Below are 72,089 nucleotides of genomic sequence, written 5' to 3'. Positions count from 1 at the left end.
CAATTCTCCTCTGTCAACATCAATCACAGCCTTTGCTGTGGCTAGGAAGGGTCTGCCAAGGATGATGGATTCATCCATGCACTTCCCAGTCTCTAGGACTATGAAATCAGCAGGGATGTAATGGTCTTCAATCTTTACCAGAACATCCTCTACAAGTCCATAAGCTTGTTTTCTTGAATTGTCTGCCATCTCTAGTGAGATTCTTACAGCTTGCACCTCAAGGATCCCTAGCTTCTCCATTACAGAGAGAGGCATGAGGTTTATGCTTGACCCTAGGTCACACAGAGCCTTCTTAAAGGTCATGGTGCCTATGGTACAAGGTATTGAAAACTTCCCAGGATCTTGTCTCTTTTGAGGTAATTTCTGCCTGGACAAGTCAACCAGTTCTTTGGTGAGCAAAGGAGGTTCGTTCTCCCAAGTCTCATTACCAAATAACTTGTCATTTAGCTTCATGATTGCTCCAAGGTATTTAGCAACTTGCTCTTCAGTGACACACTCATCCTCTTCAGAGGAAGAATACTCATTAGAGCTCATGAATGGTAGAAGTAAATCCAATGGAATCTCTATGGTCTCAGTGTGAGCCTCAGATTCCCATGGTTCCTCATTAGGGAACTCATTGGAGGCCAGTGGACATCCATTGAGGTCTTCCTCAGTAGCGTTCACTGCCTCTTCCTTCTCTCCTAGTTCGGCCATGTTGATGACCTTACACTCTCCTTTTGGATTCTCTTCTGTATTGCTTGGAAGAGTACTAGGAGGAAGTTCAGTAACTTTCTTACTCAGCTGTCCCACTTGTGCCTCCAAATTCCTAATGGAGGACCTTGTTTCAGTCATGAAACTTTGAGTGGTTTTGATTAGATCAGAGACCATGGTTGCTAAGTCAGAGTGGTTCTGCTTAGAATTCTCTGTTTGTTGCTGATAAGATGATGGAAAAGGCTTGCAATTGCTAAACTTGTTTCTTCCACCATTATTATTGTTGAAACCTTGTTGAGGTCTCTGTTGATCCTCCCATGAGAGATTTGGATGATTTCTCCATGAAGAATTATAGGTGTTTCCATAGGGTTCTCCCATGTAATTCACCTCTTCCATTGAAGGGTTCTCAGGATCATAAGCTTCTTCTTCAGATGAAGCGTCCTTAGTACTGCCTGGTGCAGCTTGCATTCCAGACAGACTTTGAGAAATCAAATTGACTTGTTGAGTCAATATTTTGTTCTGAGCCAATATGGCATTCAGAGTATCAATCTCAAGAACTCCTTTCTTCTGATTCGTCCCATTGTTCACAGGATTCCTTTCAGAAGTGTACATGAATTGGTTATTTGTAACCATTTCAATGAGTTCTTGAGCTTCTGTAGGCGTCTTCTTCAGATGAAGAGATCCTCCAGCAGAACTATCCAATGACATCTTGGACAGTTCAGACAGACCATCATAGAAGATACCTATGATGCTCCATTCAGAAAGCATGTCAAAAGGACACTTTCTGATCAATTGTTTGTATCTTTCCCAAGCTTCATAGAGGGATTCACCTTCCTTCTGTCTGAAGGTTTGGACTTCCACTCTAAGCTTACTCAATTTTTGAGGTGGAAAGAACTTTGCCAAGAAGGCATTGACTAGCTTTTCCCAAGAGTTCAGGCTTTCTTTAGGTTGTGAATCCAACCATATCCTAGCTCTGTCTCTTACAGCAAATGGGAATAGCATAAGTTTGTAGACCTCAGGGTCAACCCCATTAGTCTTAACAGTGTCACAGATTTGCAAGAATTCAGCTAAAAACTGATGAGGATCTTCCAATGGAAGTCCATGGAACATGCAATTCTGTTGCATTAGAGAAACTAATTGAGGCTTAAGCTCAAAGTTGTTTGCTCCAATGGCAGGGATAGAGATGCTTCTCCCATAGAAGTCGGGAGTAGGTGCAGTAAAGTCACCCAGCACCTTCCTTGCATTGTTGGCATTATTGTTGTTTTCGGCTGCCATGTCTTCTTCTTTGAAGATTTCTGTTAGATCCTCTATAGAGAGTTGTGCCTTAGCTTCTCTTAGCTTTCACTTCAAGGTCCTTTCAGGTTCAGGGTCAGCCTCAATAAGAATGCTTTTGTCTTTGCTCCTGCTCATATGAAAGAGAAGAAAACAAGAAAATATAGAATCCTCTATGTCACAGTATAGAGATTCCTTGAGGTGTCAGAGGAAAAGAAAAATAGAAGGAAGAGGTAGAAAATTCGAACTTATCAAGGAAAGATGGAGTTTGAATTGTGCATTGAGGAGTAGTGTTAGTTCATAAACAAAAGGATGTGAGAAGAGGGAAAGAAGTTTTCAAAAATTAAGTAAAAGATTTTAAAAACATTTTGAAAAACACTAATTGATTTTCGAAAACCAAGAGTGGAAAAGAAATCAAGTGATTTTTGAAAAATATTTTGAAATTAGAAATAAAAAAGACGTGATTGAAAACTATTTTGAAAAAGATGTGATTAAGAAGATATGATTGAAAAGTTATGGTTTTAAAAAGATGTGATTGAGAATATATGATTTGAAAAACAATTTAAAAAAGATTTGATTTTGAAAATTAATGACTTGGCTAACAAGGAAAGATATGATTCAAACATTAAACCTTTCTCAACAGAAAAGGCAACATACTAGAAATGTTGAATCAAATCATTAATTGTTAGTAAGTATCTTTGAAAATGGAAAGAAATTGATTTTGAAAAAGATTTGATTGAAAAGATTTGATTTGAAAAAGATTTGATTTTGAAAAGATTTTGAAAACTTGAAAAAAAATTTGATTTGAAAACAAAATCTTCCCTCTTGTGCCATCTTGGCGTTAAACGCCTAGAATGGTATCCATTCTGGCGTTTAACGCCCAAAACACTACCCTTTTGGGCGTAAAACGCCCAACCAGGCACCCTGGCTGGCGTTTAAATGCCAGTTTGCCTTCCTCACTGGGCGTTTTGAACGCCCAGCTTTTTCTGTGTAATTCCTTTGCTGTATGTTCTGAATCTTCAATTCTCTGCATTATTGACTTGAAAAGACACAAATTAAAAATATTTTTGGATTTTTAATAATGAGGAATAATCAAAATGCAACTAAAATCAAATAAATAATGCATGCAAAACACCAAACTTGGAAGTTTGTATACTATTGACACTAACAAAATGAGAATGCATATGAGAAACACAAAACACTCAAGTCAAGAGAATTTAAAGATCAGAGCAATGAAATCATCAAGAACATCTTGAAGATCACTTAAGACACATGAATGAATGCAAGAAGAACAGAAACATGCAATTGACACCAAACTTAACATGAGACTCTAGACTCAACAAGAAACATACAATATTTTTTATTTTTATGATTTTGTATTTTTCTGGATTTTTCGAAAATTAAGTGGAAAAGAAAATAAAGATATCAAAATTCTTAATGAGAATTCCAGGAATCATGCAATGTTAGTCTAAAGCTTCAGTCTAAAGAGATTAGACATGGCTAGCCAAGCTTCAGTAGGACATTGCATTCAAGAGCTAAATTGATGATAATCAATCAGCTTTGGTGATGATAAGAACATCACCTTGAAACACTAGAATTCATTCTTAAGAACTCTGAAGAAAAGATACCTAAGCTAAGCAACAAGATGAACTGTCAGTTGTCCAAACTCAACAGTCCCCGGCAACGGCGCCAAAAACTTGGTGCACGAAATTGTGATTCATTCTTTTCACAACTCAAACAGTCCCCGGTAATGGCTCCAAATACTTGGTGCTCAATACCATGGTCTGAACATAATTTCACAACTTCGCACAACTAACCAGCAAGTGCACTGGGTCGTCCAAGTAATAAACCTTACGTGAGTAAGGGTCGATCCCACGGAGATTGTTGGTATGAAGCAAGCTATGGTCACCTTGTAAATCTTAGTTAGGCAGATTCAAATGGTCATGAATGATTTATGAATAAAAGATAAAGATAAAGACTTATGAGAATTTCAGATAAGCGTATGGAGATGCTTTGTCCCTTCTGTCTCTCTGCTTTCCTACTGTCTTCATCCAATCCTTCTTACTCCTTTCCATGGCAAGCTGTATGTTGGGCATCACCGTTGTTAGTGGCTACAATCCCGTCCTCTCAGTGAAAATGTTCAACGCACCCTGTCACGGCACGGCTAATCATCTGTCGGTTCTCAATCAGGTTGGAATATAATCCATTGATTCTTTTGCGTCTGTCACTAATGCCCAGCCTTCAGGAGTTTGAAGCTCGTCACAGTCATTCAATCATTGAATCCTACTCAGAATACCACAGATAAGGTTTAGACCTTCCGGATCCTCTTGAATGCCGCTATCAATTCTAGCTTATACCACGAAGATTCCGATTAAGGGATCTAAGAAATATCCACTCAATCTAAGGTAGAACGGAGGTGGTTGTCAGGCACACGTTCATAGGTGAGAATGATGATGAGTGTCACGGATCATCACATTCATCAAGTTGAGGAACAAGTGATATCTTAGAACAAGAACAAGCAGAATTGAATAGAAGAACAATAGTAATTGTATTAATACTCGAGGTACAGCAGAGCTCCACACCTTAATCTATGGTGTGTAGAAACTCCACCGTTGAAAATACATAAGAACAAGGTCTAGGCATGGCCGTGAGGCCAGCCCCCAAAACGTGATCAAAAGATTCAAAGATCTAAAGATGAAAATACAATAGCAAAAGGTCCTATTTGTAGAGAACTAATAGCCTAGGGTTTACAGAAATGAGTAAATGACATAAAAATCCACTTTCGGGCCCACTTGGTGTGTGCTTGGGCTGAGAATTGAAGCTTTCATGTGTAGAGACTTTTCCTGGAGTTAAACGCCAGCTTTTATGCCAGTTTGGGCGTTTAACTCCCATTCTTGTGCCAGTTCCGGCGTTTAACGTCGGGCAGTTTTGAGCTGATTTGGAACGCCGGTTTGGGCCATCAAATCTCGGGCAAAGTATAAACTATTATATATTTCTGGAAAGCCCAGGATGTCTACTTTCCAACGCCGTTGAGAGCGCGTCAATTGGGCTTCTGTAGCTCCAGAAAATCCACTTCGAGTGCAGGGAGGTCAGAATCCAATAGTATCTGCAGTCCTTTTCAGCCTCTGAATCAGATTTTTGCTCAGGTCCCTCAATTTCAGCCAGAAAAAACCTGAAATCATAGAAAAACACACAAACTCATAGTAAAGTCCAGAAAAGTGAATTTTAACTAAAAACTAATAAAAATATACTAAAAACTAACTAAAACATACTAAAAACATACTAAAAATAATGCCAAAAAGCGTATAAATTATCCGCTCATCAGGATGCTTAGTGAGTTTTTATTAAAATGCATTGTATTTTTGGCACTTTTACTGTACTGGGAACCCATGGGTCAGGGGTTCTCATTCTGTATACATCTCTTGTTTTCAGATGCAGGTCCAGGTGCTCAGCAGTGAGCTGTGGTTTGTCTGAAAAACGGAGAAGACCTCTAAGATCTCTTATTTACTTTTTCTTAGATTCTCTCCGCTTTTGTATTTAAAGAAGTCATGCTATGTATTGAATCCTTTTGAAAACTTGCCTATAGAGGCCCTTGTGTATCATTTGGGAGAGATTAGGAGATATGGTTGTCAAATTGCTTTTATACTGTACCCTAGCCAGCCTAAACTTCACGGGTCGCGACTAGTGGCTATTTACTTATGTTATATATCTATTAATGTCCTTCTCTTATTCACCTTAAGGTCTTTTTTTGTATATCGCTTTCGACTTCATGCTTTATCTTCTAGTTGTCGATGCGTGAGTGATACGACTTCGCGATTTTATTTTTACACTTTTCAGGCTTCTCGATTAATACTCCTTTCAATTTTACTTATATTTTAGTATTAAAAATCCCCCTTGAGAGTCTTACCACCTTATTATCATTGACTTATGACTTAAGCATAAGGATTTGAATATTATGGTGTTACAATGCAGGCCACTGCGGAGGCTATTGGGCAACAGATAAATAATAATGGCAATGGTAGAAATAGAGCTCAGGGCCTGATGACACTGGAAGCCTTCTTAAAGGATAATCCACTAATGTTCAAGGGGACCACCAGTCTGACTAAAGCCAATACCTGGTTTCAGGCCATGGAGCGAGCACTGTAAGCACAGTTGGTTCCTGAAGAATAGTGTGTCGAGTTTGCTACGTATTAGCTTACTGGAGAAGCATCGCATTGCTGGCAAGGAACCAAACATTTCCTACAGCAGGGTGATGACCCTATTTCTTGGGATGCTTTCCAGGTGGAGTTTTATAAGAAGTACTTTCCAAATTTTGCCTGGACAGCAAAGGAACATGAATTACTGCAGCTGAAGCAGGGTGCTATGTCTGTATCTGAGTATACAGACAAGTTTGAAGAACTATGCTGCTTTTCTCATATCTGTCAGGGAGCTCTTGAAGGCTTTGAGGAATGGAAGTGCATCAAGCACTACAAGAAAACACGTCTTTCGCCACGCTTTTAAAGCGTGGCGAAAAGCTGAAAAAAGCGTGGCAATAGCTTTTCGCCACGCTTTTTGAGCTATTGCCACGCTTTCGAAAGGGTGGCCTATCAGAGGGTGGCGGTTGCTCTATCGCCACGCTTTTTGCAGTCTATTGCCACGCTTTTTGTTTGCCACGCTTTTTTACAAACAGCCACTTGGAAAAGCGTGGCTATAGGTGGGAAATACGGCCACGCTTTAAAAGCGTGGCGATAGGTAGAGATATGGCCACGCTTTTGAAGCGTGGCAATAGAGAGAGATACGGCCACGCTTTTAAAGCGTGGCGATAGAGAGATATACAGCCACGCTTTAAAAGCGTGGCGAAAGGCTTGTTAAAATAAAAAAAAAATTTCTTTTCCTTGATCTTAATTACTACAATATAAATTTTCAATCTTTTTTTATTACCAAACCTATAAATATAGTATGCAATTTTTATTGCAAGACAAATCAAACAATAATTAGTGACAATTTTTGCTTTAATTATTTTATACATTAATAAACTAATATTCAAATACAAAATAAATTTCGAGTTGAAATTCCAAAACTAAAAACGGTAGAAAAATACAAAAACAATACAACTTAAACACTAAGTCCTTTGTTGTTCTTTCTTCCTTTGTTGTTCTTTCTTCCTCTAGCCCTCTCAAACTTCCTTCCCTTAGATCGTACATAAGGCTTGGTATGGCTGTGAGGAATACTAGGACCAGGACCAAAATGTTTCACAGCTTCCCTGAAATAGCAAAATCAACAAGGGAACAAAAAACATGTTTATAAGTTACAAAAGATAAAGTAAGACATAAGACAAGAAGAAGCAAGAGTGTAATACTCCAAAATCCCTGATTTTTGGCTGAATTAGGACATAGCAAAGCCGAACTTACAATCTGACTGGGCAGAACAAGTCCTTTTCCATCAACACATCATTTCTGATTATAGTAATCCATTGACTCAGGCGAGTTGTCACACTCAACTCAGAATCTTGCACTAGACCAAATGGATTGGATTTAACTAACCAATCTTTCAAAGACTCATAAACAGCAAAGTTTAGACCTACAATGGAACCTGGAAAACAGGAAAAACAATTAAAAATAAGAAAGCATTAATTCTAATAACAGCACTACAGCCACTACAGCAGGAGAGGAGGGGGGTGGAGAACTTTAGGGAGTTAATTATATCAGTTGCATGAATTGCCCAAGCACAATATTAAGATTTGTCATATTTGCCATTATGATCATGACTGTAATCATCAACTTTGTAAAGAAGTAAAAATGAAAAGATTATTAAAACAATTTATGATAGGCCATAGGCAAGAAAAAAAAAGGACGTGTGTACTATACTTGAATCAACAATAGACAATATAATAATAGTGCATGATTGAGAAATGCAAATACAAATTCAAATGGCAGTTCAGAATTTCAGATTATATTAGATAATGGCAGCACAATGCAAGCATCAGAAACCACATCAAAGTAGGGACACAATGTTTTCTATCACAAACAAATGAATAACCTCAATCTCTCAGAATTAGCAGAAATCCTTCTCATTGAAAACATCAATTTAATTTCTATTTACTTTCAGATATCCAATGTTTTAGGCCACAGTCCCATGTGCTTTTGTACAATGTGAAATTAATTTAATTATTTACTTAATAGTGAAAAGAAAATGAAAAATAAGATCCATGAATAATTGTTGCAAAAGAATCCAAGTGCAATTGCATGATCACACAACAATTTCCCGATGCCAAGCAAATTTAGGCAAACACCCCCCCCAAAAGAATCCAAGAATGAACATCATATATACATGCATAGAAAGTGAGCAGAAGAGGAAATGCAAATTGAGAAATCAGCAGCAGCCATTGATTAAGGATGTAATGAGCATGAATGCATAATAAGCACAAAGAATCGCAACAAGAAAACGAGTTGCTAACACATGGCACGAAGCAGCAACACTTATTAAACAGCAGCAGTAAATAGCATGTTTCCCAGGTTCAAGCAAGCAGCAAACAGAATTCATATGACTTAACCAGTTCCACAAACTGAAATCATTGCGGTTCATATAATATGGACCAAGCAACAAGCAGAGCAGAACTCAGAAACAACAAACCAAGAAAATTTAATGAAACAGTAACACTTCCACAGCATCTATTTTGGACAATGAAAAAAAAATACAACAAACAGCAATCACAAGTCCAGAATTCAACACCAAAACAGCACAATAAACAAGTTCATCCAGGGCAACTTTCAGAGGAAAGACAAATTCATTCCAGACTCACGGTGACCGTATAACCTGGCACAGACAACCTCAGCGACAACTCTCACGATAAAGGTGAACTTAACGGATAAAGAAGCTGGAGCAGGGTTAGGGCTTACCAACAGACACAGGCTTGAAAGGCGGTTTCCGGGGCCAGCAGCGGCGGCGAGGAGCTCCGGCAACGCAGCAACTGCGCGGGCAGAACGACGGCGAGCCCAGCACGCGGCGACGACGGAAGCTCCTCGACGATTTCCCTTGCGCGCGATCTCTGTTCGCGACTCCAACGGCGGCGATTTGAAGACGATAACACGCGGTGGTTGCAGCGGCGTTCAAGCTTCAGCTACGGCGTGGATGGACCCTCAACGACCATGGTTTCCCCTGCGCGAAACTGACAGTGCGAACGGCGGTGACGCATGGCACAGTGGCGACGCGAGACAGGGCTGAGCGCGGTGGCGCGGTTGGACGAGTTCGACGGTGACGCGGCTTAACGGCGGGGTCTCCCTCCAAGGCTCGACAAGGTTGCGACGGCGGCGGCAACACCCAGCAACACCGGCGCGTCTCCTTCCCCTCTTCTCTTCTCCCCCGTCGCGGCCCTCTCTCCCCCTCCTTTCTCCCTTCTGTTCCTTCGTCCCCCCTCTCTTTTCTTTTCTTTCCTTTCCTTCTTTCTTTAGTTTTTGCCAAAGCTGATAGGTATTAGTGCCGTTAGGAAGGGAATGGCGGTGGAAAAAAGGGTGAGTGACGGTGAGGTGGTGGAAATTAGGGTTTGTGGGGTTTAATTTAGGAATTAGGGTTTAATTTGGGATAAAAATAAAATTAGGAATTTTGGGTAAATTAGAATTTAATAAATTTTAATAAAATTAGAGTATATTATATAAAATTTTTATTATTTTACATTTGCTAAACCTTATAATTTGAAATATAGAAAATAATTCGATAATTATAAAATCAGATAAAATCTTAAATTACTTTAAACTCAATTAGTCAAAATTTGTTTTAAGTATCTTCAATAAAATAATTTCAAAGATTAAAATACTTAGTGATAAATAAATCTAAATTAGCTCTTAATAAAATTTTCTAAAATTTCTAGGTCTTATAGGGCCCTCTCGCCACGCTTTTAAAACGTTATTATTGCTCTCTACGGCCATGCTTTTAAAGCGTGGCAGAAAAGAAACTTTTGGCCACGCTTTTAAAGCGTGGCAAAAGTGTACTAGCATATAGCCACGTTTTGTAAGCGTGGCCGTAATGAAATCCTGTCGCCACGCTTTTAAAACGTCCTTGTTTTTCTCTATGGCCACGCTTTTGAAGCGTGGCAGAAAAAAAACGTGGCCTTTTCTCTAATCAATTGCCACCCTTACAAAAGCGTGGCCGTTGATCCTTTTCGCCACGCTTTTGAAGCGTAGCAAAAAAAAAGTGGCCAAATCTCTAATCTATCGCCACCCTCATAAAAGCGTGGCCATTGACCACTTTTGGCCACGCTTTTGAAGTGTGGCAAGAAAAAAGCGTGGCCATAGGCCTTTTTTCTTGTAGTGAAGTATGAAGGAGGGCTCCGAAGCGACATCTTCAGTTCAGTAGGGCCAATGGAGATCAACACTTTCTCTGATTTGGTGAATAAGAGCAGAGTGGATAAAGACTGTATAAAAAGGGCAGCAGCAGAGAAAGGAAGCCATAGGGGACTGACAAATGGATTTTTGCCGGTATAGAAATTATCAAGTAATCAATCGTAGTATAGTCTAAACCGACGCAAAATCCATCATCAAACAAATCTACAATCTATAATCGAGAGTATTAGTCCCGAGTCGTTCTTCCCTAGGAATGCTACAAGGATGCATGTTATTGGTTAAGTGGTCTTTTTGTGGTTTGAAGAGTGTGGCATAAAAGTGTGAATAAAAGAAAACAACAATCAATCAATATCAAAAGCCTTGGCCAAGGTTGAACATTGGAAGTCCCATCACTATAGCTTCCTTCAATTGTGATAACAAAGGAGTGTTGCTTCACTTAGTTAACCCCTAATTATAGAGGAAAGTCAAGTAAAAGTAATTAACTCAAGTCACAAGTCCTAGTCTTACCCTAGGGAAGTCTAGCTTTAGTGCACTCTAAGTCAATTAGCAATCCTCAATTCTTAATCAACAATTGACATCCATTATTCAAGTGTCTCCAATGACTCAACCACTAGGCCAAGTGAGGGAATACTACTCCATATCTAAAGTTGGCATTTTCTCAAACACTTGGAGAGCAAGAATGAAAGACATAGTAAAATGGAGAGAAAAGAATTAGAATCAAAGCAATTCAACACAAGAGATTAACAACAATTAACAATGAACAACAATGAAAATGAGATCTTTATTGAATCAATAGAATCCAAAACAACAAAGCTAATTCTAAGATTTACAAGAATTGAACAATTACAACACTAATTGAGATTAGAGAAGATGATCTACAATATGAACAAAGTAAATTGAGAGTGGCAATAGATCTCACCAAGGAATGGTTGAGAATTGAGAGAATGAAGATGAATCCTAGAGAGAAGTTGGAGTTTCTCTCTCTACAAATGTAACTAACTAAAAATATCTACCTAATGATCTAAAATTAGTCTATGGGTGTGAATGTGTGAATGTTATGTCAATCCCCTTCAATCCTTGGCTCTTATATGCATTTTGGCGCCAAAGTTGGTTGCTGAAACCTCTCAAAATCGCCAGGCACGTGTTGTAATAAAAGAATCACGTGCGGGCTACGACGCGCGCGCGCACGGTACGCGTGCGCGTCCCTGGCTAATTCTGCAATGTGCGCGCGAGCGCCTTGTGCGCGTACGCGTGCTTGGCCGAAGTCAATTCTTTGGCTTTTTGTGCTTCTCTCCACTTGCATGCTTCCTTCCTTGCCTTCTTTGATCCATGCCTAGCCTATTTCAATCCTGGAATTACTAGCAAACACATCAAGGCATCTTATGGAATCAAGGAGGAAATAGAATTCATCAAAATAAGGCTTAAAAAGCATGTTTTTACACTTAGGCACAAATATGGGAGAGATAACAAAACCATGCTAATTTATAGGCTAAATGTGACAAAAGGTTATCAAAATACTCTAAATTCAATACAAGACAAACCCTCAAATTGGGGTTTGTCAGGGACCTTTCCCACAGAACCGAGGGAGGAGCTTTGCTCTTAGAGGTCAGCTTTTCAAGCGGGGAGGCTTTGTACCATAGCAGACTCAGGGTCAGAATAACTTCAGAAAGCCTAACAACAACAATTTCCCAGGAAGAAGATTTGGAAAGCAGCCTCTGAATGAGCAAGCTTGTGCTAGATGTGAAAGTCACCATCCTGGTGTTTCGTGTAAAGCCGGTTGAGGCTTATGTTACTCATGTGGTAAGCCGGGGCATAAAGCCTCAAACTGTCTGCAGAAGTTGAGGCAATGTACTGGGAGAGCACAACATCCTAGTCGGGTGTTCACTACCTCAGCTGTTGGTGCCGAAGGGTTTGATACACTTATCTGAGGTAAATGTAATATGGCTGGTCAAACTTTAAATACTTTGTTTGATTCAGGAGTGACACATACATTCATTGCATTTGAAAAAGCTTGTGAATTAGGATTGAAGATTATAGTTTTGGGCTACGATATGAAGGTGTATAATGCCACTCATGAAGCCATGGTGACTATGTTAGGATGTTCGCAAGTTTCATTTAGGGTTAAGCAACGTGATTTTGTCCATGATTTAATTTGTTTGTCAATGACCGGTCTTGATCTTATCTTGGGGTTAGATTGGTTGTCAAAAAACCATGTTTTGCTGGACTATTTTGAGAAATCATTGCATTTCATGCCAGAAGAATTAGAAGGGCCGGTTCTGGTGAATTTCTGTTACTTAAACTACGCGGTAATAAATTGTTCGGGGCAGGAATGTCAAGGCGTTATGCTGTTAGCTGCGAGTGTGTCGGGTGAAGAACAAAATTTAGAGCAAATTCCAGTTGTTTGTGAATTTTCTGAGGTGTTTCTGGATGACATTGAGGAATTCCCTCCTAGCCGAGAGGTTGAATTTGCAATTGAGTTAGTACCTGAAACGGGGCCAATTCCGATTGCCCCTTACAGAATGTTGCCTTTAGAAATTATAGAACTCAAGGCTCAGTTGGAAGACTTAATGCGTAAACACTTTATCCGCCCTAGCGTTTTTCCGTGGGGAGCGCTGGTGTTATTGGTGAAGAAGAAAGACGGGAGTATGCGGCTCTATGTGGATTACAAGCAACTGAATAAGGTCCCAATAAAGAATAAGTACCCGCAACCGAGGATTGACGATCTCATGGATCAGTTACAAGGAGCCGGGGTTTTCTCCAAGATTAATTTGCGATCCGGTTATCACCAGATAAGGGTGAGAGATGAGGACATCCCTAAGACTGTTTTCAGGACTCGTTATGGTCATTACGAGCACACTGTAATGTCTTTTGGGTTGACGAACGCTCTACAGTGTTTATGGGTTATATGAACAGAATCTTCCGCCTGTTTTTGGATAAGTTCGTTGTCTTCTTTATTGATGATATACTAATTTATTATAAGACTAAAGAAGAACATGCGAACACTTGAGGATCATGTTGTAAATACTAAAGAAAAGGAAACTCTATGCGAAACTGTCCAAATGTGAATTCTAGAATGACAAAGTGAAGTTTCTTGGCTATGTAGTGAGTAAACTGGGATAGCAGAAGATCTTTCTAAGGTGGAAGTAGTGATGGAGCGAATAACCTCAGTAACTGAGATAAGGAGTTTTTTGTGCTTAGCTGGCTATTATCAGAGATTTATCAAAGGCTTTTCACAAATAGCTTTTCCATTGACAAAGTTAACCAGCAAGGACGCGCCATTTGTTTGGAGTTTTGAGTGTGAGGAGAGCTTTCAAGTGTTGAAGCAAAAGTTGATCACTGTGACTGTGTTGGAGTTTTATGAGGGAAAATCGATTCCACACAAACTAACCGGCAAGTGTACCGGGTCGCATCGAGAAGTAAAACTCACAAAAGTGAGGTTGATCCCACAGGGATTGATGGATCAAGCAATTTTAGTTGGGTGATAAATTTAGTTAAGCTAACAAGTGGTGATTTGAATGAACATGGATTAACAGAAAGTAAATTTCAAGAAATGTAAAGTGCAAAATGTAAAGAGCTTGAAAAGTAAATGGCAAGAAGCTTGAATAACTGAAACTTAAAGTGCAAGAAATTAAAAGAACTGAATCTTAAGTTGCAAGGAATGTAAATAACTGAATCTTAAAGTGCAGGAAAGTAAAAGTGCAGAAACTTAAATGGCAAGGAAACTTAAATTGCATGAATTATAGAGGGAATTGGGTGCAAGGAATCAAAACAAAAATAGACAATATAAATTACAGTGAAATTAGAGAGATCTAAGTTGAAGAAATTCAAAGAAAATTATTCATCAGGGATTGGAGATATCATAATCCTCCATGAATCAAATGGGTCTCAATTCCCTTCTCAATCTTATGTGTAGATCTATGGTAGATTGAAATTGATTGGATCCCGTTTTCTTGGCGATCCAATCTCTCTAATCACAATCAATCTTGCCAATTCCTTGATCTAATTGTCATGAGAAGAGGTTAAGTGCATATCTCTCATCCATAAGCCACATTAACTCTCAGGATCTCAATTCCTCCCAAATGGTGTTGATCAAGAGAGTAGTGAAGGATAGAGCTCAAATTCTAATGCAAGTGATTCCCCTTCCGAAGCTCACACAAGCATTCACTGAATTAAACCCCCTTCCGGAGTGAATAATTCACAATCAAAACAGAAGATACCCAATAGCTACACAATTGTATTGAGAAGAAGAAGAATTTCATTGATTCATTGGAATTACAATAGAGCTCCTCCCCCTAATGAAATTGGGGTTTAGTTCATCATTGATCTAGTACAAAACAAAAAAAAAAGCAAAAGTGCAAAACATGAAGAACAGAAGAAAAATAAAATTGAAATTGAGTGCACAGTTTCCCAATTAGGGTCTCTCACTCTCTCAGATCTGCTAACCCCCTAATGAAATTAAATTTTCCTCTTTTTATACACTTTCAAATTTAGTCTTCAAGTACTTGGATTGGGCTTTTTGGCCTTTGTTGAAGCAGATCAGAATGGGTCTTCAGTTGGTACGATGGGGATGCTTCCCAGGATAACGTAACGCTCTTGAAAGCAACGTAGCGCTCGTTTACCAACGCGTGCGCCCACATGTGCGCGTCATTCAGCATTTTGGCGCATCGACGCATACGCGTACACCCACGCCCACGCGCCCCTTGGTAGCGCTCTCTTTGGGAGCGTAGCACTCGCGCCAAGAACGCTACCTCATGCGTACGCGTCACCCAAGCGTTTGCGCAACCTATCACAATTGTCACACCCATGCGTACGCGTCTGTGGCAAATCCTCAATCCAAAATTTGAAAGTGTTGCAGGTGCTTGTTGAAAGAGAGCGTAGCGCTCTTTGTTGAAGAGCGCTGATTCCCCACCCACGTGTACGCGTGGATCTTCAAAAAATCTTCTCTATGCGTGCGCGTCACAGACGCGTACGCTTCGCTGAAGAGCGTACAGCTCTTTGAAAGTGAGCGTAGCGCCAGTGGTTATGGTGCAGGATAACGTAGCGTTCTTCAGCGAGCGTAGCATTCTTCTCCCCTGCTTCTTTCTCTGCTTCTTCTTTGCATTTTTTTCATCTATCATTAATCAAGCACATGCAATCAAAGCCTTGCCAAAATCATAAGATTTTGCATCATTCATAATAATAAAATAAATCTGGCCTAAATTTCATGATAATGCATAAAATTAACAATGTTTGATTAAATCAAGACAAGCATGAGATTCCAATCCAATAACTTACTTATTTTGCAAGAAAGTGCATGAAACCTAATAAAAACAAGTAAAAATGCTAGTAAAAGTAGCCTAAGATGACTTGTCATCGCAACACCAAACTTAAATCTTGCTTGTCTGCAAGCAAGCAGTAGAACATGAAGAATGAAAGAAAATAGATAAGCATACTTGACCTTATTTGAAAGTACTCCGTCTAGGTTCATAGGGTTTCATGCAGAATGTAATTGAAGCTCTTATTTTATTAGTTTCTAGGTTTGAGATGTTCTTTTAAGTGTCAACTATGGTGCTGCTATAAATCCTTGTTATTCATCCATCCTTGGTGTTTGATTTTTTTGTTTTTCTTCTGATGAGAAACTTATTCTTCAATTGCAGCTTAGTGTCATGTGTTACAGCAGCTTTTTAGCTTTGTTTTTCAGTCAACACATATTCACCACAGACACTTGGCTCACAATTCTTCTTAAGAACATTGATGGCATGCACTTCTTTAGGTTACTAAATGCCTTGTAACTAGGTTGCTCTTGATCATGGACTTTCGGTTGATAATCCCGAGTTAGTTGACACAAGTTACCAAGTTTTAATATACTCTTTAGAACCTAATTGTCTAAGCAGATTCTAGCACAAAAAGCACTACATGCATATGTCTTAAGCTCCAAGCTATTGGTGTCCAGCTTTATTCTTTATTTCTTTCATTTTTTGTTGCTAATTCTTGGTTTTTTCTTCCTTTCCTTCTTACTATTTCTTTCTTTCCAAGGATATTTATTTATCAAGGTTTTACAGACAGTCCTAAGTTTATACTTAAAAAGAACACTCTACCCTTCCTCTTTATTAGTGAGCTTACTGAACAATCAAACATATATACCACCACCAATCCTTATTCTTGTTCCTACCAAATTAGATAATTTTTCTTTCTATTTCAACATTTTCTTTTATTCAAGCAGATGAAAATGAATCAGACACTCATACTAACACTTTAAATGATAATTGAAAGACAGTAATCAAACAGAATGCAATCAATTTAAACTAATCAGTAGGGTACATTTAGACTTCCAATTTAGAGCACTTCAAATCAGAGGGAATTAAGTAGCAATACAACCTCTTGGTGGTGTCTTCTAGCTCTCCCTTTGTCATAACCATTCATAGCTCATGTATCCTTCTTTGTGTCCTTGGATGATGGTACATAGTTCCTTCAAGAGATTGATTGAATTCCTGCAAAGTTATTGGAAGTTGCTTGTTCCACAAGCACTTGAAAGATGGTTAGCATGCATGAATGGTGGTAGGCTTTTGAACTTACTTTGGTGTGTGAACACCAAATTTAGTTCTTTGCCACTATCTGTTATGCATCAGATTAATCACATTCATGAAACCTTGTGCTTCTATTAAAAAAAAAAAAACTATAAACTAGAAAGCAGACAATGGTTAAATAGTCTTCCTGATTGTTTGGAGCTGGTGACTAATCATGTTGAGGGTTGAAATGTGTTTTTAATGAGATTTTTGGTGGAACACTAAACTTAGTGTTCCACATTCACCCCTGAATTGTTTTGGTGTGTAACACCAAACTTAGCTCCTTGCAATACAGATAAATATACTTAACTCTTTTATTGAAATAGTGATGACTTGCATTATCTACCCTTCTTTCTTGCATAAAGAAGACCATAAAGAGCATAAATCTCATTTGATCAGTACAATTCATGCATTATTTGATGGCACGCTAGTGTCATTCAGAAGGCAAAGAAGTATTGGGGCGTGCCACTTGAGTTCGTGGCATGGCACGCCAAACAGAGGAACCATTCACTCACAAAGGGACGCGGCACGCCAGACCCTGGACGTGCCACGCTAGTGCAACTTTCCAGAGGAGCTTAGCCAAGCACACAACAAGGGCGTGGCATACCAGACCCTGGGCGTGCCACGCTAGTTCAAGTTTCCAGAGGCAAAGGAAAGTGGAAAAAAGGAAAGGGCGTGCCACTTGAGCTCGAAGGCGTGGCACGCCAACACAAGAATTCCACTATGGCATGCCACTTGAGTTCGAAGGCATGGCACACCAAGGTTGATAGAGAGACGAGCGTGCCACTTTAAGGATTGAGCGTGGCACGCCAAGCTAGTTTGAAGGGCACGTGACACGCCGGTGGAGCGCCAGCCACACGCCAGCTAAGAAGTCACGCTTATTGAGTGTTTTCTTTCCCTCTAAAATGTAATTTTCCCTTTTTCACTTTTGTAATTCTTTTATTTTTACTAGGAGTAGTATAAATACCCCCAAGAAGTACTGAAGAGGGGTTAAGCAGTTAGTTCTAGATCCACTTTTACACTCCACTTTTGAGTACTTTTCAAGCTATGAGTAGCTAACTTCCCTCTCATTGAGAGAGGGAGCTCTGTTATACTTGATGGATTGATAATAGTGAAATTCTTCTTCTCTTCATCTTCTCTTGATTTGCTAGAAGGAATTTCGTTCTTAATTCTTAGTATTCAATTATCTTGGGAAAGAGATTGAATGCAATTGGGTTTCATGGGAACCTTGGGAAAGGAAACATGAAACCATGCTTGAAATCCCTTCTCACACTTGAGTAGAATCTGGGTTTTGGTGATGAGATACGTGACATATAATCCCCCCTCTACCTGAACCTATGAGGGTGTGTGGTATAATCAGGGACCAAGTATATCTCTCTTCATGAGCAATTAGACCAAGGAATTGGCTATTGATCAAGATCTGAGAGATTGAGTCACCAAGAGATTGGGGCTCAATCAATCATAATTGCCAAGAGGTCAATGAGTTGCATGATTGAAGAGGATATAAGCTAGATTTGATCCAAAGAGACAACATCTCCCAATCTCAATGAATTTCCCCATTCTTATCTATCTATTTCTTTACAGCTTAATTTTACATTCAGCAATTCCCCATTCCCATTTACATTCAAGTCATTTATGATTCAGCACTTTACATTCTGCAATTTCCATTTCTGCACTTTATTGCTTTTCTTTATATTCTAGTCATTTACATTTATGTCATCACTTACAATTCTGTACTTCACAATCTTATTGATCTGCTTAACTAATTCATCAATCAATTAAAACTGCTTGGATTTGCCAATCTCTGTGGATATGATCCCACTCCACTGTGGGTTATTATTACTTGGTGATAATTTTGGTGCGCTTGCCAAAAGAACTAATTCACTAATTTTTGAAAGGGGTAGTGAATTCTGGTCATCAAGTTTTATGGCGCCGTTGTCGGGGATTGGCTTAAATTTGACAGTGATTATGTTGATTGGAGAGCTAGATTAAGCAATTTAATTTCCTTGTTATTTTAATTTCTTTATTTATCATTTTTTTTATTTTATTTTGAGCTCTATTTCCTTCTTCTTTGATCATCCATAGTTCCACTCTTCTAACTGTTTGATCAATTACACCACTCACACTAACAACTGTTCTAACAATAGTAATTTCTTTATCCATTTTCTTTCTTGCTTTTTACCTTCATTGGTTGTCTGACAGGTAGGAGAAGCGGGGCTTCAACTTCCTTTGATTCTGAACCTGAGAGGAAGGAAGTAAGAGGGAAGAGAGTCGTTGGTGCTGAGGAAGAGGAAGAGTATTTCGAAATAAACATGGAGGAGAATATGGAGAATCATCATGAGGAAGAAGTTCATAACCATGCCAGGGGAGGCCCAGTCAATCATGATGGGCAAGAAAGGAGAGTCTTAGGCTCCTACATCAACCCAAACCCAGGAAATTGTGGCAGTAGCATCCTAAAGCCAACAATTCATGCCAATAACTTTGAGCTGAAGCCTTAGCTCATCACACTTGTTTAGAATAATTGCTCATATGGAGGGAGTGCCCAAGAAGATCCCAATCAACATCTCAACACATTCTTGAGGATATGTGATACTGTAAAGTCCAACGGGGTACACCCTGATATCTACAAACTACTCTTGTTTCCTTTCTCACTCAGAGATAGGGCAGCAAAGTGGTTGGAATCATTCCCCAAGGATAGCCTAACTACATGGGAGGAGGTCGTGAACAGAATCCTTGCAAGATTTTACCCTCCACAAAGAATCAATAGGCTGAGAGCTGAGGTGCAAACTTTCAGACAACAAGATAGAGAAACACTCTATGAGGTCTGGGAGAGATTCAAAGATCTGACAAGAAGATGCCCACCGGAAATGTTCAATGAGTGGGTACAACTACATATCTTTTATGAGGGACTATCGTATGAAGCAAAGAAGGTAGTGGATCATTCTTTAGGAGGCTCACTCAACAAAAAGAAAACCATTGAAGAGGCCATATTTGTCATTGAAACTATAGCTAAAATGAGTATTTTTATGCCTCAGAAAGGACTCAGAAGAAGAGAGTGCTAGAACTCAATGCTGTAGATGCCTTGTTAGCTCAAAACAAGGCAATAGCAGCATTAACCAAGAGGATGGAGGCCAACCAAGCCTCAGTCATCCAAGACCAAACTCCTCAACAAGAAGGTAACACATCAGAATCTGAAGGTGACTGGGAGCAAGCTAATTATGTGAACAATTCATCCAAAGCACCATATGACCCATACTCTAAGACATACAACCCAGGTTGGAAGAACCATCGAAACGTTGGGTGGGGAAATCAACAAAACCACAACCAGGACCACAACAAGCCTTAACCATCAAATCAGCATCCCAACCACAACTCCAACCATCAAACAGGGAATCATAGACCCTACCATAACTCACAAAACACATCATACCATAACAACCAACCCATACACAACAACCTCAATCAAGATGCACCATCCTTAACTATCAACTATGCGAAATCAAGAGCAACTTTGAGAGGATGGAAGCTGCAATAGCACAACTGTCATCCCAGATTTCAAGGGCAGTTTCGTCCCTCATAGACAGACAAGCACAAACTAACAGAAGGATAGATACTAATCAAGAGGAATACAGGTCAAATCTGAAAAATCAAGGTGAAGCAATCTCAAAGTTGGAAGCACAAGTGGGGATTTTGTCCAAGCAAATTCCACTTTCAACACACACATTTCCCAGTAATACTATGGCTAACCCAAGAGGGAAATGCAAAGCCTTAACTCTGAGAAATGGGAAGGTTGTTGTGGAAGGAGCCACAAGCAAAGATAATCATGAAGAGGTTGTACCAAAACATAGGAACGAGGATGAAGGGGAGATCCCAGCTTCACCTCCACCAAAACCAGTTTTGAAGCCCTGTGTGCCAAAGGCACCATACCCACAAAGGCTAAGAAAAGATGGGAAGGATGGCTAGTTCTCTAAGTTCCTAGAGATCATCAAGAAGCTCCAAATCAACATACCATTTGCTGAGGCATTAGAACAAATGTCACTCTAAGCCAAGTTCTTAAAGGAGCTTATAACCAAAAAGAGGAACTGGGAGGAAAAAGAAACCATAGTGTTGACTGAGGAATGCAGTGCCATCATACAGAAGAAGTTGCCTCAAAAGCTGAAAGACCCAGGGAGTTTTCAAATCCCCTGCATTATGGGGGACATCACTATTGAGAAAGTTTTGTGTGATTTGGGAGCTAGCATAAATCTTAAGTCCCTAACCATGATGAGAAGAATGAAGATTGAGGAAGCCAAGCCAACAAGAATGGCACTCCAATTGGCTAACAGAATATTTAAATTTCCACATGGGGTGGTGGAAGACTTGCTGGTGAAAGTGGGGGAATTCATTTTTCCCGCTGATTTTGTTGTGCTAGACATGGAAGAAGAGGCCAACACATCAATTATCTTAGGAAGACCATTTCTAGCTACTGCTGGAGCCATCATTGATGTGCAGAAAGGGGAACTAGTCTTGACATTGCATGAAGAGAAAATGGTCTTCAATGTCTTTAAAGCAATGAGTTACCCTAAGGAACCCATATGAGAATGTATACTGGTAGACACCATGGAACAGAAAGTTCAAGAAGTCATGGGAGAAGAACAATGTGGAGAAAGCATTGAGCTGGAGCAAGTACCAGATGAAAAACTACCACAAGCAACCATGAGGAACTCAATCATGCCAACTACCACAGACAACAAAGATGCAGAGTCACCAAAACTAAAGCTGAAAGCTTTACCATTCAGTTTGAAGTATGCATATCTAGGTGCCAACAACACTCACCCAGTGATCATAAATTCAAGTATGAGTATGGAACAAGAAGAGGAACTTATCTAAGTGCTGAAACAACACAAGGATGCGATAGGCTGGACACTTTCAGATTTAAATGGGATCAGTCCTTCAATGTGCATGCATAAAATCTTACTTGAAGAGGATGCTAAACCCTCAAGACAGTAACAAAAGAGGCTGAACCCAACTATGAATGAAGTGGTTTAGAATGAAGTGTTAAAATTGTGGCAAGCAGGGGTGATCTACCCCCATCTCAGACAGCCCTTGGGTAAGCCCGGTGCAAGTAGTTCCTAAGAAGGGAGGGATCACTGTTGTGGTAAATGAGAAGAATGAACTAATACCCACAAGGACGGTGACCGGATGGCGTATGTGCATTGATTACCAAAAACTTAATGAAGCCACCCGGAAGGATCACTTTCCCCTGCCCTTCATGGACCAGATGCTTGAAAGATTGACAGGATATGAGTATTATTATTTCCTGGACGGATACTCGGGCTACAACCAAATTGTTGTATACCCCAAGGATCAGGAAAAAACTTCATTTACTTGTCCATATGGTGTATTTGCATATAGGAGAATGCCCTTTGGATTGTGCAATGCACCTGCAACATTCCAAAGGTGCATGCTCTCCATTTTTTCAGATATGATTGAGAAGTTCGTAGAAGTATTTATGGATGACTTCTCTGTGTTTGGGGACTCATATTCTGATTGCCTATACCATCTTTCTCTTGTGCTAAAAAGGTGTCAAGAAACCAATCTTGTTTTAAATTGGGAGAAGTGCCATTTTATAGTGACTGAAGGGGTGGTTCTTGGTCACAAAATTTCAAAAGATGGCATAGAAAAAGGCAGAGCAAAAGTGGAAGTAATTGAAAAATTACCTCCACCTTGCAATTTCAAAGCAATCATAAGCTTTTTGGGATATGCTGGGTTCTATAGGAGGTTTATTAAAGATTTTTCAAAGATTGCAAAACCCCTTAGCAACCTACTTATCTCAAATACTCCCTTTATTTTTGATAGAGAATGCATGGTAGCCTTTGATGAACTCAAAAAGAAACTCTCCTCTGTACCTATCATAGCACCACCAAGTTGGGATCTTCCCTTTGAACTAATGTGTCATGCATCTAATTTTGCTGTTGGTGCTGTCCTAGGACAGAGGAAAGACAAGCTAGTACATGTTATTTACTATGCTAGCAAGGTCCTTAATGAGAATCAAAGGAACTATACCACCAAAGAGAAAGAACTTTTAGCCATAGTTTTTGCTTTTGATAAGTTTAGATCATATCTCATTGGCTCAAAAGTAATTGTGTTCACTGATCATGCAGCACTCAAATACTTGCTTACCAAACAAGAATCCAAGCCCAGATTAATAACGTGGATCTTGCTACTCCAAGAATTTGATATTGAGATTAAGGATAGGAGCGGAGCAGAGAATAAGGTAGCTGACCACCTCTTAAGGATCCCACAAGAAGAAGAAATGCAGCAAGTAGCAGTAAATGAAAGCTTTCCTGATGAACAATTGATGATGATTCAAGTAGCCCCTTGGTTCGTAGACATAGCCAACTTCAACGCTACTGGGGAGCTACCAACTAATATCAATAAGCACATGAAGAGGAAACTAATCAAGGATGCCAAACACTACATCTGGGATGACCCCTATTTGTTCAAAAAGTGTATTGATGGTGTCCTAAGAAGGTGTATATCCCATGAAGAAGGGCAGGAAGTGTTATGGCAGTGCCGTGGGTCAGCATATGGAGGTCACTTCAATGGAGAAAGGACAGCAGCGAAAGTGCTCCAATCTGGATTTTACTGGCCAACAGTGTTCAAGGATGCCAAAGAAATAGTGTCAAGGTGTGATGAATGTCAAAGAGATGGTAATCTAACCAAGAGGAATGAGATGCCACAACAATACATACTAGAGCTGGAACTATTTGACTTATAGGGGATAGATTTCATGGGACCCTTCCCAACCTCCTACTCAAATAGCTACATATTAGTGGCTGTTGATTATGTTTCAAGGTGGGTAGAGGCCATAGCTACCGCAACAAATGACAACAAGTTTGTGATAAGCTTCTTGAGAAGGAACATCTTCAGCAGATTTGGAGTTTCGAGAGCTCTCATTAGTGATGGAGGGTCACACTTCTGCAACAAACAACTGGAAGCACTCCTTCTCAGATATGGAGTAAAGCACAAAGTGGCAACTCCATACCACCTACAGACCAACGGACAAGCTGAGATCTCCAACAGAGAGCTGAAGCGAATCCTTGAAAAAACTGTTGGAAGTTCAGTAAAGGACTGGTCTAAGAAGCTAGACAATGCTCTATGGGCCTACAGAACAGCCTTCAAGACCCCCATTGGGATGTCACCATACCAACAAGTATTTGGCAAGGCTTGCCACTTGCCAGTTGAACTGGAGCACAGAGCCTTCTAGGCTCTAAAACTACTAAATTTTGATGAGCAAGCTGCTCGAGAAAAGAGACTGATGCAACTCAATGAATTGGAAGAGTTTAGAAATCAAGCATATGAGAATGCAAAAATCTACAAAGAGAGCACAAAAAGGTGGCATGACCAAAAGATAGCAAGAAGGGAGTTCACTGAAGGACGGAAGGTGTTACTCTACAACTCAAGACTCAAGTTTTTTCCTAGAAAACTTAAGTCTCGATGGTCAAGACCTTTCACCATACTCAAGGTGTTTCCTTATGGTCATGTGGAGCTCATGGAAGACAAGACCCAGAGAAATTTTTTTGTCAATGGCCATAGACTCAAACACTACTTGGGAGACTCCTTGGAGGAGCAGAGAGTGAGCTACAAGCTCAGCTAAAGAGGAAGGAATGTCAAGCTAATGACAATAAAGAAGTGCTAGTTGGGAAGCACCCCAACACTTTATCCTTTTGATTTAATTACTTTTCTTAGAAGTAGTTTAAATTTTGTGATTTAGATAGTTTAATTTTCAGTAATTAGGATTAGTTTATAATTGTAGATTAGAAAGTTTGATATTAGCTTTGATGGTTAGATTTTCTTTACACTCTCTTATTTCTTTCTATTTGGGAGTTGCAACTTGATGAATGCATAACTAATGATGAGTGAATGGGCTGAGAACTAGCTAAAGTGCTAAGTTTGGTGTGGCCTCTCACCTACTTAATCTAGGCTTACAAACAATTAACAGTTGATTCTGAAGAGTAAGCCCAGAGATTAAGTTTAGTGTGGCCACCACCAATGATCACATAGCAGCCCAAATCACCCAATTTGAAAGCACTTAATGCTTTGGGTAAGAACATGAACGTGATTTAATGAGTTCAGAGGAGTTGGAATCAAAAGAAAATAAAAAGATTGATGTTATTCCACTCTTATAAACACATTAAATACACAATGATGAAACCAATTTATTAAGATGCCAAAGAATTAAGTTTGGTGTCCCAAGGGACACCCATCAGTTGCAATCCAATTTATTCTTGATGAGAAGGAATGTGAAGGGGTTCTTTTGTCATTACTAATAGGTTCAGTTTTAATTTCAGGAGAGGAGATGGGGCCCACATGGTAAACAACTCACAAAATAAGGAAGTCAAAGTGTACTTGCACTTTGGAACTCAACACACGCAGAACACACTGTGAGAAAAGAGTTAGCGCCTGGTGGACGAAATTGTGATTCTTGATTAGTGGCTCCTTGGCATGTGCCAAAAAGTTAAACTAACTCAACTAACTGATTACTTCCTTTTCACAATTCCGTTCAACTAACCAGCAAGTGTACTGGGTCGTCCAAGTAATACCTTACGTGAGTAAGGGTCGAATCCACAGATATTATTGGTTTGAAGCAATCAATGTTATTTTATTTGGCTTAGTCAGGATACCAATAGGATTCTTTAGCCTCGTATTTTCGTTGCCAATTAGAGCGTAGAATAAATAGTTATTACTTTAATAATAGAGAATAAAAGCGTTACTTGTTGTGCAGTAATGAGGAATATGTTGGAGTTTTGGAGATGCTTTGTCCTTTGAATTTCTACTTTCCCTAGGCGTCCTTTTCTCACACGCATTGTTCCTTCCATGGCAAGCTCTATGTAGGGTGTCACCGTTGTCAATGGCTACTTCCCATCCTCGCAGTGAAAGCTATGCACGCACTCTGTCACAGTACGGCCAATCACCGGTTGGTTCCCGCTCCTACTGGAATAGAATCCCTCTTTTGCGTCTGTCACTAACGCCCAGCAGGTTAAAGTCTGAAGCACGTCACAGTCATTCAATCCCGGAATCCTACTCGGAATACCACAGACAAGGTTTAGACTTTCCGGATTCTCATGAATGCCGCCATCAATCCGGCCTATACCACGAAGATTCTGTTGGGGAATCTAAGAGATATTCATTCAGTCTGATGTAGAATGGAGGTGGTTGTCAGGCACACGTTCATGGGTTGAGGAAGGTGATGAGTGTCACGGATCATCACCTTCTCCACAGTTAGGCGCGAATAAACATCTTAGATAAGAACAAGCGTGTTTGAATGGAAAACAAAGGAATTGTATTAAATCATCGAGACGCTGCAGAGCTCCTCACCCCCAACAATGGAGTTTAGAGACTCATGCCGTCACAAAGTATGTAATTCAGATCTGAAAAATGTCATGAGGTACAAGATAAGTCTGTAAAAGTTGTTTAAATAGTAAACTAGTGACCTAGGTTTACAGAAAAATGAGTAAACTAAGATAATTGGTGCAGAAATCCACTTCTGGGGCCCACTTGGTGTGTGCTGGGGCTGAGACTAAAGCTTTCCACGTGTAAAGGCCTTTCTTGGCGTCAAACTCCAGGTTTTGACGTGTTTTGGGCGTTCAACTCCGGATTATGACGTTTTTCTGGCGTTTAACTCCAGACAGCAGCATGTACTTGGCGTTCAACGCCAAGTTACGTCGTCTATCCTTGCGCAAAGTATGGACTATTATATATTGCTGGAAAGCCCTGGATGTCTACTTTCCAACGCCGTTGAGAGCGCACCAATTGGACTCCTGTAGCTCCAGAAAATCCATTTCGAGTGCAGGGAGGTCAGGATCCAACAGCATCAGCAGTCCTTTTTCAGCCTAAGTCAGATTTTTGCTCAGCTCCCTCAATTTCAGCCAGAAAATACCTGAAATCACAGAAAAACACACAAACTCATAGTAAAGTCCAGAAATATGATTTTTGCCTAAAAACTAATAATAATTAACCAAAAACTAATTAAAACATGCTAAAATCTACATGAAATTACCCCCAAAAAGCGTACAAAATATCCGCTCATCACAACACCAAACTTAAACTGTTGCTTGTCCTCAAGCAACTAGATGAATAAAATAGGTTCTAACAGAAATTAAGAAGTAGTATATATTTCAGAGTTTTAGATGAAGTTCAAATTTATTAGATGAGCGGGGCTTGTAGCTTTTTGTCTCTGAACAGTTTTGGCATCCCCCTGTATCTTTAAATTTTCAGAATAATTGGCATCCTTAGGAACTTAGAATTCAGATAGTATTATTGACTCTCCTAGTGTAGTATGTTGATTCTTGAACACAGTTATTTTATGAGTCTTGGCTGTGGCCCTAAGCACTTTGTTTTCCAGTATTACCACCGGATACATAAATGCCACAGACACATAACTGGGTGAACCTTTTCAGATTGTGACTCAGCTTTGCTAGAGTCCCCAGTCAGTGGTGTCCAGAGCTCTTAAGCACACTCTTTTGCTTTGGATCACGACTTTAACCACTCAGTCTCAAGCTTTTCACTTGGACCTTCATGACACAAGCACATGGTTAGGGACAGCTTGATTTAGCCGCTTAGGCCTGGATTTTATTTCCTTGGGCCCTCCTATCCATAGATGCTCAAAGCCTTGGATCCTTTTTACCCTTGCCTTTTGGTTTTAAGGGCTGCTTGGCTTTTATTCCTTTTGATTGTAATTATATATATATATATATATATATATATATATTTTTGACTGCTTTTTCTTGCTTCAAGAATCAATTTCATGATTTTTCAGATCATCAATAATATTTTTCGTGTTCCTCATCCTTTCAGGAGCCAATATTCATCAAATTCAAAATACAATTTATGCACTGTTCAAGCATTCATTCAGAGAACAAAAAGTATTGCCACCACATATAATTAATTATAAATTTTATTATTAAGAACTCGAAAAATATAGATTACTTCTTTATTCTAAAATAAAATCTACTACTTTATTCATGCCTGATGATGATGAGAAAAATAAACTATAGCTTAATTGGAAATAAAATCAAAATAGACATACTAATTACTACTAAATATCTCCTAAGGTGAATTTCAAATAAAAAAATGCTATCACTAAATTAAAGCAGGAAAATTGGAACTCAGCAACCTTTTGTTTTGAGGAAGGACGTGTTCTTCTAATCTCTGGGGTGTTGTTCAAGGATTAATTTTTGGCGCTTCAGCTCCCTTAGATCACGCCCTTGCTCCTCCTGTTCTTTGAGCAGTTTGCAAAGCATGCTACTTTGATTATTCTGTTCTTCCTTTATTTGATCCATAGCTTCTTGCAATCTGGAAATAGAGGCTTCAAGATGTTCCCAATATTCGAATTGAGGCAGTTCTGGGAGAGCTTCTTGTGCTCTCTTCCTGGTTGAATCATCTTGTTGCTGTCTGACCATTGATATTCCAGTAATTGTCTTTTCAACTGGGATGTACTCTGTTATTCCCATCTTCACTCCGGCATCTTTGCAGAGCATAGAAATTAAGCTTGGATAGGCCAATCTGGCGTCTTTAGAGTTCCTGTTTGCTACTTTGTATAGCTCGCATGAGATCAGTTGATGGACTTCTACCTCTTTTCCCAACATGATGCAGTGAATCATGACAGCTCTTTTGATGGTTACTTCAGAACGGTTGCTGGTGGGCAATATGGAACGCCCTACGAAATCCAGCCAGCCTCTGGCTACTGGTTTTAGATCCTCCCTTTTTAGTTGAACTGGGTCGCCAGTTGTGCTGGTAGTCCACTTGGCTCCAGGAACGCATATATCTTCCAAGATCCTGTCCAATCCTTTATTGACCCTCATCATTCTCCTATTAAAGGAGTATGGGTCGTCTTTTAGTTGAGGAATCTTGAATATCTCCCTGATCCTGTCAGGATTGGTATGAATGATCTTTCCTCTGACCACAGTTTTATGATCAAAGATAGCAGCTCCAACGATTCTTTGCCTTTCTGTCTGCCATAGATTAGCATAGAACTCTTGAACCATGTTTCTTCCCACTTTTGTTTCAGGATTGGCCAGAATTTCCCAATGCCTGTTTCTGATTTGCTCTTGGATCTCCGGATATTCATCTTCTTTCAAATCAAATCTGACTTCCGGGATCACTGATCTGTGACTCATTATTTTATAATAATGATCTGAATGTTCTTTAGATAAGAACTTCCCTTGATTCCAAAGTGGCTTTGGAGCGCTTTCTTTCTTGCCCTTTTGGGTGGGTTGTTTTCCTCTTGGGGCCATGAATTTGATGATCACGGATATCCACACCAAACTTAAACTGTTGCTTGTCCTCAAGCAAAAAGAGAAGAAAGAAGAGGGATAGGAGGAGAGCAGTTTGGATGATGAGGAGGGCGCCGAACACAAGATATAGGGAGGGGGGTGGGTTATTTTTCGAAAAATAAGAAAGAGATAAGATAAAAGATATGATTTTAAAAGATATGATTAGAAAAAGATATAATTTTTAAAAGAGAAAGATATGAATAAGAATTTAAAAGACAAATCTGAAAAATTTAATTTTGAAAAAGATTATTTTTAAAAAGATAATTGAGTTTTGAAAACAAATTTTTAAAAGAGTTTGATTGGATTGAAAATTAATTTGTCCTTTATGGATTAAGATACCTTTGATATTTTGAAAAAGAGATATTAGAAATTAGGATTTTTAGAACTCTAATTTTGGGATGAGAGATGATAATTTGAAATATGTTGATGCAAGAAATCATGAATTGAAACATAAAAATTTGGAAAAAATATAAAGAAAAACGAAATTGTACCTCCTCCCACCATCCTGGCGTTAAACGCCCACATGGTGCATGGTTTGGGCGTTTAACGCCCATGTGATGCTTCTCCTGGGCGTTCAACGCCCATGTGATGCTTCTTTCTGGCGTTGAACGCCAGGAAGTCCTTCTTTACTGGGCGTTTTTCTAAACGCCCAGAATGCTAGCAGATTGGCGTTAAACGCCCAGAAGGTGCATCTTTCTGGCGTTTAACGCCCAGAAGATGCTCCTTTCTGGCGTTTAACGCCCAGAAGGCTACCCTCACTGGCGTTAAACGCCCAGTGGGTGCTTCTTTTGGGCGTTTAACGCCCAAAGTGTTTCTTACTGGCTTTTTCATGCCAGTGAACTTCCAAATTTCTCTGTAACTCTTGGGACTTCAGTTAATTTGTTATTTCACCTTTGAAGATACGTAGACCTAAACCTGTAAAGAAAGAAAATTTATTTAATTAGTAATTTAAACTTTGTATATGGCTGGGTTGCCTCCCAGCAAGCGCTTCTTTAATGTCATTAGCTGGACTATCACTGATTCTTCAATTAAGTCTCAGTCTTGAGCATTCTTGCTCAAAATTGCCTTCAAGATAATGTTTAACTCTTTGTCCATTGACAATGAACTTTTTGTTAGAGTCATTATCTTGAAGCTCTATGTAGCCATATGGTGATACACTTGTAATTACATATGGACCTCTCCACCGGGATTTTAATTTCCCGGGGAATAATTTGAGCCTAGAGTTAAATAGCAGAACTTTCTGCCCTGGTTTAAAGACTCTGGATGACAATTTCTTATCATGCCATTTTTTTGCTTTTTCCTTGTAAATTTTTGCATTTTCAAAAGCATTGAGTCTAAACTCTTCTAGCTCATTTAACTGGAGCAATCGTTTTTCTCCAGCTAATTTGGCATCAAGGTTCAGGAATTTGGTTGCCCAGTAGGCCTTGTGTTCCAGTTCCACTGGCAAGTGACACGCCTTTCCATACACAAGCTGGTATGGAGAGGTCCCTATAGGGGTCTTGAATGCTGTTCTGTATGCCCACAGAGCATCATCCAAGCTTCTTGCCCAATCCTTTCTGCGGTTAATTACAGTCCGTTCCAGGATTCTTTTAAGTTCTCTATTTGAGACTTCTGCCTGCCCATTAGTCTGTGGGTGATATGGAGTAGCCACCCTGTGGTTGACTCCATAACGGACTAGAGCAGAGTAGAGCTGCTTATTACAGAAATGAGTACCCCCATCACTGATTAACACTCTGGGGATACCAAATCTGCTGAAGATATGTTTCTGGAGGAATTTTAACACTGTTTTAGTGTCATTAGTGGGTGTTGTAATAGCCTCCACCCATTTGGATACATAATCCACTGCCACCAGAATATAGGTGTTTGAGTATGATGGTGGGAAAGGTCCCATGAAGTCAATACCCCATACATCAAACAACTCAATTTCCAAGATTCCTTGTTGAGGCATAGCATAACTGTGGGGCAGGTTGCCTGATCTCTGGCAACTATCACAGTTAAGCACAAATGCTCGGGAATCTTTATAGAGAGTAGGCCAGTAGAAGCCACTCTGGAGGACTCTTGTGGCTGTTCGTTCACTTCCAAAATGTCCTCCATACTGTGATCCATGGCAATGCCAAAGGATCTTCTGTGCTTCTTCTTTAGGCACACATCTACGGATTACTCCGTCTGCACATCTCTTAAAGAGATATGGTTCATCCCAGAGATAGTATTTTGCATCTGTGATTAATTTCTTTGATTGCACCTTACTGTACTCCTTGGGTATGAATCTCACTGCCTTGTAGTTTGCAATGTCTGCAAACCATGGCACTTCCTGGACGGCTAGTAATTGCTCATCCGGAAAGGTTTCAGAAATTTCAGTGAGAGGGAGGGACGCCCCTTCCAATGGTTCTATTCGGGACAGGTGATCTGCTACTTGATTTTCTGTCCCTTTTCTGTCTCTTATTTCTATATCAAACTCTTGCAGAAGCAGCACCCATCTGATGAGTCTGGGTTTTGAATCTTGCTTTGTGAGTAGATATTTAAGAGCAGCATGATCAGTGTACACAATCACTTTTGATCCTACTAAGTAGGATCTGAATTTGTCAATGGCGTAAACCACTGCAAGTAGCTCTTTTTCTGTGGTTGTGTAATTCTTCTGTGCATCATTTAGCACACGGCTGGCATAGTAAATGACATGCAAAAGCTTGTCATGCCTTTGCCCCAACACTGCACCAATGGCATGGTCACTGGCATCACACATTAGTTCAAATGGTAATGTCCAGTCTGGTGCAGAGATGATTGGTGCTGTGACCAATTTAGCTTTCAGAGTTTCAAATGCCTGCAGACACTCCTCATCAAAGATAAAGGGCATGTCTGCAGCTAGCAAGTTGCTCAGAGGTTTGGCGATTTTTGAAAAATCCTTTATAAACCTCCTATAAAACCCTGCATGTCCCAGAAAACTTCTGATTGCCTTAACATTAGCAGGTGGTGGTAATTTTTCAATTACTTCTACCTTAGCTTGGTCCACCTCTATCCCCTTGTTCGAAATTTTGTGCCCAAGGACAATTCCTTCAGTCACCATAAAGTGACATTTTTCCCAGTTTAAAACCAGGTTAGTCTCTTGGCATCTTTTCAGAACAAGTGCTAAATGGTTAAGGCAGGAGCTGAATGAGTCTCCAAATACTGAAAAGTCATCCATGAAGACTTCCAGGAATTTTTCCACCATATCAGAGAAAATTGAGAGCATGCACCTCTGAAAGGTTGCAGGTGCATTGCATAAGCCAAATGGCATCCTTCTGTATGCAAATACTCCAGAAGGGCATGTGAATGCCGTTTTCTCTTGATCCTGGGGATCTACTGCAATTTGATTATAACCTGAATATCCATCCAGAAAGCAGTAGTATTCATGACCTGCTAGTCTTTCTAGCATCTGGTCTATGAATGGTAAAGGAAAATGATCCTTTCTGGTGGCTGTATTGAGCCTTCTATAATCAATACACATACGCCACCCTGTAACTGTCCTTGTAGGAACCAGTTCATTTTTTTCATTGTGAACTACTGTCATGCCTCCTTTCTTAGGGACAACTTGGACAGGGCTCACCCAGGGGCTGTCAGAAATAGGATAAATAATCCCAGCCTCTAGTAATTTAGTGACCTCTTTCTGCACCACTTCTTTCATAGCTGGATTCAGCCGCCTTTGTGGTTGAACCACTGGCTTGGCGTCATCTTCCAACAAGATTTTGTGCATGCACCTGGCTGGGCTAATGCCCTTAAGATCACTAATGGACCACCCAAGAGCTGTCTTGTGCGTCCTTAGCACTTGAATTAGTGCTTCCTCTTCCTGTGGCTCCAAGGTAGAGCTTATAATTACAGGAAAGGTTTCACCTTCTCCCAGAAATGCATATTTCAGGGATGGTGGTAATGGTTTGAGCTCGGGTTTTGGAGGTTTCTCCTCTTCCTGAGGGATTTTCAGAGGTTCTGTTATCTTCTCTGACTCCTCCAAATCAGGCTGAACATCTTTAAAGATGTCCTCTAGCTCTGATTCGAGACTCTCAGCCATATTGACCTCTCTTACCAGAGAATCAATCATGTCAACACTCATGCAGTCATTTGGGGTGTCTGGATGTTGCATGGCTTTGACCACATTCAACTTGAATTCCTCCTCATTGACTCTCAAGGTTACTTCCCCTTTTTGGACATCAATGAGGGTTCGGCCAGTTGCTAGGAAAGGTCTTCCTAGAATGAGAGTTGCACTCTTGTGCTCCTCCATTTCCAGCACCACAAAGTCAGTAGGAAAGGCAAATGGCCCAACCTTGACAATCATGTCTTCAATCACGCCTGATGGGTATTTAATGGAGCCATCAGCAAGTTGAAGACATATCCTGGTTGGTTTGATTTCTTCAGTTAAACCAAGCTTTCTGATAGTAGATGCAGGTATTAGGTTGATACTTGCCCCAAGGTCACATAAAGCTTGCTTGGTGCAATTACCTTCTAATGTGCATGGTATCATAAAGCTCCCAGGATCTTTAAGCTTCTCAGGTAAGCTTTTTAGAATGACTGCACTGCATTCTTCAGTGAGGTAAACCTTTTCAGTCTCCCTCCAATCCTTCTTATGACTTAAGATCTCTTTCATGAACTTAGCATAAGAGGGTATTTGCTCAAGTGCTTCTGCAAACGGAATCTTTATTTCAAGAGTCCTGAGATAGTCTGCAAAGCGGGCAAATTGCTTATCTTGTTCCGCTTGGCGGAGTTTTTGAGGATAAGGCATTTTGGCTCTGTATTCCTCAACCTTAGTTGCTGCAGGTTTATTACCTACAGAAGTGGGTTGGGAAGCCTTGTTATCAGCACTTGTATGTGACTGATTCCCCACTGGCATTTGAATGCCAGAGGTAAGAGCTGGAGTGGCGTTAGACGCCACTTCCTTGCTTGTTACTGGCGTTTGAACGCCAGAACCATGCTCCTTTTGGGCGTTCAACGCCAGATTCAAGCTTGTTTCTGGCGTTGAACGCCAGGAATCAGCATGGTCTGGGCGTTCAGCGCCAGCTTTATCCCTTTCTGGGCTCTGCTTGTCCTCAGAGGGATTTTTATTAGCTATTCGTTCATGTCCTTGCTTCTTGCTGCTTTGAAGTGAGGTATTTAATGTTTTCCCACTTCTTAATTGAACTGCTTGGCATTCTTCTACTATTTGTTTTGACAGTCGTTTTTCTGTTTGCTTTAATTGCACTTCCATGTTCCTGTTTGCCATTCTTGTTTCCTGTAATATCTCCTTGAATTCGGCTAGCTGCTGAGTTAGAAAGTCTAATTGCTGATTAAATTCATTAGCCTGATCCGCCGGACTGAGTTCTGCAGTTACTGTTTTAGCTTCTCCTTTCATGGAAGATTCACTGCTTAGATACATATGTTGATTTCTGGCAACTGTATCAATAAGCTCTTGAGCTTCTTCAATTGTTTTTCTCATGTGTATAGATCCACCAGCTGAGTGGTCTAGAGAAATCTGAGCTTTTTCTGTAAGCCCATAGTAGAAGATGTCTAATTGCACCCATTCTGAAAACATTTCAGAGGGGCATTTTCTTAGCATCTCTCTGTATCTCTCCCAAGCATCATAAAGGGATTCATTATCTCCTTGTTTGAAGCCTTGGATGTTTAGCCTTAGCTGTGTCATCCGTTTGGGAGGGAAATAGTGATTCAGGAATTTTTCTGACAGCTGTTTCCATGTTTTTATGCTGTTCTTAGGCTGGTTATTTAACCACCTCTTAGCTTGATCTTTTACAGCAAATGGAAACAGTAGTAATCTGTAGACATCCTGATCCACTTCCTTATCATGTACTGTATCAGCAATTTGCAGAAATTGTGCCAGAAACTCTGTAGGTTCTTCATGTGGAAGACCAGAATACTGGCAGTTTTGCTGCACCATGATAATGAGCTGAGGATTCAGCTCAAAGCTACTAACTCCAATGGAGGGTATACAGATACTACTCCCATATGAAGCAGTAGTGGGGTTGGCATATGACCCCAGAGTCCTCTTGGACTGTCCATTCAAACTTACTTCCATAATGGAATACAAGTTGAGAATTTATAGGTTAATTTTTTAAAAAAAAATGGAATAAGTAATAATAATATATAAAAGGAGTTAAAATATATATATATATATATATATAAAATTTTTTTTTTTTGTTTTAAAAAAAATGAAAACGAAATAAATAAAAGAAAGTGGAAATATTTTGAAATTGAAAATTGAATTTTTAATGTAAAATTTTCGAAAAAGTAGTTTTAAAATTAGTTAGAAAATAAAATTTTTTTTTTTGAATTTTGAATTTTATGATGAAAGAGAAAAACACACAAAAGACACAAGACTTAAAATTTTTAGATCTAATGCTCCTTATTTTTCGAAAATTTTTGGAGGGAAAACACCAAGGAACACCAAACTTAAAAATTTTAAGATCAAGACACAAGAAAAACTCAAGAACACTTTGAAGATTCACAAGAACACCAAGAACACAAGAAAGAACACCAAACTTAAAATTTTTAGAAAATCAACACAAGTTTTCGAAAATTGTGAAAAGATTAACAAGAAAACACCAAACTTAAAGTTTGGCACAAGATTAAATCAAGAAAAATTATTTCTGAAAAGGATTTTCAAAAGAACTGGTGCCCAATTGCCAAGAACACAAGCCAACACTATAACCAACTGAATTAAAAATGTAATGTATTTTAAAGATGTATTATTTTTATGGATAAACTAAATTTTTGAAAACTAATGTTTTGAAAAAGCACAAGAAAAACAAGAAAAGACACAGAACAAGAAAAACTCAAGATCAAACAAGAAAAATAAGCAAGAACAACTTGAAGATTAATGAAGAACAAAAAATCACAAGTCGAAAATTTTAAAGAGAAATATGAGATATGCAATTGACACCAAACTTAGAACAAGACACTAAAACTCACGAAAATTGGCAATTAATTAAGAGAAAAATAATAAATTTTGAAAAGAAATTTTTTTGAAAATAAACTATCCTATCAAGATTTAATGACTCTATAACAATAAAAAAAAATAAAAATAAAAATAAATTATTCCTAATCTAAGAAATAAAATAAGCCTTCAATTGTCCAAACTCAATAATCCCCGGCAACGGCGCCAAAAACTTGGTGGACGAAATTGTGATTCTTGATTAGTGGCTCCTTGGCATGTGCCAAAAAGTTAAACTAACTCAACTAACTGATTACTTCCTTTTCACAATTCCGTTCAACTAACCAGCAAGTGTACTGGGTCGTCCAAGTAATACCTTACGTGAGTAAGGGTCGAATCCACAGAGATTATTGGTTTGAAGCAATCAATGTTATTTTATTTGGCTTAGTCAGGATACCAATAGGATTCTTTAGCCTCGTATTTTCGTTGCCAATTAGAGCGTAGAATAAATAGTTATTACTTTAATAATAGAGAATAAAAGCGTTACTTGTTGTGCAGTAATGAGGAATATGTTGGAGTTTTGGAGATGCTTTGTCCTTTGAATTTCTACTTTCCCTAGGCGTCCTTTTCTCACACGCATTGTTCCTTCCATGGCAAGCTCTATGTAGGGTGTCACCGTTGTCAATGGCTACTTCCCATCCTCGCAGTGAAAGCTATGCACGCACTCTGTCACAGTACGGCCAATCACCGGTTGGTTCCCGCTCCTACTGGAATAGAATCCCTCTTTTGCGTCTGTCACTAACGCCCAGCAGGTTAAAGTCTGAAGCACGTCACAGTCATTCAATCCCGGAATCCTACTCGGAATACCACAGACAAGGTTTAGACTTTCCGGATTCTCATGAATGCCGCCATCAATCCGGCCTATACCACGAAGATTCTGTTGGGGAATCTAAGAGATATTCATTCAGTCTGATGTAGAACGGAGGTGGTTGTCAGGCACACGTTCATGGGTTGAGGAAGGTGATGAGTGTCACGGATCATCACCTTCTCCACAGTTAGGCGCGAATAAACATCTTAGATAAGAACAAGCGTGTTTGAATGGAAAACAAAGGAATTGTATTAAATCATCGAGACGCTGCAGAGCTCCTCACCCCCAACAATGGAGTTTAGAGACTCATGCCGTCACAAAGTATGTAATTCAGATCTGAAAAATGTCATGAGGTACAAGATAAGTCTGTAAAAGTTGTTTAAATAGTAAACTAGTGACCTAGGTTTACAGAAAAATGAGTAAACTAAGATAATTGGTGCAGAAATCCACTTCTGGGGCCCACTTGGTGTGTGCTGGGGCTGAGACTAAAGCTTTCCACGTGTAAAGGCCTTTCTTGGCGTCAAACTCCAGGTTTTGACGTGTTTTGGGCGTTCAACTCCGGATTATGACGTTTTTCTGGCGTTTAACTCCAGACAGCAGCATGTACTTGGCGTTCAACGCCAAGTTACGTCGTCTATCCTTGCGCAAAGTATGGACTATTATATATTGCTGGAAAGCCCTGGATGTCTACTTTCCAACGCCGTTGAGAGCGCGCCAATTGGACTCCTGTAGCTCCAGAAAATCCATTTCGAGTGCAGGGAGGTCAGGATCCAACAGCATCAGCAGTCCTTTTTCAGCCTAAGTCAGATTTTTGCTCAGCTCCCTCAATTTCAGCCAGAAAATACCTGAAATCACAGAAAAACACACAAACTCATAGTAAAGTCCAGAAATATGATTTTTGCCTAAAAACTAATAATAATTAACTAAAAACTAATTAAAACATGCTAAAATCTACATGAAATTACCCCCAAAAAGCGTACAAAATATCCGCTCATCAGCGCCTCTTCCCATGCTAGGCGCCACTTCCCAAAGTGGGAAAACATTTAATCTTTTTTATTTCCCACCTTCGAACCACATCATTCAACCATTATAAAAGCCTCACTCCCCACCTCCTCCCCCACTTCAACAATCCCTACATCACTCACCTTCGTTTTCTTTTCATCTTCTACTATCCCCTACTTTCTTCTTTCTTTTTCTTGATTGGGACAATCAAGTCCTAAGTTTGGTGTTGGAGCAAAACCTTATTTTTCCTTCTCTTTCTTTTAACCCCTATTTTTTTACACTTTTCCAACCTAATGGCACCACCAAAAAGCTCAGCCTCAAAGAAAAGAAGAACCAAGGAACCAACCTCTGGATCTTCAAGCTCTTTTAATGACTACAAGTTTCTTTCTGCATTCAACCAAAATCAATTTTATGGTTGGTTGAGTGAAAGGGAAATCATTCCAGAAGTTGGGTTTTAACTAGGAAGAATGAGCACATTAAAATCAATATTGAGATCGAGCAGAGGGGTTGGTAACTTCTATGCAACCTACAAGGAAAGTAGTGGAGAGCTTCGTGAGGGAGTTCTATGCCAACGTAGTACCTCAACCAGGGCAACAATATGGCCACATTAGATATGTAAGGGGGAAGTTCATTGACTACATCCCCTCTAGCATAGAAAGAATGCTAATGGTGAAGAGGACAAGCTCTACTCGGAGCTATAAAGAGAGAATGAAGCAGCAAGACCCTAGGTTTGAGGAGATTCTGAGTGAAATCTATGTGATGAATGTGCATTGGATAAATGACAAGGATGGGATACCTAACCAATTGAGGAGAAGAGATTTGAGCCCCAAGCTAGAGGGTGGCTAGAATTTGTGAGGAAGTCCCTAATCCCCACATCCAACACTTCAGAGGTGAACAAGGAGAGAGCTGTGCTCATCTACATCATCATGAGAGGAGAAAACATCAACGTGGGGGAGATGATCACCAACAACATTAACAAAGTGCTGAAAAGCACCAGTGACAACACAAGGTTGGCATTCTCCAGCATTATACAGAGGCTATGTGATGAGGCTGGAGTTGAAAAGATCATTGATGAGGTGCCTGTGAAGCAAGACAAGTTCATAACTGCCAAAAAGATGGCCAAAGTGGTGGCTGTCCACCCACTCAATAGGGCTAGAGAACGAAGAGCTCATGCTCATGAACCACAACAACAACAAGAAGAGGGAGAGGCTGAAAAGCAACCTCATTTTCTAGCACTTCAACCACCACCACACTACCAATATCAATAATTTCCAGAGGGATTCAACTGGGAACAATTGCAAGGAGATGTACACCAAATGAAGGGAGATCTACACCACTTGAGGGAAGATGTCAATCAATTCAAGGAGACTCAGCAACAATAGTGGAGCCAAGTCAACCAAAACATTCAACAACTCCAAGGGGGCTTTGAGAGCCTCAAGGAATAGCAAGATCAGATTAATTGGAGAGAGATGCAAGGAAGCTTAGGAATGATTCTGGAACGACAACTACAACAAATGGGGAGCCTTGCTGAATTCAGACACCTTTATGAAGCAAGGACTATGGCCAGAGGGGAATATGATGGCTATGCACAAACAAAGTTGAGCTACCTGTGCAATGCAGTGGCTAACATGAACCCCAATTACCCCACTTATATATAGAAATTGGAGGAACTCAGCTCAAGACAAGAAGAAATAGCATACCAACACAAGGAGAATGTAAAATCCTACATGAGATGGTTAGGATTCTAGAAGCCCAAGCCCAAGAATACCAAAGCTCAAGAAGGTTCCTCCAAGCCAGATGAAGGTGGCTCATCCCCTCCCAAGAAGAAGGACAAAGGGAAGGGGCCAATGAACTAAAGATGAAGCTACTCAAGGTTGTTAAGTACCATGGTTGACACTTTTCAATTTCTGAATTCTGTTTAAGATTTTGCTTTATTTACTTCTTGAATAATCATGCTAGGATAGTTTATATTTGGTGCTTACACTACAAGAAAAATACCCATTCAGCCACACTTTTTTTAAGCTACATTTGAAAAGCGTAGCCTATTCATAGAATAGGTTACGCTTTTCTCTGTGTTGCCTTTTTATAAGAGAAAAGGATACACAATTGTGGCATCATTTAAAAAGTGTAGCCTTAGGTATTATAGAAATCACTTATAAAGCGTAGCCGTAGATTGATACCTATGGATTCACTTTTCGTATCAAAGGGAACGCTTTTAGAGAGTAGCCTATTTATTAAGTTTTGGGTACATTTTAAAAGTGATGCCTAATGTATCTAGAACTAAAAACTTAATACTTGTAAATTTTTTCCCTCTTAACACTTGTAAATTGTTTTCCTCTTAACTTTTTATCCGGTTCACACTTAGTGAAAATTTTCCCTCCAAGAGAAGAAAACCATTTCACCTTTCACAAAGAAAAACCCTCAGCTCACACTCAGCTCACAAAGAAAACCATTTCACCCTTTTAGAAGAAAACCCTCATCGTCATCACCCTCAGCTCGTCATCGATCACCCTCAGCTCCCTCGTCATCACCGTCAGAAAACCCTCCTGCATCGCGAATCGAAGCTAACCACTGACCCCCACTCAGCACTCACCGCCACACACCACCCACCACTAACCACTAACTGTCGCTCGAAGCTAAGTCGCCCTCTTGCACTGATCGTAGCACGCCACCCAGACCGTTCATCTACCTTCGTAGTCTCTGCTCTCACCATCACTGGTCACCATCATCGTATCTGCGCTCACCGTCGCCGCTCAACCAAGTTGTCTCTGCTCTCACCGTTGCATCTCACTCTTGTTGTCTCTGTGCCGACGGTCGCCGCGCTCCTAGCATCATCATTCTCTCTGCTCACCATCATCGAGAAGGTGTGTATAGATTTTCATTTGGTTCTGAAATTGGAGGTTTAGGTTTCCGATTTAGGGTTTTTAATTTGGGGGTTTTGTACACTAATTGCCTGTTATCCGTAAAATCTGAAGTTTGGTTTAGTTCAAGTGATTCAGTTGTTGTTTACTGAAATCTGAATTGAGTAGAGGTTGCTTGTTGTTCTAAACCATACTTGTTTGGGTAATAGAAAAATGAAATGCAGTCACTGCCATCACATGGAACTAATTGGTTATGATTCTTTATTGCTTCCTTAATTGCCTCCGGTAAGACAAGGAAATCGAGATTTCTTAATATATTTCTGTCACGAATAATTCTATGAATCAAGGTTTCTTCTGTATAGAAAAAATCATTGAATAGTTCTTCTGCATAGAAATTAAAAGTAGTATATGGTTCTTTAATTAGAGGTCACAAGAGAGCAAAGTATATGGTTCTACTTGTATATGCATAGAGAGAAAGGGCTGAAACAGTTGATGGACAAAGATAGTGTGGTGCACAAGAAGGTGAAATAGATGAAGGATATGGCTGGAAAAGCTGTCCTTAATGGTGCTCTTCTTTGAATTCTGTTGAAGAACTAATTGAGGATATCGTAGGTAGCAATTTATAACTATTCTATTGTGTTTCATGAATATAGTTTTCCTTTCTTAGAATCAATGAATAAATTAGTGTGATAGAGAATTTTCTGACTAATATGATATAAGTTAGAAATTAAATTATTGTAGTTGGTCTATCAATTTTTCTTGAACTATTGCCAGATCTTTCTATTCACATATGCTCTATTTTAATGTTGACTAAACCTCTATGATAGTGATGCTATTAGCATTAGCACTAAGTCATACTTATTATCATTAGTGAAAAATTACAAATTACAATTTTTTTATCTTCGTGACCTACTTCCTTATATATACGCCTGCTGAATGGTGTTATCAAGTTTAAAAGCATTCAAACTACATTAAACAGTTGAAAGAAAGATCAAAAAAACTATGATACGAAATGCAACATAGTTAAGAAGTTATTAGATCTCTGCTTATCTGAGACAAAATCCTACTTAGTTTATTGAAATTCGATTGTTTTTAGGTTTTTTTATACTACAATATCTAGGAATATCAATATGTATCATTTCTCCTTTTGTTCATGGTTGGTTTTTTCATTAGCTTATACATTGATATTGAATCCTTGCCAGAAATATCATTTAAATTTTTTTTCCTTTAATAAAAACTCTCAACTTCTAATTCTAGTATCTTTAACATGCAATAGTTAGTTGTTGTTAAATTACTAAAATTCTGGGTCAGGTAAGGATCAGGATTCCTAAGATCACAGCATGATCTTTTGCAGAAGAATTACTAACTAGATCTTAATTTTGAATGAGTTCAGGCATGGTAAGACTTTGACCTATTGAAGCTTAGTCCATTGTAAGACATCAAGCCACAATTTTTTGTAGTTTCCTAAGGAATGCTTGAGCACAATGTTGGTGGGTTTCGATTTGACCAGAGAGAGGTAGTTCATAGTTGCAAGATTGATCCTTGTGTTCAGAGAGTTTTATCAGTATGTTAAACTTGTGTTCCATGTGATTGTATTTGTATTTTTCTTACTTATCTATTTTGAGTTTTTGACCTTAATTATGTGATGAATGTTGCAGGCAAGACGAGCTTTGAGGGCGTTGAGGGCAGTGGTGAGGCTGCAGGCTATATTTCGCGGAAGGCTAGCGTGGAAGCAAGTTGCTGTTACTCTAAAGTGCATGCAGGCTCTTGTTCGAGTTCAAGCTCGCGTCGCTAGGAATGTGAGGAACTCTCCAGAAGGGAAAGCCGTGCAGACACTATTAGATCAGTATCGCAATCAAATTGATCCTATCAAGGAGGCTGAGGTATTGTAAAAGCTTTTTAAATTCCTCCCCCCAAAAAAGATTCTATAATGGAGAAAAATACTCATGTCATCCAAAGATATATACATAACACTCAAGTTAGTCCTGCACTGATCTTAAATGTCATTGTAGTCTCTATTTTTTGAAATTGATATAAATTTTTAGTTCTCTTAGACATCAATATGTATCATTGCCAACTTGCTCATTCTGGTAAACTTTTATTTTTTTAATTTTCCCCACTTAAATCACCTCAAGTGAAGATATTTCTGGTGCTTTTTCCAATTTTAATCTGTACCCCGTACTGGGTATTTCAATTTGATTAATTTATTTATTTTTCTTATATTAATATAATAATAATAGTTTTTTTATTATGGTTATGAAATCTGGGTTCTGATTTTCTGGTCTCCTGAAGGATATGTGTGTGTGTGTGTGGCTTTTTTTTGAATTACTTAAAATGCACAAGTGTTAGCTTGGATCTATGTCTTTTGGTTGGTCATCCTAATAAATGGGGTTGCTTGGTGGTTTAGTATTGAGGGTTGTTCTACCTGCTCTGTTTAACTGTTTTGAGGGTACGGTTTATAATATTAGGAGTATGAGGGTGGTTGTTGTTCTGTCTTTGCTGAGGTTAATGGTGCACCTGTGTCACTTAATTAGGACATGTTGCTACAACACTATGCCATTGCCCATGTAATTTATCACACAATTCATGAAATATAACACAATTGATTACCTTGTTCTTGAAAGTTGGAGTCATCGATGCAAGAGTCCATGTCATCAAAACAAGATCCTTCAATTTTCACTCTTTATACTTGTCTGATTTTGTAGTTGATGGTTTTCCACCTTTTTTTAGCAAATTGAGATGAATTTTTTTCTTTTGAAAAATAATCTCCTAAAGATTGGCTCTGTACAGTGATGAGTATAGTTTTGTGCCATGTACTATCTAATTAAGATGCATGCCACATTATTATTGTGATAACAAATGATTATTGTTTGTCTACTTTAACTTTAATCTTTGTTGATTGAGATTCAAGAAACTGCATGTAATTAAACAGGATTAGATTAAAGAGAGGTGGCATTTATTTCTTTGGTCTCTTTAATTATAGTAATAAAAAAAGTCAAAACCCAATGAAATTGAAAATGAATTGAATCTGAATTATTTGACTGAAAAAAGGAAACATTAAAATTCTCTCCGCTTAAAATTTCTTGATTCCTTCAAATTTGTGTGAAAAAATCAGCTTGCATAAAGTTAATTAGAACTGTTTCCCTAAAAATTACTATTATTACAACTCTTTTAATTATTATTAAAGAACATTCTTTGCCAACTGGATATATAGTTGCATTGCTTGGGTGCTCTGTTTTCCGAAAGAGCCATTCCTATTATGGAATAGCCAAACAAGGGTACACTAGTTATGAATATCATGAGCTATGTATATATATCATATTGATATAACATGCTGGAGTGGATCACAGAGCAGAAGAATATTAATTAATTAAAAAATTGGAGTGGTAAATATCACAGTTTTACACAATAATATTTTGTATTTTTACTTAATTAGATTGTCGTTATCTGTTAAATGATTTAATTGTTGCTGCTGCTGCTGGGTCCCAAATCTGTTTGATTATATCAATTTAATTCTTGCTAAATGATGATTGTGCTAAATTCGTGGTTAAATGGTTGGATATGGCAATTACAATTTTTTTTGTCTGTAATTTTTACAGTTATTCGTGGTTAATTAACTACAAGAAAAATACCCATTCAGCCAAGGTTATATTATATCATAGGCTCTGCTCCGCAACAACTTCAAATCTGTGACTTATTGAGATTTATGATAATATTTTTATTCTTAATTATAAGTCGTTTAATAGTCAAACTGGTCCATGTGAAAAGATTTACGTTGTTCAATTCTGCATACTCCACATATAAAATAGTAATACTCCATTATATGTAGGACTGGCCAAAAATACATTGTTTTTAAAATAAAAAGGGCCTTAAGACAATAGTGAAAAACATTTTCATTATTATTTTGCTGCTTGAAAAGGGATAATCGGAAAGGTATAAAAAAATTAAGGACCTGAATTACCAGATTCTTTTCCAGATTCTTTTCACTATTCTTTTCCAGATTCTTTTCACTATTCTCTAAATGTATTTCATTCTTTACTGCTGCATGGATGACCCATGTGGTTTGCATGAATGGCTGCCAAGTTCATGGCTTACCAGTTACCAGGATAATATTTTGATTAGCTCATGACTTACCATTAAATCGTCTCACTTCTACTGACCTTAATTGAGTTTTGAGAAGCAAGATTGCTTCCTTTTATTTTTAGTTACTCAGTTACTCATGCTTTGGATTTGAATTTTGGGCTGTATCAGATTGCTTTTATTTTCCAAATAAGTTACCGACCTGAATTGAGTTTTTTTATTTTTTTCCCCTTACATTTTAATTATATCAGTTTAGAATTTATGAAAATAAATCAAGAGTAAATAATATCATAGTCTAATCTCTTAGAATTTTACTTGGTAACAAACAGATTGAAGTTTTTGGTTAAAGCTCCCAAGTGGATTTTGTCAAAACATTGATCGTGTCATGGCAAGGTACAATGCATACTTTTTTTTTTCACTTTATTATTATGCTATTAATTCATGTGTAGCTCCACTTTGATTGCTTTATTAGTTATGAAGTTGCAATTTAACTTATTATTTATGTACTATAAATTCTTTGTTTTCCTTAATTTGTTTTGCTTCAGCGAGTTTCTAGTAAAATGTTTAGAGAATTACTTCTAAAGATTAGGAACTATTTCCTAACCTAACTACAAGGCTATGAAGTCCGTTTCATAGCCCATGCCCCTTATATTTCATAACACCCTTCCTCCCCTACTCTTGTTATCTTCACTTTGCGACCCCTTATAAATTTTTCTCCAAAAAAATTTAATAATTATCGATTAGGTTTTGTGATATGCCGAAGGATTGGATGGATCTACCGGGTATAGCGAAGAGTATATCAATGGTGTTATTAGTTTCTTAGAGTTTGCATACTCTGAGGGAGAACCGGACGGACAACAAATTCAATGTCCTTGTAAGAGGTGTTGTAACATTGAGTGGTATAGAAGAGATGTGGTATTTGACCATTTAGTAGCGGACGGATTTGTTAAGGGATATAGAACATGGATTAATCACGGGGAATGGACAATTCCGATGGTGGTTGATGATGACACGGATGATGAAGGTGCACGCGATGACATCGAAGGACTGCTTAATGATGCATTTGGGGATCATGCTGAGGGTGTTACTGTAGGTCCAAATGAAGAGGCTAAAAAGTTTTATAATTTAATAGATGGGGCAAGTCAAGAGTTATACCCGGGCTACAAGAAATTTTCTACATTATCTTTTACCATCCGCCTGTACTTGTTAAAGTGTTTGCACGGTTGGAGCAATGCCTCCTTCACTTCCCTTCTTGAGCTATTGAAAGAGGCAATGCCTGAAATTAACATACCTCCATCTTTTCATAAGACGAAGGTTGTGATAAGAGATTTAGGTCTGGATTATAAAAAAATTGATGCTTGTCCTAATGATTGCATCCTGTATAGGAAAGAACTAAAGGATGAAACACAATGTCGTGAATATGGAACATCTCGATATACTAAAAATTCTAGTGATAATAGCGAGAACCAACCTCACAAGAAAGGTCGTCCTATTTCTGCAAAGACTCTGAGATACTTTCCTATAATTCCAAGACTTCAGCAATTATTTATGTGCTCAAAAACGGCAGCTAGTCTGAGGTAGCATGATGAGGAGCGCGTTAAAGATGGGACGTTAAAGCATCCTGCTGATGGACTGGCATGGAAGAACTTTGATGAAATGAATGAAGATTTTGCAAAGGAATCACGCAATATTAGACTAGGCTTGTCAAGTGATGGGTTCAACCCATTTCGTAGCATGAATATTTCATGGAGCACGTGGCCCGTAATGTTGATGGTATACAACTTGCCTCCATGGATGTGCATGAAACCTGAATATTGTATGCTTTCTTTGCTTATTCCTGGGCCACAATCACCTGGCAAAGATATTGACGTGTATCTACAACCATTGATGGAAGACTTGAAGTTGTTGTGGAAAATAGGGGTGGAAACTTATGATGCATCAAAGAATGAGACCTTTCAAATGCGGGCAGCTCTTTTGTGGACAATTAATGATTTTCCTGCGTATGCTATGTTGTCTGAGTGGAGTACAAAGGGAAAATTGGCTTGCCCTTGTTGCAACAAAAATACCTCTTCTCTACAACTAAAACATAGTCGGAAGATAGTTTATATGGACCATCGTGTCTTTTTACCCATGGATCATCCATGGAGAACCAATACAAGGTCTTTTAATGGGAAGCAAGAATTAAGACCCCCTCCACCTGTTATAGAAGGAACGGAAATTTTTGAGATGGTACAAAATGTTGAGAATGTTTTCGGGAAGAAGCAAAGTACATCTAATAGTTTCCCATGGAATTGGAAAAAAAGATCAATTTTCTTTGAATTGCCTTACTGGCACAAGAACCTGCTGCGTCACAACTTAGATGTCATGCACATAGAGAAGAACATACTTGACAGTATAATTGGAACTCTTTTGGATATCCCAGGCAAGACAAAGGATCATCTGAATGCTCGATATGACTTAAAAGATTTGGGGATCTGGAAAAATTTTCAACCAAAGGAGGTGAATAATGGCAAGAGAACAAAGTTGGCAAAGGCATGCTTTTCTATGACTGCTGTAGAGAAGTCAATTTTTTGTGGTGTTTTGAAAACAACAAAGCTACCTGATGGTAGTGCTTCGAATATATCACGGTGTGTACATCTAGCAGAAAGAAAAATTTCTGGGTATAAGACCCACGATGCTCATTTTTTGCTACACTACTTACTACCAATACCGATTAAAAGCATCCTTCCTGATCATGTGGCCATTCCGTTGATTCGACTAAGTTCCTTTTTTTCGTCGCATATGCAAAAAGTTAATCACACTGGAAGAGATAGATCGACTGGAGTTAGAGATTGTGGAAACATTATGCCACCTTGAGAGGATCTTTCCCCCTATTTTTTTTGACATAATGGTTCATCTTCCTATTCATTTAGCAAATGAGGTGAGATTGGGTGGTCCGGTGCAGTTTCGTTGGATGTATCCTCCAGAAAGGTACATGTGTACATTAAAGTCGTATGTACGCAACAAAAGTCGCCCCGAAGGTTCTATTGCAGAGGCATATCTGGCTGAAGAGTGCTTAACTTTCTGCTCAAGATACTTGCATGGAGGTGTGCGAACAAGACTTAATAAGCGACCTCGGAATGATGATGATCCTAATGACGATGAAGTTTTGCCTTCAAAGTTGTTTTCTAACAAAGGTCGTTCGTTAGGCGTGGGAAATGGAGAACCAATTAATCTCGATGACATATCAAGTGCTCAAGCCCATGTATATGTATTATACAATTGTGAAGAAGCCGCAGATTATGTTAGGTAACTTAATATAACTTATGTTTATTCACTAAATCAAGTGCATTTAAATTTTTTCCGATCAAACATAACTATTATTAACTACAGAGAGCATGAGGATGAGGTTAACAATCAGCGGGGAACAAAATGGAGAAAAGCAAAAGTGCACAGTAGAACCTTCTCGCAGTGGTTTGAAACTCGGGCGAGGGATCCAGATGTGCCTGTTTGGCTAAAAGAATTATCTCGAGGTCCAAGCTCTGTTGCAAGAAGATTTTCTGGATATATAATTAATGGATATAGGTTTCACACTGTGGGGCGTGAGGCAAGGAGAAAAACACAAAATAGTGGTGTCACATTAACTGCTTTAACTTCAAGCTTTGCAAGTGCTAAAGATAAAAGTCCAATTCAAGACACTGTAGCTTATTATGGCAGGTTATTTGAGATAGTAGAGTTAGATTATTTTGGGCGTTTTAAGGTTGTATTGTTTCGGTGTGAGTGGTATGATGCTGGGAGAGACAAGTATGGTCTTACATTTGTTCAGTTCAATAAGAAATGCTACCAGAATGAACCTTTCATACTAGCATCTCAAGCACATCAGTGTTTTTATGTGCAAGATCCATATGAACATAACAAACATTATGTTATGGAAACTATCCCAAGAGACTTATTTAAAACAAATGACGAATCTGAGTCTGAGGCCAGTCAAACCTTCTATAGTGAACAACACGAGCATATAACAAGTCCTGCTATACCAGCTGATGATGGTGAACTTATTCTGGAGAGGAATGATCTACGACCTACAGTTATTGAAACGGTTCCCCAAGTGACTTCTGCCCAAGAATATGAGGCAGATTTCATTTGAGATTCTGATTCTGATGGGTCAGCCTAAGCAATTTATTGCTTAATATGTACATATGTATAACTAAGTTTTCTTCACCTTTTTATTTGTAAGTCATATTTTTGTTTTATTTTTTTATTTTGTTAGTGTTTCTTATAGGATATGTCATTTTATTGCTTATATTAACTCGAGTTAACTAATTTATTTGTGTAGGAATAAAGAATTTATTGATCTTAAAGCAACATCAAGTAAGAATTTACTTCGACAATTTGAAGCCAATAGACAAAGGATTGTAAATGAACGCAAGCAATATGTGATGCAAGGTGCAGCATGTAATGACAAGGAGGAAACTATGCCAAGGTTGGATGTTGTCGAAAGTCAAAAAGAGTTGAGTGCAACCAAAGGAGTGAAGAAGTGTACGTCAAAGAAGCTGGATTTTACTCATTTACAAAGCACACTCAGCACAATCAACAAAAGGATGAATTTTACGCCTGAAACCCTGGAAGTACAGCCAAGCATTCCTGCGCAACAGCCAGAAAATAAAAAAAGAAAGAATCACTTGACTGTGGCTATGGCTGAGAAAAAGAAGCATGAAGTACAACATGAACCGTTAACACAAGGCTTGAACAATTCTAAGCTTACAAAGGTGGGTGCAAATGAACTTAAAAGGAAGCTCGATCCAATTCGTAATATGAATAATAACATGCCAACAACTGTAAGCCAAGATCGGAGTTGTGCAAATTCTACTCAGCTCACAATCAACCAAATGCAGCAGCAGATTATTCAAGTCACACATGGTAGAACTCAAAAAAGGCAACATGACACTACTTTGCTGAGTTCAAACTCTACCCCACAAGCTGAAGATTTAATGTCGGAGCAAGATGGATCAAGAAAGGAAAAGAGCAAGCCAAGGGTAAAGGCTACAACTATTGATGAATTTTTAAAAAAAAATGGGATAGATGTAGAAATTGATGGACTAAGCTCTGAACTAAGTGATGATGTGGGAGATAGCTTTCCACTTGATGAAAATTATTATTCACATGTGATGGAGGACATTGATGATGACGAAGGTAATTTATTTCTATCATTTTTTATATTTTTTTGTAAATCATAATGCTTAATTTTTCAATTGGCATCACTAATTACTCCCTAATTTTCCCCCTACTGCATGAAACTAGGAGAGCCAAAGAAGAAGAAAACCCGGGGAAAAACAACTTGCAAAGAGATTTATGCAAGAACTATGGAACAGCGGGAAGAAGTTATTTTTGATATTGGACAGCCAGTAGGACCAACCGATCAAAGTGTGTCTAACTTAACTAGTTTCATAGGAACAATTGGGAGAAATAAAAGATTTGTGAGTCTTTTGTACACTAGCTGGCATGCTGTAACTCCTAAAGCTAAGAAATTCATGTGGAACTATGTTAATGTAAGACTCTTCTATTATTATTAAATGTCGATTATTTTAAATATAGGAAGGTGCGTATAACACTGTTGATATCATGCAGACCAAGTTTATCCTCCCAGACAGTGGAGAAAAGTGGGTAATCTAAGCAATTCGGGATGCTTGGAAGCGGTTCAAGGGAAAGATTAAGCAAAAGCACTTTGTTCCCTTTGATACCATCGAAGATATGGTGAAAAATCGACCGACACAAGTTCCAGAAAGTCAATTCATAAAATTGATCTATTATTGGAGTCATCCTACAATCCAGGTAAAATAGTTGGTACTTTAATTGCAAATATATTATTGTTTGTTAAGACATAAGCAAAATAATAAAATTTCAATTGATAATGTTGGAATCTGTCCTCTCTCATGCTGTACAAACACATATCCATTCTGATGTAGGTTCTTGAACTGAATTAAATTTTTTTAGGATATATTGCTGCCAGTTCCATTCTGAACTTCTGAATTTCTGTATTTACAATTCTATTTTTGGCTACTTTGTTTGCTGTAATTTTAAGTTGCTGCAATTCTATTTTCTATAGTTTTGTTTTGTGCAATTTTGTTTTCTGCAATTCTATTTTGTGCAATTATACCTACTACTATTCTGGTTGTTGTAATGTTGTTTGCCGAAGCATAATTTAATTATATTGTTCTCTGTTTCTATATGCTAACCTTTTATTCAATTATAGTCAATAAGTGAAAAAAATAAGAAACATAAAGAACAGCAAAAGTTTTCACATCGCATGGGGCCAATCAATTTCGGAAGAGTACGAGTGGCTCTGGTATACTTATTTCATATTTGTGCTGGGATTTGTTTAGTTGATTTTAGTTATGTTGTTATAGACTTACTTATTTAAGGCTTTATTTTATAGCGCGCGACAAAGGAAACAAATGAGGAACCAAAAAGGTTTGAAATGTTCCTTGCTACTCGAACAAGTCGGAAAAGGAAGGAAGTTGATCAGGAAACACAAGATGCAATTGTATGAGAATTCATTGAATTACTAATGATTATAAATCAAATTTAGGATACGGTAACTAATTCTATGTCAAATGTTTCTTTTAATTAGGATGAATTCCAAAACCGGCAAGCTGCTGGTGAAACAGATGAGGAAGCTTTTGAGTCTTTATTTGGAAAAGAACAACCAGGTCGGGTTAGGTGCTATGGAAGATCTATTACACGACGTGACTTAAAAAAGCATGCAGAAATTTATGAACTCAAGCAACAACACCAGGAGGAAGTCACATCTTTGAAGGCTGAACTTGGAGACATGAAGGCCAAACAGCAGCACCAAAAGGCTGACCTTCATGGATTGCGAAACATGATTAAGTTACTAGTTCAGCGATCTGAACCTGGAATGAGTCCGGAAGAAATTGAAGCTTTGTTACAAGATGCCCAACACTCTCCAATTGATGCAAATAGCGCTCATGGATCAACACATATTCCAAACATAAATATGGTATGACCAGTTTTTTCTTATTCCATAATATTTGTTTATATATTGTTAATTGTTAATTAGGATTTTGAGTTTAAAATTTTTATTTGTTAGAACTTAGGAGGATGCCATATCTTTTTAATTTGAACTGAAACTGAAGAAGATGGAAGCTGTGATTTAGTTTTTTTGGTTTTGTTTTTTCATTATGTAATTTTAATATTATTGTTATCAGGGTGAAAGCTGTAATTTTTCTGGTTTTTCTGATTTTTCTAGTTTTGGTTTTCTGATTTTTCTGATTTTAGTTCCCATTTAGTATGAAGTTGTGTTAGTCCGTTTTTTAGTTGTCCTTTATGGTGATTTATAGTATCCCCCTGAATGTGATTGTTATTTTAAAGCAAAAGACTTTGGTGATATGAAAAGTAGAGTAGTTTCAATTATCCTATGCCTCTCGGATATTGTATGTGTTATTAATCTGTTAATTACTTTTTTCTTCTTGTACTTTTTCAAATTATAATTATTTTTCTATATAATTATGCAGGATAATTCTGAAGATGTGAATGAAGATTGAGATGCTTATCATGATGGTTTATTGACAAAGGTGGAAATTGAAAGATGTATGGTTGATGATGATGTCTTTTATTAGAAGCTAAGATACATTTATATGATATAATATTTTGATTTTTCCTAGTTTATTAGTAGTAAACTCTAAGTGCATTATATGAGTATACTTATTCTAGTTTGAGATGTATGAATGCTCAAAATTATGATCATTCCAATATTTTTGGTTCATTGTATACTTATATTTTGTTTCAGTATAATTTTTATTGTTTAAAGATTATTGTATAGTATTATTATATATGTATACATTTTTATTTTATAATAATTAACTAATTTAATTAACAATACAGGATTATATATATAATTATATTCTCAAATATTAGAGTTTAGATAAAAAAATTGTTAGAAATTTCTGTTTATATATATATATATATATATATATATATATATAAACAGAAATTTAAAAAAAATGAGGGACAAAAGGCTACACTTATATAGAGTAGCTATATGTATACTCTTTGCTACATTTATAAAGTGATGCAGTAGCTCTGAAAAGTGTAGCCTATTCCTTAGAATTATGGTAACCATTAGTGCTGAAAAGCGTAGCCTTAGGTCCTGAACAGCATCACTTAAAAAGCGTACCCTACTCTCAAAGGCGAGAAGCGTAGCCTTTGCTACAGAAAAGCGCAGCCTTTGAGAATAGGCAACACTAGTATAGGCATCGCCTACAAAAGTGTCTCCGAAGCCTAAAAAGCGTAGCCTTTTCCTAAGGCATCATTTTTTTTTGTTTTGGCTACACTTTTCAAGTGTACTTGAATGTGTGTTTTTCTTGTAGTGTTAGTTTCAATTCCTGTTTGAAGTCTTTATGAGTTTTTTTTACAAGAAAGAAAATGCCATGTATTTCAAGTCTTCATTACAACTTAAATAAAAGTAGAGCTTGTCTCCATAAGAGTTACTATGAGTTGTGCAAAAACAATAAGAGAGACCAAAACCAAGAGGGATCATCAAACAAACTAAGAAACAAGAAACTAAGTGTAGACCCTTGGATGAACTAAAAAGAAATTGAGTCATGGGGAGCAACTAGTCCTAGAAGGTATAACAAGGGAAGACTAAGGGGTGTTCCTTGAATATCCATAGAACCAATAGGTTGTAAGCAATAAAGACCCAAGGCTCTGAGCATCAACTACTGGATTGAAAAAGAAACATTAAAAAGCTCAAAAAGAATTAATGATCCTAGTAGATGCTTGTGGTGAAGATGTGTCAAGAAGAGACCTGGGCAAGTAAATTCTTAGGGGTGTCTCAACACCCAGTACCTTGAAACCAATTGGTTTGGGAGTGCTAATTGAAAGCTGATGAGCGGATAATTTATACATTTTTTGGCATTGTTTTCAGGTAGTTTTTAGTAGGATCTAGCTACTTTTAGGGATGTTTTCATTAGTTTTTATGCTAAATTCATATTTCTTGACTTTACTATGAGTTTGTGTGTTTTTCTGTGATTTCAGGTATTTTTTGGCTGAAATTGAAGGACCTGAGCAAAACACTGATAGAAGGCTGACAAAGTATTGCTGATGCTGTTGGATTCTGACCTCTCTGCACTCGAAATGGATTTTCGGGAGCTACAGAATTCCAAATGGCGCGCTCTTAACGGCTTTGGAAAGTAGACATTCAGAGCTTTCCAGAAATATATAATAGTCCATACTTTATTCGAGATTAGATGACGTAAATTGGCGCTCAACGCCAGTTCCATGCTGCATTCTGGAGTCAAACGCCAGAAACACGTCACGAACCAGAGTTGAACGCCAAAAACACGTTACAACTTGGCGTTCAACTCCAAAAGAAGCCTCTGCACATGTAAAGCTCAAGCTCAGCCCAAGCAGACACCAAGTGGGCCCCGGAAGTGGATTTCTGCATCAATTACTTATTTCTGTAAACAATAGTAGCTAGTCTAGTATACATAAGACATTTTACTATTGTATTAGTAGTCTTTGACCATTCGGTCTTTTGACCACATCTTTGGTCCTTCTCCCTATTTTCGAATTCATATCACATTTTGGGGGCTGGCCATTCGGCCATGCCTGGACCACCATCACTTATGTATTTTCAACTGTGGAGTTTCTACACACCATAGATTAAGGGTGTGGAGCTATGTTGTACCTCGAGCTTTAATGCAATTACTACTATTTTCTATTCAATCACTTTATTCCTGTTCTAAGATATTCGTTGTACTTCAACATGATGAATGTAATAATCCGTGATACTCATTATCATTCTCACCTATGAACGCGTGACTGACAACCACTTCCATTCTACCTTAGACCGGGCGCATATATCTTGGATTCCTTAATCAGAATCTCCGTGGTATAAGCTAGAATTGATGGTGGCATTCATGAGAATTCGGAAAGTCTAAACCTTGTCTGTGGTATTCCGAGTAGGATTCAGGGATTGAATAACTGTGACGAGATTCAAACTCGCGATTGTTGGGCGTGATGAAAAACGCAAAAGAATTAATGGATTCTATTCTGACATGATCGAGAATCGACAGATGATTAGCCGTGCCGTGACAGAGCATTTGGACCTTTTTCACTGAGAGGATGGGATGTAGCCATTGACAACGGTGATGCCCTACATACAGCTTGCCATGGAAAGGAATAAGAAGGATTGGATGAAGGCAGTATGAAAGTAGAGATTCAAAAGGAGCACAACATCTTCATACGCCTATCTGAAATTCCCACCAATGATTTACATAAGTATTTCTATCTTTATTTTCTGTTTATTTATTATTATTATTCGAAAACTCCAAAATCATTTATTATTCACCTAACTGAGATTTACAAGATGACCATAGCTTGCTTCATACCAACAATCTCCGTGGGATCGACCCTTACTCACGTAAGGTTTATTACTTGGACGACCCAGTGCACTTGCTGGTTAGTTGTGTGAAGTTGTGAAGTTATGTTTGGACCATGGTATCATGCACCAAGTTTTTGGCACCATTACTAGGGAGAGAACGAACATGAATGCCATTATCAGAAATCACAATTTTGCCTATCAAGTTTTTGGCGCTGTTGCCGGGGATTGTTCGAGTTTGGACAACTGACGGTTCATCTTGTTGCTCAGATTAGGTAATTTTCTTTTGGTTTTATTTTCAAGAATTTTTCAAAAATCTTTCAAAAATTTCTCATCTGTTTTCGAAAATTATTCTAAATTTTTAAGAATGAATTCTAGTGTTTCATGAAGCATGTTGAAGCCTGGCTGGCTGTAGAGCCATGTTCAATTCTTTTGGACTGAGGCTTCCAATCATCAGCATAGAGGCAAGTTAATCAAAATATCAGCTGTTTTATGTATGATTTATATCCTAAAGCTGGCTGGCTATTAAGCCATGTCCAATTCCTGGATCGGAGCTTTAGGCTAACATTGAAAGATTCTTGGAATTCTTATTAAAAATTTTGAATTTTTTATTTTCTTTTTCCCAAAAAAAAAATTTTGAAAAAATACAAAATAAAATCCAAAAAAATTATAAAATCATAAATAAAAAAATATTTTGTGTTTCTTGTTTGAGTCTAGTGTCATGTTTTAAGTTTGGTGTCAATTGCATATTCATCTTATTCTTGCATTTTTCGAAAATTCATGCATTCATAGTGTTCTTCATGATCTTCAAGTTGTTCTTGGTAAGTCTTCTTGTTTGATCTTTAAATTTTCTTGTTTTGTACTTTTTGTTGTTTTTTATATGCATTTTTACATTCATGGTGTCTAAGCATTAAAGATTTCTAAGTTTGGTGTCTTGCATGTTTTCTTTGCATCAAAAAATTTTCAAAAATATGTTCTTGACGTTCATCATGATCTTCAAAGTGTTCTTGGTGTTCATCTTCACATTCATAGTGTTCTTGCATGCATCATGTGTTTTGATCCAAGATTTTCATGTTTTGGGTCATAATTGTGTTTTTCTCACTCGTCATTAAAAATTTAAAAATCAAAAAAATATCTTTTCCTTTTTTCTCTCAAAATTTCGAAAATTTTAGTTGACTTAGTCAAAAAAATTTTAAAATTAGTTATTTCTTACAAATCAAGTCAAATTTTCAAATTTAAAAATCTTATCTTTTCAAAATTTTTTCAAAAATCAATTCTTTTTCATTTTTCTTACTATTTTTCGAAAATTTTTAATTTGAATTTTAAAATCTTTTTGTTATCTTTAATTCATAATTTTTGAAACTTTACTAACAATTAATGTGATTGATTCAAAAATTTGAAGTTTGTTACTTTCTTGTTAAGAAAGGTTCAATCTTTAATTTTTAGAATCATATCTTTTAGTTTCTTGTTAGTCAAGTAATTAAATTTTAATTTTAAAAATTAAATTCTTTTTCAAAAAATATCTTTTCTATCATATCTTTTTCAAAATTTTATCTTTTTCAAAAATTTGATTTCAAAATATCTTCCAACTTCTTATCTTTTCAAAATTAAATTTCAAATATTTTTCAACTAACTAGTTGACTTTTTGTTTGTTTTAACTATATTATATCTTTTTCAAAACCACCTAATTACTTTCCTCTCCCTAATTTTTGAAAATTACCTCCCTCTTTTTCAAAATTCTTTTAATTAACTAATTGTTTTAAATTTTAATTTTAATTTTAATTCTTCTTTTAATTTTCGAAAATCACTAACTCTTTTTCAAAATTAATTTTCGAATTCTCTCCCTCTCATCTCCTTCTATTCATTTATTTATTTACTAACACTTCTCTTCATCTCAAGAATCTGAACCTATCTTCACCCTTGTGTTTGGATTCTTACCCTTTCCTTCTTTTATTCCCTTCTTCTTCTACTAACATAAAGGAATCTCTCTACTGTGGTAAAGAGGATCCCTATTATTATTTTCTGTTCCCTTCTTTTTCATATGAGCAGGAGCAAGGACAAGAATATTCTTGTTAAAGCAGATCCTGAACCTGAAAGGACTCTGAAGAGGAAACTAAGAGAAGCTAAATTACAACAATCCAGAGACAACCTTACAGAAATTTTCAAAAAAGAAGAGGAGATGGTAGCCGAAAATAATAATGCAAGGAGGATGCTTGGTGATTATACTACACCTACTTCCAAGTTTGATGGAAGAAGCATCTCAATCCCTGCTATTGGAGCAAACAATTTTGAGCTGAAACCTCAACTAGTTGCTCTACTGCAACAGAACTGCAAGTTCCATGGACTTCCATCAAAAAATCCTTACCAGTTTTTAACTGAGTTCTTGCAGATCTGTAAGACTGTTAATACTAATGGAGTAGATCCTGAAGTCTACAGGCTCATGCTTTTCCCTTTTGCTGTAAGAGATAGAGCTAGAATATGGTTGGATTCACAACCTAAAGATAGCCTGGACCCATGGGATAAGCTGGTCGTGGCCTTTTTGGCCAAGTTCTTTCCTCCTCAAAAGCTGAGCAAGCTTAGAGTGGATGTTCAGACCTTCAAACAAAAAGATGGTGAATCCCTCTATGAAGCTTGGGAAAGATACAAACAGATGACCAAAAGGTGTCCTTCTGACATGCTTTTTGAATGGACCATTTTAGATATATTCTATTATGGCCTGTCTGAATTCTCCAAGATGTCACTGGATCATTCTGCAGGTGGATCCATCCACCTAAAGAAAACGCCTGCAGAAGCTCAAGAACTCATTGACATGGTTGCAAATAACCAATTCATATATACTTCTGAGAGGAATTCAGTGAGTAATGGGACACCTCAGAGGAAGGGAGTTCTTGAAATTGATGCTCTGAATGCCATACTGGCTCAAAATAAAATGTTGACTCAGCAAGTCAACATGATTTCTCAAAGTCTGAATGGATGGAAAAATGCATCCAATAGTACTAAAGAGGCATCTTCTGAAGAAGAAGCTTATGATCCTGAGAACTCTGCAATAGCAGAGGTAAATTACATGGGTGAACCTTATGGAAACACCTATAATTCATCATGGAGAAATCATCCAAATTTCTCATGGAAGGATCAATAAAAGCCTCCACAAGGCTTTACTAATGGTGGAAGAAATAGGCTCAGCAACAGCAAGCCTAATCCATCATCTTTTCAATAACAAACAGAAAATTCTAAGCAGAGCACCTCTAATTTAGCAAACTTAGTCTCTGATCTGTCTAAGGCCACTTTAAGTTTCATGAGTGAAACAAGGTCCTCCATTAGAAATTTGGAGGCACAAGTGGGCCAGCTGAGTAAGAAAGTCACTAACACTCCTCCTAGTACACTCCCAAGCAATACTGAAGAGAACCCAAAAAGAGTGCAAGGCCATAGACATAATCAACATGGCCGAACCTAGAGAGGAAGGAGAGGACATGAATCCCAATGAGGAAGACCTCATGGGACGTCTCTCAAGCAAGAAGGAGTTCCCTATTGAGGACCTAAAGGAATCTGAGACTCATATAGAGACCATAGAGATTCCATTAAACCTCCTTCTGGCATTCATGAGCTCTGAAAACTATTCTTCCTCTGAAGAGGATGAAGATGTAACTAGAGAGCAAGTTGCTCAATATATAGGAGCCATCATAAAGCTGAATGCCAAATTGTTTGGTAATGAGACTTGGGAAGGTAAACCTCCCTTGCTCATTAATGAACTACATACATGGATTCAGCAAACTTTACCTCAAAAGAGACAAGATCCTGGCAAATTCTTAATACCCTGTACCATAGGCACCATGACCTTTGAGAAGACTTTGTGTGACCTAGGGTCATACATAAATCTTATGCCACTCTCTGTAATGGAGAAGTTGGGGATCATTGAGGCACAGCCTGCCATATTCTCATTGCAAATGGCAGACAAGTCAGTAAGACAAGCTTATGGATTAGTAGAGGACGTGTTAGTGAAGGTTGAAGGCCTTTACATCCCTGCTGATTTCATAATTTTAGACACTAGGAAGGAGGAGGATGAATGCATCATCCTTGGAAGACCCTTCCTAGCCACAACAGGATCTATGTTAGATGTTAACAGAGGAGAATTAGTCCTTCAATTGAATGGGGATTACCTTGTGTCTAAGACCCAAGGGCGTTCTTCTGTAACAATGGAGAGGAAGCATGAAAAGCTTCTCTCAGTACAGAGTCAAACAAAGCCCCCACAATCAAACTCTAAGTTTGGTGTTGGGAGGCCACAGCCAAACTCTAAGTTTAGAGTTTAATCCCCACATTCAAACTCTAAGTTTAGTGTTGGAAGTCTACAACATTGACCTGATCATCTTTGAGGCTCCATGAGAGCCCACTGTCAACCTAGTGACATTAAATGAGCGCTTATTAGGAGGCAACCCAATTTTTATTTATCTAACTCTATTTTTCTTTTATTGTTATTTTATATTTTATTAGGTTCATGATCAGGTGGAATCACAAAATAAATACTAAAATTAAAAAAAAAGAATAAAAAATAGCAGAAGAAAAAGCACACCCTGGAGGAAGGACTTACTGGCGTTTAAACGCCAGTAAGGAACATCTGGCTGGCGTTCAACGCCAGAACAGAGCATGGATCTGGCGTTGAATGCCAGAAACAAGCAGCATCCTGATGTTTAAACGCCAGGAATACACCTTGAGGAGAGCTGGCGCTGAATGCCAGAAACAAGCATGGAACTGGCGTTCAACGCCAGAAACATGTTATAAATGGGCGTTGAACGCCCAAAACAAGCATGAAGCTGGTGTTCAATGCTAGAAACAAGCATCAACCTGGCGTTGAACACCAAGATTGCATGCAGAGGGTGTTTTACACGCCTCATTGGTGCAGGGATGATAATCCTTGACACCTCAGGATCTGTGGACCCTACAGGATCCCCACCTACCTCAACTCACCTTCTCTCCTCTTCACACAATCCAATAACACTCTTCCCCAAAACCCTTCACCAATCACCTCAATCTCTCTTCCCCATCACCTCTTCACCACTCACATCCACACACTCTTTCCCAAAACCCTTCACCAATCACCTCAATCTCTCTTCCCCATCACCTCTTCACCACTCACATCCATCCACTCTTCCCTATAAACCCCACCTACCTTTAAAATTCAAAATCTCTTTCCCACCCAAACCCACCCTAAATAGCCGAACTTACTCCCTTTCCCTTCACTATATATACCCCTCTATCCTTCTTCATTTTCACACACCACAACCCTCTCTTCTCCTCCTTGGCCGAAACCAAACACTTCTCTTTTTCATCCATATTTTCTTCTTCTTCTTCTTCTTTCTTCTCTTGCTCGAGGGCGAGCAATATTCTAAGTTTGGTGTGGTAAAAGTGGTGGACGAAATTGTGATCATCAATAATGGCTCTTTGGTATGTGCATCTGTTAACTCAGCACTTTCTTTCCACAACTTCGCTCAACTAACCAGCAAGTGTACTGGGTCGTCCAAGTAATAAACCTTACGTGAGTAAGGGTCGATCCCACAGAGATTGTTGGTATGAAGCAAGCTATGGTCACCTTGTAAATCTTAGCAAGCTATAAGATTTATGCACAATTTAGTTGATTATTATGAATGATGCAAAACCTTGTAATTTTGGTGAGACTTTTATTGCTTGTTTGGATGATGACAGGTGAAAACATGAAGAAAGAAATACAAGGTGCAGATGAACGCTGCATTCATTTGAAGAACACAACATTCACAAGTGACGCGCACGCAGATGTGGCACGCATGCGTGGATTGAGGATCAGCGTTCACAAGCCAAGAACGCAATGTTCACTTTGAATGAACGCCTACTGATGACAAGTCATCTTATGCTAGTTTCACAAGCATTTTTCACTTGTTTCATTAGGTTTTATGCACTTTCTTTCACAATAAGTAAGTGATTGGAATGAAAGTTCATGTTTAAATAGGAGAAAACTTAATTTCATAGGGACGTCTTCTTTACTTTTCATTTTATCTTTCTTTTAGTTCTTTCTGCAAGTTTTAGATCGGGTTTAAAATTTTCTTTTCTGTTCTTCATCTTCTTCTGCAATTTTTTTTCATGTTTTGGTAGTAGAGCAATGATGAACTAAACCCCAATTTCATTAGGGGGAGGAGCTCTATTGTAATTCCAAGAATTAATGAAATTCTTCTCCTTCTTAATTCATTTTGTAGCTCTTAGATACCTTTTGTGTTGATTAAGAATTTCTCACTCCGGAAGGAGGTTGAATTCAGCTGAATGCTTGTGTGAGCCACGAAAGGGGAATCACTTGCATTAGAGTTGGAGCTTTATCGTTCACTACTCTCTTGATCAACACTATTCGGGAGGAATTGAGATCTTGAAAGTTAGTGTGGCTAATGGATGAGAAAAATGTGCTCTAACTCTTCTCATGACAAATTAGATCAAGGAATTGGCAAAATTGATTGTGATTAGAGAGATTGAATTGCCAAGAAATTGGGATCCAATCAATTTCAATCCGCCATAGATCTACTAAATGATTGAGAAAGGAGTTGAGAGACAATTGATTCATGAAGGATTATAGTATCTCGAATCCCTGATGAATCACTTTTTTGAATTTCTTTCACTTTAATTCCTCTGTGCCTACTGCAATTTCCAATTACTAGTTTTGTTTGATTCCCAGCACCCAAATCCTTTTAGTATTCATGCAATTTAAGTTTCCTTGCCATTTAATATTCCTGCACTTTTGATTTCTGAACCTCAAGATTCAGTTATTTACTTTTCTTGCAATTTAAGATTTAGCTGTTCTACTTTCTTGCACTTCAAGTTTCAGTCAATTTAGCTTCCTGCCATTTACTTTTCTGTCAATTTACTTTTAGCAATTTAAATCCCTTGTTCTTTACTTTCTGTTAAATCAATTTCACTCAATTCATCACTATACTAAAGTTTCTTGATTCAATTAATCCTTGTGGGATCGACCTCACTATTGTGAGTTTACTACTTGATGCGACCTAGTGCACTTGCCAGCTAGTTTATGTGGAAACCAGATTTTCTCTCATCAAGTTTTTGGCACCGTTACCGGGGATTAATTTAGATTGACAATGATTAAGTAGGTGATAATCTAGATTAAGCATTTTTTCTTTGTTTTGTTAAGCACACTAACTGTTTGAGATTTTGTTTAAGCTAACCTTAACCTCACTCTAGCAGTAAAGTGCTTCAATTTTAATTTCTGCTCTTGTTTCTGTTGTATGCCAGGAGGAAGAAGAGGTGCATCTACTTTTTTTGATTTTGAGCCAAAGAGAACTTTCTTAAGATTGAGAAGAGAGGCAAATGGTGTGCATCCAGACATCTATAAGCTGCTGCTGTTTCCATTTTCTTTGAGAGACAAGGCGTCTCAATGGTTGAAGATGTTTCCCAAAGAAAGCATCAACACTTGGGATGAGTTGGTGAACAAATTCTTATCCAAATTCTACCCACCTCAGAGGATCATAAGATTGAAGTCAGAAGTGCAAACATTCACTCAAATGGATGGAGAATCACTTTATGAGGCATGGGAAAGATACAAAGCTCTAATCAGGAAATATCCACCCGAGATGTTTAGTGAATGGGACATACTTCAGAATTTCTATGAGGGATTGACCTTAAGAACTCAAGAGTCTTTAGATTACTCTACAGGAGGTTCATTACAACACATGAAGACAGCAGAGGAGGCCCAAAATCTTATAGACACTGTGACCAACAATCAATACTTCTATGCTCATTAGAGGCAACGCCAACCAGTACAAAAGAAGGGTGTGCTGGAGCTAGAAGGAGTGGACATTATCTTGGCATAAAATAAGTTGATGCACCAACAAATCCAGCAACAAATGGAATTGATGACACAAAGGATTGATGGACTCCAAGTGGCTGCAGTTAACACGGCAAGCCAACCTTCAAATGGATGGGGCCAGAACGAAGAAGCCTTTAAGAAAAGCAACTATGAGTAGCAACTAGAACAAGTCCAATATATGCATAAGACCTCAAGCTCTTCTTAAAATGAATTTCAAGGAGATACATACAATCCATCATGGAAGAATCATCCTAACTTGAGGGGGGGTGATAATCAAAATTCATGGCAAAAGAATCACAATTCCAACAACTCTCGCAACACAAACAACCTAACTCACTCATCCAATAACACTAAACAATACAGAAAACCACAAAACTCATATCAACAACACAACAACAACTCAGAGGCTCACCAAAATAATTTCTCCACACCACCTTTCAATCCCCAAAACAGCCACTTCAACAACCCAAATAACTTCCAGCAACAACCATCATATCCCAACATACCATCCATTGACCATCATGAAACCAGGATCTCAGCTCTTGAGGCAACATTGCAAGCACTTGCTCAAACCATACAGGGTCTAGCCAAAGGGTAGGAGAGTTTAATTAAAAGCAAAGAGATACAAGAGGTTACCATGAGAAATCTTAAGAGACAAGTGGGGTAATTGGCCAAACAAGCTGAAAGACCAACCAATATTCTCCCAAGTGATACCATTCCAGATCCCAAAGAAGAGTGCAAAGCAATCCAACTCAGGAGTGGAAGGACATTGGAAGGTGACAAGACTAATGATGAGCGGATATTTTATACGCTTTTTGGGGGTAATTTCATGTAGATATTAGTATGTTTTAGTTAGTTTTTAGTAGATTTTTATTAGTTTTTGGGAAAAAAATCATATTTCTGGACTTTACTGTGATTTTGTGTGTTTTTCTGTGATTTCAGGTATTTTCTGGCTGAAATTGAGGGAGCTGAGCAAAAATCTGATTTAGGCTGAAAAAGGACTGCTGATGCTGTTGGATCCTGACCTCCCTGCACTCGGAATGGATTTTTTGGAGCTACAGAGGTCCAATTGGTGCGCTCTCAATTGGATTGGAAAGTAGACATCTAGGGCTTTCCAGCAATATATAATAGTCCATACTTTGCACGAAGATAGATGACGTAAACTGGCGTTCAACGCCAGTTCCATGTTGCATTCTGGCGTTCAGCGCCAGAAACAGGTTGCAAGTTGGAGTTGAACGCCAGAAACAGGTTACAACCTGACGTTTAACTCCAGAAACAGCCCAGGCATGTGAGAAGCTCAAGTCTCAGCCCCAGCACACACCAAGTGGGCCCCAGAAGTGGATTTCTGCACTATCTATCTTAGTTTACTCATTTTCTGTAAACCTATGTTACTAGTTTAGTATTTAAACAACTTTTAGAGACTTATTTTGTATCTCATGACATTTATAGATCTGAACTTTATACTTTTTGACGGCATGAGTCTCTAAACTCCATTGTTGGGGGTGAGGAGCTCTGCAGCGTCTCGATGAATTAATGCAATTATTTATGCTTTCTATTCAAACACGCTTGTTTCTATCTAAGATGTTCATTCGCGCTTTAATATGAAGAAGGTGATGATCCGTGATACTCATCACCATTCTCAATCCATGAACATGTGCCTAACAACCACCTCCGTTCTACATTAGATTGAATGAGTATCTCTTAGATTCCTTAATCAGAATCTTCTTGGTATAAGCTAGAACCCTTTGGCAGCCACTCTTGAGAATCCGGAAAGTCTAAACCTTGTCTGTGGTATTCCGAGTAGTATTCAAGGATTGAATGGCTGTGACGAGCTTCAAACTCACGATTGTTAGGCGTGATGATAAACGCAAAAGAATCAATGGATTCTATTCCGACATGATCGAGAACCAACAGATGATTTGCCGTGCTGTGACAGAGCATTTGGACCATTTCACTGAGAGGATGGGAAGTAGCCATTGACAACGGTGACGCCCTACATACAGCTTGCCATGAAAGGAGCCTTGCATTTTTGAAAGTGAGGAAGCATTATGTTACAGGAATTCAGAAGACAAAGCATCTCCAAAACTCCAACATCTTATCCATTATTGCATAATAAGTATTTATTTCATGCTCTTTTACTTTTTACAATTAAAACTAAGAATCATTATTGATATTATATCCTGACAAAGAGTAACAAGATAACCATAGCTTGCTTCAAGCCAACAATCTCCGTGGGATCGACCCTTACTCACGTAAGGTATTACTTGGACGACCCAATGCACTTGCTAGTTAGCGGTGCGAGTTGTGAAAAATGTGATTTACAATTTCGTGCACCAAGTTTTTGGCACCGTTGCCGGGGATTGTTTGAGTTTGAACAACTGACGGTGAATCTTGTTGCTTAGATTAGGAAAAATTTGTCTTTTTTTTCACTAGAATTGCATCTTTTATTATCCCTTCAAAAAAAAATTTTCGAAAAAATATTATTTTTCTTTATTAATTTTTAGTTTTTCTGTGAGTTTAGTGTCATGTTTTAAGTTTGGTGTCAATTGCATGCTTTTCTTTGACTTTCAATTTTCGAATTTCATGTTCTTTGTTTTTCCTTGATCTTCAAATTGTTCTTGTGAATTTTTCTTGTTTGATCTTTGGTTTTTCCTATTCTGTGTGTTTTCATGTTTTCCTTGTGCATTTTCAAAATATTAGTTTTCAAAAAAAAATATTTTTATTTATTAAAAATACCTCTTTAAAACACGTTACATTTATAGCTCAATTGGCTAGAGCGTTGGTTTGTGTTCTTGGTAATTAGGTATCTTTTTTATAAAATCTTTTTCAAAAATAATTTTTCTTTAATTGAATCTTGTGCCAAACTTTAAGTTTGGTGTTTTCTTATTAATCTTTCTTTAAATTTCGAAAATTTTATTGTGGTTTTCTAAAAATTTTAAGTTTGGTGTTCTTTCTTTTGTTCTTGTTGTTCTTGTGAGTCTTCAAAGTGTTCTTGAGTCTTCTTTGTGTTTTGATCTTAAAATTTTTAAGTTTGGTGTTCCTTGGTGTATTCCCTCCAAAATTTTCGAAAACAAGGAGTACTAGATCTAAAAATTTTATGTCTTGGGTCTTTTGTGTGTTTTTCTCTTTCATTATAAAATTCAAAATTAAAAAAAATATAATTTTTCTAACTATTTTTAAAGCAATTATCTCGAATTTTTTTTTCCTAAAAATTTCAGAATTCATTTTTAAATTTTTAAAATTATAACTTTTTCAAAAATATTCTAACCACTTTCTCTCTCCTCACTTTTTCGAAATTCTTCATAAAATATTTTCAAATTCTTTTTGTTTTTCTTTTTATTTTAGTTTTTATTTTATTTTATTTTATTATTTCGAAACCTCCTCTATAATAATAAAATAAATAAAATAAATTCACATCATCTCCCTTTCTCCATTATGGACTTAAATGAAAATGAACAGTCCAGAAGGACTCTGGGGTCATATGCTAACCCCACTACTGCTTCATATGGGAGTAGTATCTGTATACCCTCCATTGGACTTAGTAGTTTTGAGTTGAATCCTCAGCTCATTATCATGGTGCAGCGAAATTGCCAGTATTCCGGTTTTTCACAGGAAGAACCTACAGAGTTTCTGGCACAATTTTTATAAATTGCTGACACAGTACATGATAAGGAATTAGATCAGGATATCTACAAATTATTACTGTTTTCATTTGCTGTAAAAGACCAAGCTAAGAGGTGGTTAAATAACCAACCTAAGGCCAGCATAAAGACATGGAAACAGCTGTCAGAAAAATTCCTGAATCAATATTTCCCTCCAAACTGGATGACACAGCTAAGGCTGAGCATCCTGATGCCAGGGCATCTAGGCCAGTTTCACTGACCTTTTCTTTACTGTTTTAGGGTAGTTTCATGCATTTTCTTAGTGACTAAGGCAAGTTTTGGATGAAAATACACTCACACCTTGATTCAAGCAACTATTGTGAACTTTGTATGATTTCATGAGAATTTTGCTAGAATTGCATGATAAATTGATGATGCATAATCTCATGACTTTGGCTAGAGCTTTGATGCACTTTAATTACTTGATTTCAGGACAAAGGAAGTAAGGAAGAACCACGTTAGTATTCACGTTAACCTAGTTAATGTGAACACTAACTTGGAATGGTAAAAAGCTTGCAATGTTAATGAGAAAAGTAATCACCAATAACGCCTGCGAAGCCATCCAGAGCTCACGTTACTTGCCACGTTAACTAAGTTAACGTGGTAGTTAACGTAGAAGTAAAAGGGAACTCCAATGTTAAGAGAAAACGTGAACACCAATAACATTTTCCTCCAACGTTAGTGGTAAAAGTGAACACCACTAACGTTGGAGAACTTGGCAATGATCCACGCTAAGAGTCACGTTAACTTAGTTAACGTGAACTCTAATGTGGAAAAGGAAAACAAAAGCCAACGTTAGTGACACTCACTTTTGTCACTAATGTTGGACCAACTAGCATTGCCTACGTTAACTTTCACGTTAAGACCATTAACGTGAAAGTTAACGTGGAGTTGAGATCAAAGAGCCAACGTTAGTGACAATCACTTTTGTCGCTAACGTTGGAAGATGGCATCACTACTACGTTAAGAGCCACGTTAACTTAGTTAACGTGAGTTCTAACGTAGAGAATTTGGGCATTTGGAGCGTTAGTGACAAAGGTGAGTGTCACTAACGCTCTCGAAGGTGAGACACACTGATGAGCGGATAATTTGTACGCTTTTTGGCATTGTTTTTAGTATGTTTTTAGTAGTTTGAGTTGAGTTTTTAGTATATTTTTATTAGTTTTTAGTTAAAATTCACTTTTCTGGACTTTACTATGAGTTTGTGTGTTTTTCTGTGATTTCAGGTATTTTCTGGCTGAAATTGAGGGACCTGAGCAAAAATCTGATCCAGAGACTGAAAAGGACTGCAGATGCTGTTGGATTCTGACCTCCCTGCACTCGAAGTGGATTTTCTGGAGCTACCGAAGCCCAATTGGCGCGCTCTCAACGGCGTTGGAAAGTAGACATCATGGGCTTTCCAGCAATATATGATAGTCCATACTTTGCCCAATATTTGATGGCCCAAACTGGCGTTCAAAATCACCTTCAGAATTCCCAGCGTTAAACGCCGGAACTGGCACCTAAATGGGAGTTAAACGCCCAAACTGGCATAAAAGCTGGCGTTTAACTCCAAGAAGAGTCTCTACACGAAAATGCTTCAATGCTCAGCCCAAGCACACACCAAGTGGGCCCGGAAGTGGATTTTTATGTCATTTACTCATCTCTGTACACCCTAGGCTACTAGTTCTCTATATATAGGACCTTTTACTATTGTATTTTCATCTTCTGATCTTTGGAATCTTTTGTTCTTTAGATCTTTTGATCACTTTGGGAGGCTGGCCTCACGGCCATGCCTAGACCTTGTTCTTATGTATTTTCAACGGTGGAGTTTCTACACACCATAGATTAAGGTGTGGGGCTCTGCTGTACCTCGAGTATTAATGCAATTACTATTGTTCTTCTATTCAATGCCGCTTGTTCTTATTCTAAGATATTCATTCGCACTCAAGAACTTGATGAATGTGATGATTATGTGACACTGATCATCATTCTCACTGATGAACAAAGTGACTGACAACCACTCTTGTTCTACAAGCAAACAAGGCTCTAATGTTTATCTCTTGGGTTCTTTAACCGGAATCTTCGTGGTATAAGCTAGAACTGATGGCGGCATTCAAGAGAATCCGGAAGGTCTAAACCTTGTCTGTGGTATTCTGAGTAGGATTCAATGATTGAATGACTGTGACGTGCTTCAAACTCCTGAGGGCGGGGCGTTAGTGACAGACGCAAAAGAATCACTGGATTCTATTCCGGCCTGATTGAGAACCGACAGATGGATAGCCGTGCCGTGACAGGGTGCGTTGAACATTTCCAATGAGAGGATGGGAGGTAGCCACTGACAACGGTGAAACCCTACATACAGCTTGCCATGGAAAGGAGTAAGAAGGATTGGATGAAGACAGTAGGAAAGCAGAGAGACGGAAGGGACAGTATCTTCATACGCTTATCTGAAGCTCTCACCAATGATATACATAAGTATCTCTATCTTTATCTTTATGTTTTATTCATCATCTATACCCATTTGAGTCTGCCTGACTAAGATTTACAAGGTGACCATAGCTTGCTTCATACCAACAATCTCCGTGGGATCGACCCTTACTCGCGTAAGGTTTATTACTTGGACGACCCAGTACACTTGCTGGTTAGTTGTGCGAAGTTGTAGTGATCACGATTTCGCGCACCAAGTTTTTGGGGCCGTTGCCGGGGATTGTTTTGAGTATGGACAACTGACGGTTCATCTTGTTGCTTAGATTAGGTATTTTTCTTCAGAGTTCTTAAGAATAAATTCTAGTGTTTCATGATGATCTGTTGAAGTCTGGCTGGCTGAGAAGCCTTGTCTAATCTTATTGGACCGAGGTTTCAACCTATCATCACAAGAGCTTGTTGATTTCTATCAATCTTGCTATTGGAGCAATGATCTGCTAAGGCTTGGCTGGCCATTGGCCATGTCTAGTGTTTTGGACCGAAGCTTTCTTTGAAAGCTTGGCTGGCTGTGAAGCCATGTCTAATTCCTGGACCGGAGTCTTAGACTAACATTGCAATGATTCCTGGAATCCAAATTGAGAATTCTGAAACCTTTATTTTCTATTTTCATATAATTTTCGAAAAAGCACAAAAAAAATTATAAAAATCATAAAAACCAAAAATATTTTATGTTTCTTGTTTGAGTCTAGTGTCTAATTTTAAGTTTGGTGTCTTGCATGCATTGTTTAATTGATCTTGGTTCTATTTTCAAGTCAATAGTACAGGGAACTGAAGATTCAGAACATGCAGCAGAGGAATTACACAGAAAAAGCTGGGCGTTCAAAACGCCCAGTGAAGAAGGACAGACTGGCGTTTAAATGCCAGCCAGGGTGCCTGGTTGGGCGGTTAACGCCCAAAAAGGTAGTGCATTGGGCGTTAAACGCCAGAATGTGCACCATTCTGGGCGTTTAACGCCAGGATGGCACAAGGGGGAGGATTTTGTTTTCAAAATCAATTTTTTTCAAGTTTTCAAAATTTTTCAAAATCAAATCATATCTTTTCAATCAAATGTTTTCAAAATCAATTTCTTTCCTTTTTCAAAGATACTTACTATCAATTAATGATTTGATTCAACATTTTAAGTATGTTGCCTTTTCTGTTGAGAAAGGTTTAATGTTTGAATCATATCTTTTCTTGTTAGGCAAGTCATTAATTTTTTAAAATCAAATCTTTTTAAAATTGTTTTCAAATCATATCTTTTCAATCATATCTTTTTAAGACCATAACTTTTCAATCATATCTTTTTAATCACATCTTTTTCAAAACAGTTTTTAATCATATATTTTTTATTTCTAATTTCAAAATCTTTTTCAAAAATTACTTGATTTCTTTCCCACTCTTGATTTTTGAAAATCAATTAAAGTTTTTCAAAAATGTTTTCAAAATATTTCACTTGATTTTCGAAAATTTCTTCCTCTCTTCCCACATCCTTCTATTTATGGAGTACCACTCCTTCTCAATGCACAATTCAAACTTTATCTAATTAAAGTTCGAATTCTTCTACCTCTTCTTTCTATTTTTCTGTTCCTCTGACACTTCAAGGAATCTCTATACTGTGACATAGAGGATTCCATATTTTCTTGTTCTCTTCTCTTTCATATGAGCAGGAACAAAGACAAAGGCATTCTTGTTGAAGCTGACCCTGAACCTGAAAGGACCTTGAAGCGAAAGCTAAGAGAAGCTAAGGCACAACTCTCTGTAGAGGACCTGACAGAAATCTTCAAAGAAGAAGAAACCATGGCAGCCGAAAACAACAACAACAACAACAATGCAAGGAAGGTGCTGGGTGACTTTACTGCACCTACTCCCGACTTCTATGGGAGAAGCATCTCTATCCCTGCCATTGGAGCAAACAACTTTGAGCTTAAGCCTCAATTAATTTCTCTAATGCAACAGAATTGCAAGTTCCATGGACTTCCATTGAAAGATCCTCATCAGTTTTTAGCTGAATTCTTGCAAATCTGTGACACTGTCAAGACTAATGGGGTTGACCCTGAGGTCTACAGACTTATGCTATTCCCTTTTGCTGTAAGAGACAGAGCTAGGACATAGTTGGACTCACAACCTAAAGAAAGCCTGGACTCATGGGAAAAGCTAGTCAATGCCTTCTTGGCAAAGTTCTTTCCACCTCAAAAATTGAGTAAGCTTAGAGTGGAAGTCCAAACCTTCAGACAGAAGGATGGAGAATCCCTCTATGAAGCTTGGGAAAGATACAAACAATTGATCAGAAAATGTCCATCTGACATGCTTTCTGAATGGAGCATCATAGGTATTTTCTATGATGGTCTCTCTGAACTATCCAAGATGTCTTTGGATAGCTCTGCTGGAGGATCTCTTCATCTGAAGAAGACGCCTACAGAAGCTCAAGAGCTAATTGAAATGGTTGCAAATAACCAATTCATGTACACTTCTGAAAGGAATCCTGTGAACAATGGGACTAATCAGAAGAAAGGAGTTCTTGAGATTGATACTCTGAATGCCATATTGGCTCAGAACAAAATATTGACTCAGCAAGTCAATTTGATTTCTCAAAGTCTGTCTGGAATGCAAAATGCACCAAATAGTACTAAGGATGCTTCATCTGAAGAAGAAGCTTATGATCCTGAGAACCCTTCAATGGAAGAGGTGAATTACCTAGGAGAACCCTATGGAAACACCTATAATTCTTCATGGAGAAATCACCCAAATTTCTCATGGAAGAATCAAGAGAGACCTCAACAAGGTTTCAACAACAATAATGGTGGAAGAAACAGGTTTAGCAATGCAAGCCTTTTCCATCATCTTCTCAGCAACAGATAGAGAATTCTAAGCAGAACCCCTCTGACTTAGCAACCATGGTCTCTGATCTAATCAAAACCACTCAAAGTT

General features: G+C 38.1%; 2 protein-coding genes, 1 long non-coding RNA gene and 3 other non-coding genes across 6 annotated transcripts; 3 read left to right on the top strand and 3 right to left on the bottom strand.

Annotated features, from left to right (window-relative positions):
- Positions 1-1,452: 1,452 nt before the first annotated feature.
- Positions 1,453-1,560, top strand: LOC130971169 (small nucleolar RNA R71). Its single transcript, XR_009082404.1, has one exon. It is a non-coding gene; the product is annotated as a small nucleolar RNA R71 (small nucleolar RNA).
- Positions 1,561-6,944: 5,384 nt separating this feature from the next.
- LOC130970107 (uncharacterized) lies at positions 6,945-9,442 on the bottom strand. The gene is made up of 3 exons (XR_009082009.1): positions 8,841-9,442; positions 7,353-7,533; positions 6,945-7,204 (listed from the first exon to the last, which is right to left on the bottom strand). It is a non-coding gene; the product is annotated as an uncharacterized LOC130970107 (long non-coding RNA).
- Positions 9,443-21,016: 11,574 nt separating this feature from the next.
- LOC130966400 (uncharacterized) lies at positions 21,017-21,403 on the top strand. The gene has a single exon (XM_057891197.1). It carries the CDS (start codon positions 21,017-21,019, stop codon positions 21,401-21,403), a length of 387 nt encoding a protein of 128 aa, XP_057747180.1.
- A 27,854-nt stretch (positions 21,404-49,257) lies between these two features.
- LOC130966399 (uncharacterized) lies at positions 49,258-52,383 on the top strand. The gene is made up of 9 exons (XM_057891196.1): positions 49,258-50,011; positions 50,120-50,367; positions 50,414-50,482; positions 51,072-51,164; positions 51,255-51,362; positions 51,450-51,839; positions 52,048-52,057; positions 52,211-52,272; positions 52,354-52,383. Exons 1-9 carry the CDS (start codon positions 49,258-49,260, stop codon positions 52,381-52,383), a joined length of 1,764 nt encoding a protein of 587 aa, XP_057747179.1.
- Positions 52,384-57,792: 5,409 nt separating this feature from the next.
- LOC130972119 (small nucleolar RNA R71) lies at positions 57,793-57,900 on the bottom strand. Its single transcript, XR_009083316.1, has one exon. It is a non-coding gene; the product is annotated as a small nucleolar RNA R71 (small nucleolar RNA).
- Positions 57,901-71,363: 13,463 nt separating this feature from the next.
- On the bottom strand, positions 71,364-71,467 carry LOC130971234 (small nucleolar RNA R71). Its single transcript, XR_009082465.1, has one exon. It is a non-coding gene; the product is annotated as a small nucleolar RNA R71 (small nucleolar RNA).
- Positions 71,468-72,089: the final 622 nt, after the last annotated feature.

Source organism: Arachis stenosperma, chromosome 3 (assembly GCF_014773155.1).
Source record: "Arachis stenosperma cultivar V10309 chromosome 3, arast.V10309.gnm1.PFL2, whole genome shotgun sequence".
In the NCBI taxonomy this organism is placed as follows: domain Eukaryota; kingdom Viridiplantae; phylum Streptophyta; class Magnoliopsida; order Fabales; family Fabaceae; genus Arachis; species Arachis stenosperma.
Note: the sequence above shows the minus strand (reverse complement) of the source record. Positions and strands in the feature narration are given on the sequence as shown.

Coding starts and splice junctions, on each gene's coding strand:
- LOC130966400 (XM_057891197.1), top strand. CDS start 21,017: ATGGGGGACATCACTATTGAGAAAGTTTTGTGTGATTTGGGAGCTAGC.
- LOC130966399 (XM_057891196.1), top strand. CDS start 49,258: ATGCAAGGTGCAGCATGTAATGACAAGGAGGAAACTATGCCAAGGTTG. Junction 51,165..51,254: donor GAAGAGTACGAGTGGCTCTG/GTATACTTATTT, acceptor TTTATTTTATAG/CGCGCGACAAAGGAAACAAA. Junction 52,273..52,353: donor TCCTATGCCTCTCGGATATT/GTATGTGTTATT, acceptor ATAATTATGCAG/GATAATTCTGAAGATGTGAA.